Raw genomic sequence first — 65512 nt, forward strand, 5'->3', positions numbered from 1 at the left:
TTCCCATGTCTGTGTTTGAAACACGCATGAGTGGACAGAGTTACAATATTTACAATGCAGTACATGTTGTGGCACATGCGCTGCAATCTCTGTATTTATCCAAATCCAGGGGGGGGAAAGGAAGGAAACAGTTTCACAATGAAATGTGGTGGGAGGTAAGTCTGTAATTAGAATAGTCAGAAACCACCATATCTGTAATTGCAATATCTGTTGGCAAACTGTAGCAAATATTCTCCAGGGATATTGATATTAAGTCTAAAAGGTGTGCAATTCATTTGAAAATGTAAATGAAATCTTTTATGGGGAAAAATAACAATAAACATATACAATAAATTGGTTGCATAAGCCTACCCACTATCCTGTAACTAGGGATATGGCTGCATTGATAATTAGCCAATCACATTCAAACTGATGGACACTAGGTAGTCAGTACACACCTGCATCAATTTAAATATCTCTAATCTAGTTTGTATAAAGTACAGCTGTTCTAGTAGGATTTTTGTGACATTTACTTAGTTGCCTTTTAAGCAAAAGCTATGATCTGCAAAGAGCATAAAAACATCAAAGGGATCTCATTGTAGGAAGGTATCAGTCAAAAGAAGGGTACAAGTGCAAGTACTAATTATGTATTATATATGACAACAATGTCCTATGTTCTTCATATGTCTGGGCTGTGGGTTAGGGTGGGAAGATGGAATATTTTTCTTACAGAGAAAAAAAAAACATCCAAGCCTGGCCCAATTTAGCAAAAACCTACATTAGGTCTGACAAAAGCATGTGGGAAAATGTATTATGGTCTGATAAGAATAAAGTTGAAATTTTGACCATAAAATTCCAAACAGAATTTTGAACACAAGCACAAAAATAACAATGTGCACCACCAAAGCTACAGAAAACCCATAGCAAAGCATGTTGGTGGAAGCATTATGCTTTGGGACTGCTTTTCTCCAGCTGGAACTGGGGCTTTTGTCAAGGTGGAGGGAATTATGAACAATTCCAAATATCAGTCAATTGTGGCACAAAAATTTCAGGCTTCTGCTAAAATGCTGAAGATGAAGAGAATTTTCATCTTTCAATATGAGAACGACCCAAAACATACCTCAAAATCAGCAAAAGAATGGATTTACCAGAAGAAGAATAAAGTTTTGAAATAGGCAAGACAGCCCCCAGATCAGAATCTAATTAAAAATCTGTGGGCTGACCTGTAGAGGGCAACGCACAGGAAATGCCCTGGCAAAATGAGAGATTTGGACTGCTTTGGCATGAAAGAGTGGGCATAGATTGCCAAAATAAGATACGCCATGCTCAACAAAATAATAGTTTGATAGTGTACACATTTATACAACCACATTATTTTTTTATTTCTCCCCCCCCAAAAAGTTTTTAGTTTCAGTTCAAGTGAAAAACAATAAACTAAATTGTACAGTTTATATATTATATTAAAGATGGAAAATATTCTGAAGTGATTTATCTTTCTCTGATATTTTTATATCTTTAGAACCTGGCATTTTAACAGGGTACATAGCAGTGTGGTGGTTCATGAGGTTGGAATGCTGGTTGACAATCAGCACATCCATGTTAGAGACTACAAAACATAATTTATTTGCCTTTTTATATTGCAATTCTATGCTAAATTTATTTCAGTGATCTGATAGTTTACCTTTACTTCTGTTTTGTAATGACTGTCATGTTATTTGTTTGGTATTGGTCTACAACTAAAAAAATGACTTTGTATATTCTTTCTTTAAAGTGGCTTTTATACACACACACACACACACACACACACACACACAAACACACATATTGATCATATAAATTATTTTTGCCTCCCTTTGTCTTGTTCTCTCTTTGTCCCTCTCTCCCTTTTGATGTATTTCAGGTCCATTCCTTTCTGAAAAGTGTCAGATTCAATAACAGTGTTGGTGAAAAGATCTCCTTTGATAAAAATGGACAATTCATTGGTGGATATGATATTATCAACTGGATCACATTCCCAAACCAGTCTTTTCTTAGGGTCAAAGTAGGAATGGTAGATCCCACAGCTCCAGCAGACAAGTTCTTCAAGATTTCTGTAGATTCCATCACGTGGCCAGTAGGCTTTAATCAGGTTAGCTGTTTGAATCTAGATTGATCTGTCTTCATTTATATACTATAAAAATGCTATTATTAATGAAAGTCTCAGAGCATCATCTCTGAATAAAGTTTGTACTAAGTAGAAATGTCCTGGAGAAAGAAAATATTATCTGTAAGAATGTTTACTTTTCTAATAGTTGGTATAGAATATTATACCCTTTATTTTGGCCCCCTCTTAATAACGAACAAAGGTTTTCATGGTTTAGAAGTAAAAGCTGCCAGCTTTCATTGGTTTGTTTACTTCAAATTCAGAAGCGGAGAAAATCATCTTTAACTAACCAGCAGAGAAATTGTCTTCAGAGAATGGGGATGATGGTTATGAAAGGCCAAAGATGCCAATACAGATAAATATTTAATGAATTATTATTTCAGACCCATTCCATCTCAAAATGGTGTCATCATATCACTTCTGCATATTAGTCTATTTTTTTTTCTGATGATTCCACAGTAATTTCTCTCCAAGCACTTCCTTTCCTCTCTGTATCTTAAAATTATTATTATTATTATTATTATTATTATTATTATTATTATTATTATTATTATTATTATTATTATTATTATTAATAATAATAATAATAATAATAATAATAATAATAATAATAATAATAATAATAATAATAATAATAATAATAATAATAATAATAATCTTAAGATGGCAGTACCTTGCTTGGCTGCAGCTGCTTCAACTCTCAAAAGTCAGTGTTTTAACAGTGGTCCCATTGTTTTTTAAGATGGCCAGCATTTTGCCAGGGCCAAAAATGTCCACCATTACAGGCCTCAGCAATTACCATCTGGTTACATTGACATCCATCATTATGAAATGATTTCAGAAGCTGATAAAGGACATTATTGTATCTAGCCATCATTTGACCCACTTCAGTTTGCTTACCGACCAAATCACTCTACAGAGGATGCTATTTCTTCTGTTCTCCATTATTTATTTTATTTTTATTTATTTTAATTCCATTTATATCCCGCCCTTCTCCGAAGACTCAGGGCGGCTTACAAACTTAGCAGTAGCCTTCATTCTATGTATATGCCTGCTTATTAGGGCTTTCACACACACCCCAAGCGGCATTATTACAAAGTCAGCTTAATTGCCCCCAACAATCTGGGTCCTCATTTTACCTACCTCTGAAGGATGGAAGGCTGGGTCAACCTTGAGCCTGGTGGGATGCGAACCTGCACTAATTGCAGGCAGCTGGTGTTACTTAAGGAGGCATTAGCCCACTGCTCCACCAAGGCTCATCTGAGCTTGAAGCACTTAGATGAAAGAAACACTCATGTGCATTTGTTGTTTGTCGACTTAGTTCAGCATTTAACACAATCATTCCCCAGCATCTAGTAAAGGGGCACATAACTAAGTCAGAATATCAGCAAATAGCCCGTGCCTGCAAAGATGAAGTGAGGAAAGCTAAGGCTCAAAATGAACTAAGGCTTGCGACCAAAGTCAAAAATAACAAAAAATGCTTCTTTCAACATATAAAAACCAAGAAAAAAGTTAAGGAAATGATTGGTCCATTAGTAGGGGAAAGTGGCAAGAAGGTGACAAGCAACAGGGAGAAAGCAGAACTATTTAACTCATTTTTGCATCTGTCTTTACACAAAGGGAAAAAACAGTCCAACCTACCAAAACCAGTGCCATAAAAAACAGAATAGAAATGCAAGTTAAGATAGGCAAGAAAATGGTAAGTGAGCACTTATACAGCCTTGAGGAGTTCAAATCACCAGGACCAGATGGATTACATCCCAAAGTTCTCAAGGAACTGGCAGACGTGATCTCAGAACCACTGAACTATATTTTTCGTAGATCCTGGAGCACTGGGGAACTACCAGAGGACTGGAAGAGAGCTGATGTAGCTCCCATATTCAAAAAAGGGAAAAAAAATAGATCCAGGAAACTACAGACCTATCAGCCTGATCTCAATACCTAGGAAGATTCTGGAAAAGATAATCAAACAACAAATCAGCGAACATCTTGATGCAAACAAAGTCATCACTAAAAGCCAACATGGGTTTGTCAAAAACAGATCGTGCCAGACAAATCTTATTACATTCTTTGACCAAATGACAAAATTAGTGGACCAGAGGAATGCTGTAGATATAATTTACTTTGACTTCAGTAAGGCATTTGATAAAGTAGATCACAACCTACTACTTGATAAGATAGAAAAATGTGGGTTAGATAGCATTACCACCAGATGGATTCGTAGCTGACTGACAGGCCGTACTCAGCGTGTAGTCCTCAATGGAACCGCATCTACATGGAAGGAAGTGTGTAGTGGGGTGCCCCAGGGCTCTGTTCTGGGCCCAGTGCTCTTCAACATCTTCATCAACGATTTGGATGAGGGGATAGATGGGGAACTCATCAAATTTGCAGATGACACCAAGCTGGCAGGAATAGCCAATACTCCAGAAGATAGGCTTAAGATACAGGAGGATCTGGACAGACTCGAACACTGGGTGCTATCTAACTAAATGAAATTCAATGGTGAAAAAAGTAAGGTTCTACATTTAGGCAGGATAAAAGCCAACACAGTGCTAGTCTGCATTAACAGAGGGATAGAATCAAGATCACGTGAAGTACTAATACCACTTTACAATGCTTTGGTAAGGCCACACCTGGAATACTGCATCCAGTTTTGGTCACCACGATGTAAAAAAGATGTCGAGACTCTAGAAAGGGTACAGAGAAGGGCAACAAAGATGATTGGGGGACTGGAGGCTAAGACATATAGGGAACGGTTGCTGGAATTGGGTATGTGTAGTTTAACGAAGAGAAGGGTGAGGGGTGACAAGATAGCAGTGTTCCAATATCTCAGGGGCTGCCACAAAGAAGAGGGAGTCAAGCTATTCTCCAAAGCACCTGAAAGCAGGACAAGAAGCAATGGATGGAAACTAATCAAGGAGAGAAGCAACCTAAGGAGAAACTTCCTGACAGTTAGAACAATTAACCAGTGGAACAACCTGCCTCCAGAGGTGGTGAATGCTCCAACACTGGAGGTTTTTAAGAAGAGACTGGACAGCCACTTGCCAGAAATGGTATAAGGTTTCCTGCCTGAGCAGGGGGTTGGACTAGATGACCTCCAAGGTTCCTTCCAACTTATTATTATTATTATTATTATTATTATTATTATTATTATTATTATTATTATTATTATTATTATTATTATTATTATTATTATTATTAGACAAACTGGGGCTTTTAGGCTTAAACACTCCTTTGTTCAACTGGATTCTTGATTTTCGTACTACAATGTGTGCGAACTGGAACAAATATTTCTAACACCATTTTCTTGAGCACAGGTTCTCCTCAGAGCTGCGTCCAAAGTCCACTGCTGTTCACCCTGCTGACCCATGACTGTTGTGCTAGCTTTGCCACCAACCATATTGTGACGTTCGCAGATGATACAACAGTAGTGGGTCTTATTCATGATGACAATGAGGGTGCTTACCACAATGAGGTTGAGGGTTTGATGAACTGGTGTAAGGAAAACAGCCTAGTTTTAAATACTGGGAAAACCAGAGATCATTGTCAATTTCAGGAAAGGCAGGAACAGCCACACTCCTCTGTGCATTAATGACTCACCTGTGGAGATGGTTACTAGCATGAAATTCCTGGGTGTGCAGTGAACAAGTAAGCTGGCTTGGTCACTCAACAGCAAGACACTGGTGAACTGAGCACAGTAGCACCTACATTTTCTGCATCGCATGAGAAAAGCACAACTTCCTTCCCCTGTCCTTCGCACTTTCTATGGAGGAACGATCAAGAGCATCCTGTCATACAGCATCACAGTCTGGTTTAGTAGCATCACTGCTCCAGACAGCAAGGCGATGCAGAAAGTGGTGAGGATGGCTGAAAAGATCATTGGCAGTTTCCTCCCTTCCATCCAGGACATGGCATGACTCAGCGTTGCCTGAGCAGGGTCCGTAACATTGTCTGGGACATTACTCATCCTCTTCATGACCTATTTTTCTTGTAACCTTCTGGGAGGAGGCTTCGTGGTATCCATAGCAGAACATCCAGATTCAGCCATAGTTTCATTCCATACAGCATTATTAACCTTATGAACTCTCAAGCTTCCTCATTCCATTATGCATTCAAGATGGACAGAGATTAATATTTATATGTTACTTATATATTAGGGTGTAGGTCTACACATATGTTATATATAGTATGTTTAAAGGTGTGTTATGTATATGTACATTTTGAGAACAAGCAACTAAACTTCATTTTTAATGTGTGCCATTGTGCCCACAGTAAAAAAATGAAAACAAAGGTTATCTATCTTAGTAACAACAACAATAATAATAACAACAACAACAACAACAATAATTTGAAAGGGATATTGGAGGTCATCTAGTCCAACCCACTGCTCAGGCAGGAAACCCTATACCATTTCAGACAAATGGCTGTCCAGTCTCTTCTTAAAAACTTCCAGTGTTGGAACATTCACAACTTCTGGAGGCAGGTTTTTCCACTGATTAATTTTTCTAACTGTCAGAAAATTTCTTCTTAGTTCTAGGTTGCTTTTCTCCTTGACAGTTTCCATCTGTTGCTTCTTGTCCTGCCTTCGGGTGCTTTGGAGAATAGCTTGATTCCGCCCTCTCCATTGTGGCAACCCCTGAGATATTGGAACATTGTTATCATATCACCCCAGTCCTTCTCTTCATTAAACTAGACATACCCAATTCCAGCAACTGTTACCCATGTTTTTTAGCCTCCAGTCCCCTAATCATTTTTGTTGCTCTTCTCTGTACACTTTCTAGAGTCTCAACATATTTTTTAAATCATGGTGACCAAAACTGGAAACAGTATTCCAAGTGTGGCCTTACAAGGCTTTGTAAAGTGGTATTAACACTTCATGTGATCTTGATTCTATCTCTTTGATAATGCAGCCTAGCACTCTGCTGGCTTTTTTGTCAGCTGCAGCACACTGATGGCTCATGTTTAAGTGATTTTCCATTAGGACTCCGAGATGCCTCTCATAGTTCCTACTACTGAGCAAGGTGCCACCTATGCTGTATCTGTGTATTTGGTTTTTCTTGCCTAAATGTAGAACCTTAATATTTTCACCATTAACTTTCATTTTCTTAGATAGACTGCAATGCTCAAGTCTATCAAGATCCTTCTGTATCTTAAGCCTATCTTCTGGAGAGATGGCTACTCCTGTCAGCTTGGTGTCATCTGCAAATTTGATGAGTTCCTCATCTATCCCCTCATCCAAATCATTGATGGAGATGTTGAAGAGCACTGGGCACCCCACTAAACACTTCCCTCCATGTAGTTGCAGTTCCATTGAGGACCATATGTTGAGTACGGCCTGTCAGCCAGCTATGAATCCATCTGGTGGTGATGCTGTCTAACCCGAACTTCTTCATTCCTTGATAGGCACTGCCTCTGTCTTTGTGTAATGATCCTTGTGAGACAGGATACAGCAAGGCCAAGAAAGAAGGGGAGTCCTTTTGCTGCTATGATTGCCATCTGTGTCCAGAGGGGAAAATTTCAAAAGAGAAGGGTAGGAAATTTCCAAATTTAATGGGACTAAGCCCCATTATACCCAAGGTATATGAGTGTACAACACTATCTATAATCAATTGTACCTATTCCACTGTGTTCTTTTTCAGACAAGGATGATTGTTCTCCATGTCCCAAAGATCAATATCCCAATTCTGAGAAAAATATGTGCCTTCCAAAGTGGATCACCTTTCTGTCTTATGAAGAACCCTTGGGGATCAGTCTGACTGCTCTTTCTCTTTGCTTTACTTTAATGACAATTTTGGTAATAATAATCTTCATGAAACATAAAGACACACCTATTGTCAAAGCCAACAACCGGAATCTGACATACACTCTCTTAGTTTCCCTTCTCCATTCCTTCCTTTGTGTCTTTCTATTCATTGGGAGACCTGAAAAGATTGTGTGTCTGCTTCGACAACCAGCTTTTGGCCTCATCTTTTCTCTGGCAGTTTCTTGTGTATTGGCCAAAACCTTTGTTGTGGTTCTAGCATTCATGGCCACCAAACCTGGTTCCAAATTGAGGAAATGGGTGGGTGGAAGAATGGTCAGTTTCATTCTTCTATCCTGCTTCCTTGTTCAAATTTGTTTTTGTGCTGCATGGCTGATAACCTCTCCACCATACCCAGATACTGATATGCAGACAATGTCTGAAGAAGTCATCATGGAGTGCAATGAGGAATCAGTTATGCTCTACTGTGTTTTGGGTTTTATGGGTTTTCTTGCTCTAGTTAGCTTCTCTGCTGCTTTTCTAGCTAGGAAGTTGCCTGACAGTTTCAATGAAGCTAAATTCATCACCTTCAGCATGTTGGTCTTCTGCAGTGTTTGGCTGTGCTTTATTCCAACCTATCTAAGCACAAGGGGAAAATATATGCTGGCCGTGGAGATCTTCTCCATGATCTCCTCCAGTGCTGGATTATTGGTATGCATTTTTCCCCCCAAGTGCTTTATCATTGTGATGAGACCTGAACTGAACAATAAACATCAGCTCATGAAAAGAAAGTTTTAAGAAATCTGTTTCCCTCATATTTTTTATATCTACATGTTGAAGAACATGGAAATTTAACCCCTAAAGCAATGTGCAGATAGATTGGTATTCCGTGTTGTCTCTCCCCTGAGATTTTAATATCTCACAACAAATTGTATAAATAAACCAACAATAGCAGAACTTTACTTATTGACATATATCAGTATATAGTGGGGCTAAGGATTGCAAGAATTCTTACTTCACTTTACAGAACAATGGGAATTGTTCCTCCTTATTTGATTTGTTACAATTTTGTTACGAATAAAAGTCTACCACTAAATATGTAGATTTCATGTGAATTATTAAATTGTCTTTATTGGTCATCTTACATGCAGAATAGAATGTGTAAAAAGAAATTGAGATTAAATACAAATGAGCCTTTGGTTAAACAGGGAGGTCCTATGAATTGTCTCTGAAGCAATCAAAACTTACAGATCCTCTGGTACACATCATATTTATTTATTTTATTTTATTTTATTTTATTTTATTTTATTAGATTTATATACCGCCCCTCTCCAAGGACTAGGGGTGGTGTACAGGGCAAAAAACACTAACAACACACAAGATATAAAAATTAAAATAAGATTAAATCAATAGCCCTAAGTAATAAATACATTCTAAAATTTACATTTTTTAAAATATAACTCTAAAATCCAATCCCTCAGTCCAGGCTGGCCTGTTCAAACAACCAAGTCTTCAGGTCGTGGCGAAACGAGTGAAGGTCGGGAGCCATCTGAAGCTCAACTGGAAGCTGATTCCACAGGGCAGGTGCGCCCACAGAGAATGCTCTCCCCCTGGGAGCCACCAGTCGACATTCCCTGACAGACGGCACCCTGAGGAGGCCCTCTCTGTGGGAGCGCACAGGGCGATGGGAAGTTAACGCCGGCAAGATGTCCTCCCGTAAATAACCCGGACCCATGCCATTTAGAGCTTTATAGGTCATCACCAGCACCTTGAATCTCAAGGTGGTAATCTATGAAAAGTGGGGTAAATTCAAAAGATCTTCCAGTTGGCAATATGTCTTCTCCTTATTAGCAAAGGCGATTAAAATCTCTAAGAAAAACAACAACACAATTCTGGCAAATCCAAATAAATACCACCAGAAGTCCAATACATACTAGTATCCCATTTACACAATGGTCTTTTTCTAGGAAATTGAGTAATCTCTATATCAAGTATGTTCACTGTATAGAATAGCATGTTCCATGATGATCGATTTGTTGAGTACAGAGAGTGTTGCACCAGTTGACTGAAAGGCACAACATGATTCTAAATACCAGGTTATGAAATCATGCTGGTTTCTCTGATTGCCCACTGGCTCACATTTGCAAAGTGTTTAGAATGTCTCTTTTTTGCGGATGTAGCAGAAGAGGTAGGGTGCAGTGTTTTATAGAAAATATCAAGTGTTTCACTGATAGAAATGAGATTTAAATAGACAGAGACTATAGTGTTTGCCACTAACCTGTATTGCTTTGAAAAGAATTCCTTTTAAAAGTGTGCTGCTAGGGAAGACCGTAATGAGTCTTTTCTAGGGGCATAGAGGCATTGGGTATGTCTAGTCTAATGAAAAGAAAGGAGTAGGGGAGATATGATAGCAGTGTTCCAATATTTGAGGAGCTCCTACAAAGATGAGGGGGTCAAACCATTTTCCAAAGTGCCAAAAGGCAGGACAAGAAACAATGCAATGCAAACTCAGAAAGGAGAGAAGTAACCACGAACTAAGGAGAAATTACCTAATGGTGAGATCAATCAACCAATGGAATAGATTGCCTTCAGAAATTGTGGGTGCTCTATCACTAAAGGTTTCCAAAAAGAGACTGGACAGTCATTTATCTGAAATGATATAGGGTCTCCTGCAAAAGTTAAGGAGTGGACTGGAAGATCTTCAAGGTCCTTTCCAAGTCTGTTATTTTATAATAATAATAATAATAATAATAATAATAATAATAATAATAATAATAATAATAATAATAATAATAATAATAATAATAATAATAATAATAATAATAATAATAATAATAATAATTTGAAAGGGACACTGGAGGTCATCTATTCCAACCCCCTGCTCAGGCAGGAAACCCTATACCATTTCAGACAAATGCCTGGCCAGTCTCTTCTTAAAAACTTCCAGTGTTGGAACATTCACAGCTTCTGGAGCAGGTTTTTCCACTGATTAATTGTTCTAACTGTAAGGAAATTTTTCCTTAGTTCTAGGTTGCTTCTCTCCTTGATTAGTTTCCATCTGTTCCTTTGACTCTCTTTTCTTGGATCACATGTGGTGGTAAAGGTATCTTCCCCTATACAGATGTTAGCTACATGCACCACCAATAGTAGTTAATATAACCCATTACGGAATCTATAATGGTATAGACTCTCCTGGTGGATTTATCAAAAACATTCCAACATCATGCTGTAATTCCGGATTAGCTGATGGTGTATAAATCGAATTAATAAATAGAATTCACACTGTGTCTGCCTTTTCCTTTAGCTTGTCTGAAAATATGGTCGATCAAAGGTATATGAGCTATGGTTCTGCTTATGCTCAGGAAGCTGCCAACTATTTTGGCTGGGAGCACAGTGTACATTGCAGTTGTGTGCAAATTTAATACATTTATGTTTGTAGCTTCAAAGGGATTTGGTTGCTTTAGGTGAGCTAGATTTTGGTCACAACAAATGTTTGCACTCTGCAGCTACAGTGCAATTCTGAGAAAAAATTGATTTAGCTTATAGGGTTGCCAACAGGTATAGTGAAGTCACCAATGCACTTCATGAAGCTTCTATCATTTTCTCCGGATTTGAAGAGATATGGAGCCCTAAATGACAATAGCAGTTGGGACACATATTCGAAAACAAACTATATAGAGAGACATGTGTATTGTTACAGTATATTTGCTTCAAATTTCTTTTAAGCATTTCAGAAGCCACTTCTTTATAACATTTTTTATCCTTTTATCCAGCTTGCCTTCAGAAGTTGTGGGTGCTCCATCACTGGAGGCTTTTAGGAAGAGACTGGACAGCCAGTTGCCTGGAATGGTATAGGGTCTTCTGCTTAAGCAAGGGGTTGGACGAGAAGACCTCCGAGGTCCATTTCAACTCTGTTATTTTGTAATATACTGAAAGTCAGCTGGCACAATAGAGCCAGATGGAAGTATCAAAATGTGGGGTGGGGATAATCAATACTTCCCCTGTGGTTGTTAAGGGTAGAAAGGCTGCCAAGCACCTAACTTTCCATAGTGTGTCCCCTCCCCCCCCCAGTGCTGCAATTGCCATAACATCAAGCATAGGTTGTAAGTCCCTTCAGTCAGCATGTTCATCAATTTTAGCATTAGACTTTACAGCCCTCTCTAAGCAGAGTTTACAGTCCTCTCTAAGCAGAGTCAGCATATTGATCCCAACAATCCGGATCCTCAGTTTACCGACCTTGGAAGGATGGAAGGCTGAGTCAACCTTGAACTGGTGAGACTCAAACTACCAAACTGCTGGCAGCCAGCAGTCAGCAGAAGTAGCCTGAAGTAATAATAATAATAATAATAATAATAATAATAATAATAATAATAATAATAATAATAATAATAATAATAATAATAATAATGATGATGATGATGATGATGATGATGAAGATGATGATGATGATGATGATGATGATGATGATGATGTGATGTTGGAAGGGAACTTGGAGGTCATCTAGTCCAAACCCCTGCTAAGGCAGGAAACCTTATACCATTTCAGACAAATGGCTGTCCAGTCTCTTCTTAAAAACTTCCAGTGCTGGAGCATTCACCACCTCTGGAGGCAGGTTGTTCCACTGGTTAATTGTTCTAACTGTCAGGAACTTTCTCCTTAGTTCTAGGTTGCTTCTCTCCTTGACTAGTTTCCATCCATTGCTTCTTGTCCTGCTTTCAGGTGCTTTGGAGAATAGCTTGGCTCCCTCTTCTTTGTGGCAGCCCCTGAGATATTGGAACACTGCTATCATGTCACCCCTCACCCTTCTCTTCATTAAACTACACATACCCAATTCCAGCAACCGTTCCCTATGTTTTAGCCTCCAGTCCCCCAATCATCTTTGTTGCTCTTCTCTGTACTCTTTCTAGAGTCTCTACATTTTTTTACATCGTGGTGACCAAAACTGGATGCAGTATTCCAGGTGTGGCCTTACCAAGGCATTTTAAAGTGGTATTAGTACTTCACGTGATCTTGATTCTATCCCTCTGTTAATGCAGACTAGCACTGTGTTGGCTTTTTTGGCAGCTGCAGCACACTGCTGGCTCATATTTAAGTGATTGTCCACTAGGACTCTGAGATCCCTCTCACAGTTACTACTATCGAGCAAGGTACCACCTATACTATACCTGTGCATTTGATTTTTCCTGCCTAAATGTAGAACCTTACTTTTTTCACCATTGAATTTCATTTAGTTAGATAGCACCCAGTGTTCGAGTCTGTCCAGATCCTCCTGTATCTTAAGCCTATCTTCTGGAGTATTGGCTATTCCTGCCAGCTTGGTGTCATCTGCTGGTGTCATCTGCAAATTTGATGAGTTCCCCATCTATCCCCTCATCCAAATCGTTGATGAAGATGTTGAAGAGCACTGGGCCCAGAACAGAGCCCTGGGGCACCCCACTACACACTTCCTTCCATGTAGACGCAGTTCCATTGAGGACCAAACACTGAATACAGCCTGTCAGCCAGCTACGAATCCATGTGGTAGTGATGCTATCTAACCTACATTTTTCTATCTTATCAAGTAGTAGGTTGTGATCTACTTTATCATATGCCTTACTCAAGTCCAAGTAAATTATATCTACAGCATTCCTCTGGTCCACTAGTTTTGTCACTTGGTCAAAGAATGCAATAAGGTTTGTCTGGCACGATCTGTTTTTGACAAACCCATGTTGGCTTTTAGTGATAACTTTGTTCGCATCAAGGTGTTCGCTGATTTGTTGTTTGATTATCTTTTCCAGAATCTTCCCAGGTATTGAGGTCAGGCTGATAGGTCTGTAATTTCCTGGATCTATTTCTTTCCCTTTTTTGATGATGGGAACTACATCACCTCTCTTCCAGTCCTTGGGTAGTTCCCCAGTGCTCCAGGATCTTTGAAAAATATAGTTCAGTGGTTCTGAGATCATGTCTGCCAGTTCCTTGAGAACCTTGGGGTGTAATCCATCTGGTCCTGGTGGTTTGAACTCGTCTAGGCTGGACAAGTGCTCACTTACCATTTTCTGGCCTATCTTAACTTGCGTTTCTATTCTGTTTTTTATGGCACTGGTTTTGGTAGGTTGGACTGTTTTTTCCCTTTGTGTAAAGACAGATGCAAAAAATGAGTTAAATAGTTCTGCTTTCTCCCTGTTGCTTGTCACCTTCTTGCCACTTTCCCCCACTAATGGACCAATCATTTTCTTAACTTTTTTCTTGTTTCTTATATGCTGAAAGAAGCTTTTTTTGTTATTTTTGACTTTGGTCGCAATCCTTAGTTCATTTTGAGCCTTAGCTTTCCTCACTTCATCTTTGCAGGCACGGGCTGTTTGCTGATATTCTGCCTTAGTTATGTGCCCCTCTTTCCACTTCCTATACTTGTCCTTTTTATCTTTCAGTTTATCAGAGAGTTCTTTATGCAGCCATGCTGGTTTCTTTTGAAAGCTGTTATTTTTCTTCTTTGTTGGTATTGTGCTAGACTGGGCCTTTATTATCTCACTTTTCAAAATTTCCCAAGCTTCTTGAGTTGTTTTCCCCTTTAGGATTCTCATCCATGGAATTCTTCCCATGGTCTCTCTAATCTTGTATGAGTTCAGGGTTCCAGAGCTCTCTGATGAACCTGAAACTTTCAGTGGGCAGCGGAATACAATCTAGCGTTTGCAAAGTGAAGACGATTCTATTGGTTAGTTAGAGAATGAGAAATATGTCCAATTATTAATCTGTAGTTCAAAAGTGGAAGTAGAATTCACGTTTAATCTTTCAGGCTTTTGAAAATGGGTAAGATTTAGTTAATTTGAATTTAATGGAGCATGTCTTTCTTTTCCTGTGTCCATCTAGGCACATTAGGAGGGCATGAAAGAGGGACAATCAGGGATTTTAGGCAGCAAAATCAGTTAGAAGTAAAGAGGAAATAAAAAAGCAGAATTACAAATAATGTTACTACAGCAACACCAAGGTGCAGAAAAGAGATGGAAGAAAAAAAAAGAAAGTAGGTGGGGCAGGGGTGATCTTTGAGCAAAGTGGATCCTCCCACAGTGCTGAAACAAAATCCTGACTGGTAGGTTACAGTTTTGCTTTCTTATTCACTAATATTTAAAGCTCACTGCAAATCCCCCCAAAATGACAAATATTATTATAATGCCAAAATGGACAACAAGACCAATTCAGCTACAATAGTCCTAGCAGCTGACTATGCATAATTATCAAATGGAGCAATCCTGGTTAAGGCCAGGTTTTTCTATTGTGGATCAGTGAATCACTCTGCACCACTCTCTGCAAAGTATATAAACCTTCTTGAAGGTGATCTCTATGCTGCTTTTATAGATCCAAAAATGACGTATAGAATAGAATAGAATAGAACAGAATAGAACAGAACAGAACAGAACAGAATAGAATAGAATAGAATAGAATAGAATAGAATAGAATAGAATAGAATAGAATAGAATAGAATAGAATAGAATAGAATAGAATAGAATAGAATAGAATAGAATAGAATAGAACTGGAAGGGACCCTGGGGGTCTTGTAATCCAGCCCTCTGCTCAAGCAGGAGAATCTACACCAACTTGGACAGGTGATTGTCTAGTCTTTTCTTAAAAATCTCCAGAGACGGAGCACCCAGATTTCTTAGGGTAAGCTGTTCCACTGGTTGATTGTCCTCACTGTCAGGAAGTTTCTCTTTAATTCTCCTTGATCAGTTTCCAACCAGTGTTTCTTGTCCTTCCCTCTGGTGCTCTTGTGAACAACCTGACCCCCTTCTGCCTTGCGGTAGCCCCTCAATACTGGGATCAAAAGATTGTGGCAAATGGTTTTTCCTTTATTACCACTAGCTCCTGCAATTATAGGTAGTTCCTGAGTTACAATGCGTTGCTAAGTGACTGGTGAAAGATAACAGGGGCATCGCCATGGTCACAACCTGGACTCAGAGTTCTGATGGTCAGGGAGACCCTCCCATTCAGATGGCTGAACAGATCATATTTTGTGTGCTTGGCAATTGACCTGCACTTATAGCTGTTTGCAGCACCTAGCAGTCAGGTGACCTTATTTTATTTTATTATTTTAGTCTAGTCCAGTCTAGTCTAGTCTGACTCCAATATTATTCAGTTTTTAAATTAAAAATATGGTTTGAGTCTATACCAAAGCTGATTTTCCCCCTTTGTTCTGTGGCTAGTAAACCCATTTCCACTCAACTGTGTCATGTAGATGTCTGTTTCACAATGCAGTTTTCATGAATTAGCATCATAGGACAAAATAGGCCAATCAGAAACAGTAAACCACATGACAACCACGAAGTGCAATAAACCTATTCATTTCTGAAAGAATGCATAATCTTACTGGAATGGAATGGAGTAGAGAGTGAGGAATGTGTAGTGTAGTGTATGAATATAGAATTAGAATAGAATAGAATAGAATAGAATAGAATAGAATAGAATAGAATAGAATAGAATAGAATAGAATAGAATAGAATAGAATAGAATAGAATAGAATAGAATAGAATAGAATAGAATAGAATAGATCTATAGTAATGCTTTTAGCCATACATATATTTGCATCTCTGTTTTGATTTATGGATCTAATGATTTTATTTTAGTCTTGCAGCTCATGCATTCCTGCCTCTGCAGGGGAGGAGAGGAGAGGAGAGGAGAGGAACAGGAATCCAGTTGTTTCTTCTCAAAGTCAAAAATGGAGGAGTCTGAGAAAAAATATACCAGGCAGGAGAGGCTTGAGACCCTTCCCACATCTGTGTTTGAAACACACATGTGTGGCCAGAGTTACAATATTTAGAATGCAGTCCATGTTGTGGGGTGTGTACAGTGATGAGATTCAGTCAGTTCGCACCACTTCAGCAGAACCAGTTGCTAATTTTTTGTTGCACAGGCCCAGAATGGATTTCTGGAAGAGGCATCCACACAGACAACCGGCATCCAAATCAGCCAGCCTGTGGTGCCAATCCCCAGTCATTATGCGCTTGAGTGACTCCTTTGAAGGGCGCACCATCTGTTTGGCCTGTACATTACTCGAAGGGTGAAAAGGAACCGATGTAGCATGCCTAATGAGGTTAGTCCTCAAGAAGGCTTGAAACACTGCCAATGTGAACTGGGCCCCGTTATCGGACACTACAACGTCTGGCAGCCCATGTGTTGCAAAAAGCTTCCTAAGCACCTGGATGGTCCTAGCAGTAGTCATACTTGCGATTGGAATAACTTCCAGCCATTTAGAGTGGTTGTCGACCACTATAAAAAATAGCTGTCCCTGAAAGGGCCGAGCAAAGTCGATGTGAATCCTTGACCAAGGAGTGTGTGTCTCCTCCCATCTGTGGACAGGAGCGTGTGGCATTTCTGGCCTGGACTGTGGACACGTGTAGCACCCATGTACTTGAGCCCAATAGTGGCTTATGGTCTGAAGACCGTGAATTCCCTACCATACAAGTATTCATGGAATTTCTTCACCCCGGCCACAATGGCCAAGGCCTCCTTGTCAATTTGTGCATAATTGCACTCAGCAGAGGACAATTTCCTAGAGTGATAGGCAATTGGGACTTTAGTCCCGTCACTTTCCAAGTGACTTAAAACAGCCCCTACACCATAAGGGGATGCGTCACACACAAGGCATACAGGCAATGACTCTTTAAAGTGAGTGAGCATTGAATTGGAAGACAGTAATGACTTTACTGGTGCTGGAGAAGACTCCTGTGAGACCCTTGCAAGGAGTAAGACAGTTGTAAGTTGAGTTGTACTTAGCATATTATATGAAGAGAGCAAGGGTTTGAGCTCTTGCCAAAGCTGATTTTCCCCTCTGTTCTGTGTCTACTAAACCAATTTTCACTCTGCTGTATGCTTACCACACTGTCATTCCTCTGTTTTCCAATGAAATCTTCAAAAATTAGCATCCTACTGCATCATATGCAAACTTGAAGAGTAGAATTCAACAACATAACAACTAACTATTGCAATACACATCCAAATTTCTGTAAGAATACATGAACATAATTATAATGGAATGGAGACTAGAGAATGGAGAATAGTGTAGTTTAGTGTAGTGAAAGAATAGAATGGAATGGAATGGAATGGAATGGAATGGAATGGAATAGAATAGAATAGAATAGAATAGAATAGAATAGAATAGAATAGAATAGAATAGAATAGAATAGAATAGAATAGAATAGAATAGAATAGAATAGAATAGAATAGAATAGAATAGAATAGATCTATAGTAATGCTTTTACCCATACATATATTGACATCTCTGTTTTGATTTATGGATCTAATGATTTTATTTTTATTTTGCAGCTCATGCATTCCTGCCTCTGCAGGACCTCAAATGTTTTGAAGATGTTCACATAAGTGACTGTCTTATTATCATTGAGAAATTAGCCAGTTTGTCTCTTCCTAATCCTATGGGACCTCATGAAAATAGGAAGAACTGACACTGAAAGATGGTATTTATTGTCCCAATTGTATACCAACCCAGGGCTGGGAGCCCCAAGGCTCTGTGACTTGATTTGATAGTATGTTTGCACTCGATATTTGTGTCTGAAGAACATCTCAAGAAGGCAGGTCAGTCTGATCCACTTCAAATAACTTGTGGCAGAGAGAGGCATTTGCACCCAGAAAGAAGACACTCAAGGAAGATGTTAGTATTCATGGAGTTACTGTTGATAGTATTGCCAGAAGTGGCATGCAAGGATCCTGGCCTTCAATGTGACTTTCATCAGCCTCTTCCTATTCGGCACACCTATCATAAGTTTGGAGACATTAATATTGCTGGCATTATTTCTGCCTTCTTTGCATCTTCTAATCCCATTAAATTTATTCAAGATCCTTCTCAGGGATTTCATGATGGACTTATGTAAGTACATCATTAATTTATTGTCAAACTCTGAATCCTGCTGGTATATTACCTGAAGCTTGAAATGTTTCCTCTAATGGCAAAAATTCCAGAAATAAACATCTAAAATAGGTAATGTTGAAATGGCAATCAAATCTCCATTTATAACACATCACATCTAAATATCTATTAATATACAGGAATGTGGCTTAATTTATGAAGCTGTTATGATCATTAAGAAAGGGGAAGCACATATTTCCCATGATCAGTTGTCTCATTTGATATTTATGGTGCTAAAATTTAGCAATTTCCTTCTGCATATAAGTCATTCTTAAAAGCTGTTATTTGATAGTGGTTCATTCTCACATATAAGAACAAAGAAATAAGAATTATTTCATACGTTCCACAAAATGTGTTGCACTGAATGATTACAAGTGCCATAATGTGAAGCAGACCTTAATGATTTTTTATTTTTTTTTACAGAATAGTTTTTCAGAATTACCAGCATATTCTGGCTTTAGCCTTTACTATAAAAGAGATCAATGAAAATTCCCAGATCCTACCCAACATCACGCTGGGCTTCCACATTTTTAACAGCAACTTTAGTCCAGGCTGGACTTACTTTGCCTCAATGTTACTGCCTTTCACTCAGGGAAAATTCATCCCTAACTACAAGTGTGGGGCCCCAAAAACCTTGACTGCTGTCATTGGGGCTTCTGACATCTGTCTTCACATGGCAACTGTGCTCTGCATCTACAAAGTTCCTATGGTAAGATGGGCTGCAAATATACATTATTATTCTGCTGTACCTCCCTAGATGTCTGTGTTTTTCTCTCTGTAAAAAGGAGAGACTTTTCACTTAACTAGATATTATTTTTTGCTTGATAAGAGCAGAATAGCACCATGAGTAATTGTAACCAAATATTTGGCGAGGATATTTGATCCAGCAAAACATTCCCCAATTCCAGACATTGAACTAAGGTTCAATTTTCAAATATTCACTATAAGACTACTTCCAAAAATATGTATTTGCTGATATCCAAAGAGTGACATCTTGGTCGATATTTCCTAATAAACACAACTAGTTGCATAATGTTTCTTATTTGTTCTAAGAATAAGAATACCCAAAGACTCAAATGAATGTACATGTTTTCAGAGGCTCACATAGACTTTTGGAATTGCATATGTTTATCTTTCTCTAGTTGACCTATGGCTCTTCCCCTGTCATAGATAAAGAGACTCAAGCAATTTTCTTCCAACAAATGTTTCCGAATGAATCCCACCAACACAAGGGTCTCCTGCAGTTATTGCTGTATTTTAGATGGATCTGGATTGGAATTCTTGTAGTAAATGATGAGAAAGGAGAGAAATTTCTTCAGGAGGTGCTCTTAACATTTTCCGAGCATGGCATCTGTACTGAATTCATACAAGAGTTCCCAAATGTAGCTATTTACAGTGATTTTACTGATATCATAGACGAAGGAATACATATATACCATGTTCTCATGAACAGCACAACCAATGTGATAATCTTATATGGTGAAATCCAGTCCTTATCAGCTCTGAGAACTTTCCTCCAGTTTTCAGAAGTGGAGGATATACCAAAGAAGAATAAGATCTGGCTTATAACAGCTCAGACAGATTTCACTTCAACTGCCTTTCATAAATCTTGGGATATCCATTTCCTACATGGTGCTTTATCCTTTGCAGTTCACACAAAAGATGTCCAAAGCTTCAAGGAATTTCTTCAAAATCGAAATCCAAGCAACGATCAGAATGATCATTTCCAGAAAGTTTTCTGGGAACAGGCATTCAGTTGTTTCTTCTCAAACTCAAAAATGGAGGAGTCTGAAAAAAAATGTACCGGTCAGGAGAAGCTTGAAACTCTCCCCACATCTGTGTTTGAAACATGCATGAGTGGCCAGAGTTACAATATTTACAATGCAGTCTATGCTGTGGCACATGCTTTGCAATCTCTCTCTCTATCCAAATCTAGAGAAACAACAATGGTGAAAGAAAGAAGGAAACATTTTCACAATCAAGTGTGGTGGAAGGTAAGTTTGTAAGCAGAGTAGTGCAGAAACCACCATATTTGTAGCTGCAACATGTGTCCATAAATTCTAGCAAACAATATTATCCAGGGATATTGACCTCTGAAAACCCAGACATTAGATGTAAGAATGGATTAACTAATTATAAAATATTCATATGCTGATATTAAAATTGTAAATAGCATTCTGCAATATTTCTTAGAATACGCTTCTCTCCATGGAATTAACTGTCTCTCAAGCCCAAAACCAAGAACGGCATATGGTAATTCTTCTAAGCTGATTTCTTCTTGTTTTACATCTATAGATAAAATCTTGCCAATCTGAGCACTCTGCTATCTGTATCTACAATTTACTCTGTGGATTATTAGGAAGGGTTATCTTCCTCCTCTTTCTCTCCGACATAATATCCAACCTGAATTGTCTTTTACTTTTCTGAAATGCAATCCCTCCCTGCTGGGACTTCACTTTCTTATTACATTCCATCACTGTTTCATAAATTGTCTATTAAAAAAATGGAAGGAGGTATTTTACTCCCTTTACATGATATGCTGAAGCTTTTTTTTGTTATATATGCTTTATTTGAAATGTTTGCATTTAGTCAGACAAAGTTCATGGATTATTGAAAGTACAGTCATGTCCTTATCTTCCCATACAATTCATGTGTGGAAGAGGAAGGATATTGCATTCTAAGGATATTGCAACTCTTACTCAAACAAGATTCAGCATGCTGAAATGTTCCCTTTCTATGAGGCATAGTGTTCTGACCTCTTCACAGACTATTTAAGACCCACCAGTATGTCTGAATCCAGTTGTTCACAACAAAACATGCATAGTTTTAAAGCAAATGGATGCAGAAGAATGAAAGCAGCCTTATATGGTTTTCAGAACACAATTCTAAGAGAAACCAGAGAAGGAGTGAAGGTGTTTTTAATATTTCAGGTGGTTAATAAAAGAGGGCCAAGGTGGGATGTTATTTTGAGCCTACTTTTTGTGAGACATATGTTCCCCCATAGGATGAAACAATCATAGATTTTAAATGATGGATAGTTAAGCCAACAAATTCATCATTAATGTAGGATTTTAAATTCCAGCAACTCCTGCAGATGTTGAATCTGCTTCTACTCTAATGCATCCAATAAAAGAAATGCCATTGCCCTTTCGTCCTCAATTGGGGTTTCAATTATTGTTTTTAAGTAATTTATTTATTGTATTTGGGCACTATGGTTTAATCTGTTTTTAATTTTTGTATTTTGGTATTTTTGGTATTTATTGCCCTGTTCACCGCCCTGAGTCCTTCGGGAGAAGGGCGGTATACAAATTAAATTAAATAAAATAAATAAATAAATAAATTGCCACTGCTTAACTTCTGTACTGAGATTTTATTTCTTAGGTAGAATATAGTTTCCTAAAATTATTTCCTAAATTATTTTTAGAGTTTACTTTATAAAAGTAAGCCTATCTTCCATTATATTGTAAATTTTACAGAGAACCCTTAGTTAATGATGGTAGTTAAGATCTGAATTTCCGTTGTTAAGTGATGCAGTTATAAAGTGCATTTGACCATGTGGTTTAGCAACAACAGTTCTGGCAGACCCCAGTTACCATTGTTAAGTGAGGACTGCATAGTTTTTTTTAAGCATGGACTTCATGTGATCACAACTTCCAATTTCCTTCTAGCTTCCCCATTGACTTTGCTTGTGGAAAGCCAGCAAGATACTGTAGATTGCAAATTGCAGTCAAGTAACTGTGGGATGTCAAGACAGTCAGAAATACAGGCCAGTTGCTGACTTCCAGGATTGTGATCATATGAGCACATTCATAAAGAAACGTTCATATGCATGCTTTGAATATATGAATTATTTCTCTCTCCCTCTGGTCAATATCATATTGACCAGCTCAGAGGAAGGGTCCCTGAGTACACCACCCATGGCCAACAGGACAGCCACACCCCAGGGGAGGTCAGTCCAACCGAAAACGACTCGGAACCAGAGCTAGAGGAGGATGGCCTCCTGCAACCAACCCTGCTCAACCCAGAACAAAGGCATCACGACCCCACTGTCCAATTCCAGGGCCAAGCCACACCCAGACGGTCCACCAGGCCCCACAGGGCACCGGCATACTTAGCAGACTATGTGTGCAAATGACCACCCAACAGCTGCATGTATGAGTAGACATTGTACATAGTTATGTATATAGTTGTAATGTTGGTTGTCATGTGGTTCTTCTCTAAGGGGGAGGGGTGTTATGTATCCAGTGCAGGTATCTGCATGGCAACAGCCACTAGGGGGCGTTGGCCTGGACGGTTTTGGCAGGAACCCCAATTTAGGCGGGAAACCTAGGGCCAACCCCATTGGCTGGACGCCTACCTGGCTAGGTATTTAAGGAGGCCAGGTAACCCTTGTTCCTCAGTACACTACCCCCCCCCAATAAAGAGCTGAACACGTACTCCGGCTGGCGTCTCTTCCTTGCGTTGGACCCACTACATTACATGCATGCTTTGAATATATGAATTATTTCTCTCTCCCTCTGTCCTGTTCTCTCTTTTTTCATCTCTGAATGTCTCTTTGTTTCAGGTTCATTTTTTTCTGAGAAGTGTCAGATTCAATAATAGTGTTGGTGAAAAGATCTCCTTTGATAAAAATGGAGAATTCATTGGTGGATATGATATAATCAACTGGATCATATTTCCAAATCAGTCCTTTCTTAGACTCAAAGTGGGAGTGATAGATCCTACAACTTCAGCAGACAAGTTCTTCAATATCTCTGTTGATTCCATCACGTGGCCAGTAGGCTTTAATCAGGTTAGCTTTTAGAATCTAGATTAGACTGCACTTTCTGACTACCCTAGGTAGAAAGATCCTGGGGAAAGAAAACAATATCTGTAAGAGTGTTTACTTTTCTACTAGTTTGTACAGACTATTGTACTTTTTATTTTGGCCCGCTGTTAATTCTGGTTAACAGTTTTCATGGTTTTGAAGTAAAAGTTGCAATCCAGTGAACTAGATTTCATCAGTTTAGTGACTTGAGTGGTTGAGGAAGCTCTTTAACTAGCCAGCACCAAAATTACCTTTGGAGAGTGGTGATGACGGTTACACAAGGCCATAGATGTCAAATAATTGTAGATATTTAATTATTATTTCAGACAAAATGCATCTCAAAATTATGTCATCATACTGCTTCTGCTTATCAATCTATTTTTATTCTGTTGATTCTACATTACCAGTATCTCTCCAAGCACTTCTTTCCCCATCTGTATCTTAAAACATTCATCTTCATTCATTGATAGGCATTACCTTTATCTTTGTGTAATGATCCTTGTGAGACAGGATACAGCAAGGCCAAGAAAGAAGGGGAGTCCTTTTGCTGCTATGATTGCCACCTGTGTCCAGAAGGGAAAATATCAAAGGAGAAGGGTAGGACATTTTCAAATATAATGGGTCTAGGTCATGATGGCACAACATTCTAATTCCCTATATCAATTCCCCTGCATTCTTTTTCAGATATACATGAATGCTCTCCATGTCCAGAAGTTCAATATCCAAATTCTGAAAAAAATATGTGCCTCCCAAAGCGGATCACCTTTTTGTCCTATGAAGAACCCTTGGGGATCAGTCTGACTGCTCTTTCTCTTTGCTTTTCTTTAATGACAACTTCGGTAATAACAATTTTTGTGAAACACAAAGACACTCCCATTGTCAAAGCCAACAATCGGAATCTCACCTACAGTCTCTTAGTTTCCCTCCTCTTCTCCTTCCTTTGTGTCTTTCTATTCATTGGGAAACCTGAAAAGATTGTGTGTCTGCTTCGACAACCAGCTTTTGGGCTCATCTTTTCTGTGGCAGTTTCTTGTATATTGGCCAAAACCTTTGTTGTGGTTCTAGCATTCATGGCCACCAAACCTGGTTCCAAATTGAGGAAATGGGTGGGAGGAAGAATGGTCAGTTTCATTCTTCTATCCTGCACCCTTGTACAAGTGTGTTTTTGTGCTGTGTGGCTGATAATGTCCCCACCATATCCAGATTTTGATGCACATTCCATCTCTGAAGAAGTCATCATGGAATGCAATGAAGACTCAGTCATGTTCTGCTGTGTTTTGGGCTTTATGGGTTTTCTTGCTCTGCTTAGCTTCCCTGCTGCTTTTCTAGCTAGGAAGTTGCCTGACAGTTTCAATGAAGCCAAATTCATCACCTTCAGCATGTTGGTCTTCTGCAGTGTTTGGCTGTGTTTTATTCCAACCTATCTAAGCACAAAGGGGAAATATGTGCTGGCAGTGGAGATCTTCTCCATGATCTCCTCTAGTGCTGGCTTATTGATGTGTATCTTTTTCCCCAAGTGTTTTATCATAGTGATCAGACCCGAACTGAACAATAAACAACAGCTCATGAAAAGATAGTTTTAGGAAAGATAGTCTTTGTATGTCCATGTTGGAGATCTTCCTCACTTGCCCTTTGAAGCCAGAGAGCAATGTACAGTTAGATTGGGCTCATGTGTTGTAAAGCCTACCTTGTCCCTGAGATTTGGGTAATTCAAAAGTTTTGTTTTTACTTCTGGAAGACAATTAAACATGGGAAGCATAAAACCATGTAAACAAAGAAACAAATAAATGATAACACAATATTATTTTTTGTGATATTTCAGTATGTGATAGACATCTCTGACTCAATATATAGATTAAATTTGAATTATAAATTTTTCTTTACTGGTCATCCAAATTTATATACACACTTGAGCATGTAAAAGAAGTGGTGGTTAAGTACAAATGAGACTTTCATTTAAACAAGGAATGCCAATTATTTGTTTCTAAAGCAGTCAGATAGCCAACTCGCTGTGGGACAAAAGTTATATAATATCAAAGAAATGGTGGAACATAAGTATTAAAGAAAGAGGGACAAAATGAAATGTGACAAAAAAATTAAAAATTAATTATTTTAAATAATTAAATTAAATTATTGAATTGTCCTTCAGCGAGTTGGCAATGGCCGAGGTGGGTGCAATGAATTGACCATGGCGAGTTGGAAGCAGGGAGTTGGTAAGTTGGTTGTGGTAAGCTGGCCATGTGTTTTCTCCTCAGTATCAAAACCAATGAAATCTCTGGCACAAAAATAATTCTAGTAAATTCAAATAAATTCCATCAGAAATCCAGTACATGCTTGTATCCAATTTGCATAATGATCTCTTTCTATGAAATTCAACTGAGTATGGTAACTGAGTAAACAGTACATTCTATTGTTATGAGTCTGTTTTAGTACATAGAGTGTTGCAGCACTTGTATGACAGGCATATGGTAATTCTAAATGCCGACTGATGAGTTAATTGAATGAGCCACCCACCATTTTGGTCTTCTGAAATGGGTTGGATATAAGGCTGCCCCAATGGGAGGGTGGTATCTTGGAGATGGTTACTGTAATGTATTGGCCTTAAATTAAATTAAATTAAATTCACTTGCTTAATGTCTAACTGCTTGCTTAATGTCTGACCTACTTTCTGTGTGTTTTGTAATGGTTGCTGAAAGCCAGACTTGCTGTCTCCAGGCTGATAATTAGATTTGGGGACAGGAAACTGCTACTTTAACCCTAATAGTGGCCGCCTAGAGGCCAACTGTATAAATAGCTGTGCAAGCTATTAGCTTGCTTCTGTTCCATTCTGAGTTAAAATAAACTTGTTGCTGTTTGAACACTTCATCCCACTTAATGCCTCCAAGAACTGAATTTTTAACACTGGTGACAAAGGTGGGATGTTTTGCTTCATTGTAAGAGCCTGAAGTCACTAGTGGGTGAGGCCAACACAGAGCCTGGCATGAACTACATTCCCCCCTCGGTCTGCCTAGCAAGCCATGCTGGAGACCACCATTTATTTATTTATTTATTTATTTATTTATTTATTTATTTATTTATTTATTTATTTATTTATTTATTTATTTAATTACATTTATATACCGCCCTTTCCCGGAGGACTCAGGGCGGTTTACAGGGTAATTAAAAACCAAAAATACAAAAGTTAAAAACCAAGTTTAAAAAAGATTAAATTTATCCCTGTATAAATAAAACCCCAATTAAAATAAATTAATTCTCAGCCTGGGCCAGAGAGCTCGAAGAGCCAGGTCTTCAGGCCCCGGCGGAATGAACGGAGGTCAGGGGCAGTCCTCAGCTCCACTGGCAGCTGATTCCAAAGGGCAAGCGCCCCCACTGAGAAGGCCCTCCCTGTGGGAGTGCACTGGACGAAGGGAACTTGATGCCGGCAGCAGGTGTTCCCTCAGATATCTCGAACCCAAGCCATGTAGGGCTTTATAGGTCATCACCAGCACCTTGAATTTCACCCGGAGGGCAACCGGAAGCCAATGCAGCTCGCGGAGTAGAGGTGTTATGTGGGAGTATCGGGAGACCCCCATCACAACATGCGTGGCCGCATTCTGCACCAGTTGAAGCCTCCGAGTGGTCCTCAAGGGCAGCCCCATGTAGAGAGCATTGCAGTAGTCCAAACGGGAGGTCACGAGCGCATGAGTGACTGTGCGTAGGGCATCTCGGTCCAGATAGGGTCGCAACTGGCGCACCAGGCGAACCTGGGCAAAAGCCCCCCTGGTCACGGCTCTTATATGGTCTTCAAAATTGAGTCGTGAATCCAGGAGGACGCCCAAGTTGCGAGCCCTATCAATGGGGGGTAACACCTCACCCCCCATCGTTAGAGATGGAATAGTCTGGTTGACCCGAGATGCCAATATGCACAGCCACTCAGTCTTGGCGGGATTGAGACGAAGCCTGTTTCTCCCCATCCAGACCTGGACCGCCTCCAGGCACCGGGACATCACGGCGAGGGCATCGCTGGGTTGGTTCAGGGTGGAAAGAAAAAGTTGGGTATCATTAGCGTACTGATGATACCCCACCCTGAAACCACGAATGATCTCACCCAGCGGCTTCATATAGATGTTGAACAGGAGGGGCGAGAGAACCGACCCCTGAGGAACTCCACAAATGAGAGGCCTCGGGGCGGATCTCTGCCCTCCCGTCAACACCGACTGCGAGCGGCCCAGGAGATAGGAGGAGAACCACCGTAAAACGGTGCCTCCCACCATGCTCTAAGGATCCATCCTAGGGCCTACACAGAAGCCAGCAGCACAAGGCAATGTGAGTAACAAGCAATGAAAAGAACTCACCATGGCAAAAGTCAGAAAGCTCGAAGAATTCGACATGACACACCTGGAGAGATGGATATCCTACATGTCCCACATAGAAAACTACCTCCACGCAAATCAGGTCAGCTAAGATGGACTGAAGGCAGCAACCCTTCTCTGCGTGTGCAGCCCAGGCATGCATTTGAGCAGTGGGAGCAACAGCCTGGCAAGTCGGCTATGGAATTCATTGCTGCCCTTCGTCAGGCATCCTGACTATGCAATTTCACTGATTTGGAAGAGATTGATTGATTGATTGATTGATTGATTGATTGATTGATTAAATTTATATGCCGCCCTTCTCCCCAAGGACTCAGGGTGGCTCAGAACAATAAAAAAATTAAAAAACATAAAGTACAAAATTTAAAAAAGAATTAAACAATGGATATAATAAATAAATGACAATTTAACCCAATAAAAGCCAAATTTAAAACCATAGTCAGTCCAGGCTCACTTGTTAGAACATCCATGTCTTCAGGTCATGGCGGAAGGAACAAAGGTCAGGGGCCGTCTGCAGCTCCGGAGTCAGTTCATTCCAGAGGGTCGGTGCGCCCACAGAGAAGGCTCTTCCCCTGGGGGTCACCAACCAGCATTGCCTAGCCGAGAGAGGCTGAGACTGCTTAGTCTGTGGACTGAGGAATCGAGAGCTCAAACAAAAACATTTTGCTAAGGAGACTCTCTCGCTACAGGAGGCCTTGAAGGAAGTCATGGCAGACAAAGCTGCCAGAGGGGCTGTTAAGGTGCTGTGGCCCTCCAAAAACGTGCCAAGCACCATGAGGATGCCGAGCGGATGGAAGACACCGACTCAGACTACGAAGTCGACAAGCTACAGAGGTACTAGGAGAAGGGACCGAGGCCAGATGACAAGGCAGTTCCGTTCCTTAGGTGCATGGGTTTGTCTTCTGAAATGGGTTGGATATCAGGCTGATCCTTTGGGAGGGTGGTATCTTGGAGATGGTTAACATGTTTCCCCAAAAGTAAGACCTACCTCAAAAATAAGCCCTAGTTTGATTTGGGAGAGGGGAGTAATATGAGCTCCACTCCAAAAACAAGCCCTAGTTTGGGGGTGAGGCACACACCTAAAAATCAAGCCCCACACCCACTTACCTTGCAGCCAGGCCTCTCCTTACCAGCCCACTTCTTCTGTGGCATCCCTAGGCCTGCATTTTGCAGTCAGAGGTCTTTCCAGAAGGCCATTGTAGGCAAGAACCGTGAAATGGATTAAATCCATAGCTCAGTTCTCAGCTGCAGTGGCCTTCTGGAAATGCCTCTGACTGCAAAATGCAGGTCAGAGCTCCATTCTCAGCTGCAGAATGAAGCTGATCCTTTGGCTGCAGAAGAAACGGGCTGGGGGGGTGGTGCCGTCGGTGCTGGAGGTGAGTGGAAAACACACACACACACTCCGAAAATAAGACCTGGTGCCTCTTTTGGAGGCAAAAAACATAAAAATGAAATAAGACCAGGTCTTATTTTCAGGGAACCATGGTAATAGATTAGGCAGAACCTATCTATCGTCTCCATTTTGATTACTGAATTTTAATTCAGTTAAAATTGAATTTTAATTTCATTTTAAATTTATGGTCTACATTTAATGTTTTCATGTTTTGTATGATATTTGATTGAATGTGTAAGCTACCTAGATTTCTATGTCGTGAGATGAACAGCATAAAAGTTAAATAATTAATTCTTTTTTGGGGCTACAGTAGCAGAGATAAGATATAGTCTATGGAATATATCATGTGTTTCATTGATAGAAATGAGAGGCAAATATATAGAGGCTACAATGTCTATAATTTTTTTTTCCAAGTGCTTCCTTTTGTAAGTGTGATGCTAGGGAAAGCTGTGAAGAGTCCAGAGTTCCATAGCCATTTGATGAACCAGAAACTTTCAGTGTAGTCAGGCTTTTGCTTATTCACTAATATTATATTCTCCAAGCAATGGACAAATTATGTTATAATGCCCAAAAAGGAGAACAAAACCAACCCAGCTCCAAACCAGCTAACAAATGTCCTAGCTAGCTCCTAGTCTCAGTATTCTAGGTCATGGTTGTTCCAAAGGTGCTTTTTCAAGAGGCAACAGGACTTTCTTTGTTTTTCCTTGAAGATGTTTTGTTTCTCTTCCAAGACGTTTCTTCAGTTTGAGTGGAGCAAAATGGGAGGATTTTTATTCCTCGCCGTCATCTGGTTGTTAGCACTCTTTCTGAGAGTTGTTGTGGCCACTTGAGGCCACTTTATCTGTGCCCTCAGGGTCAACTGAATAGTGCAAATGGTGTGGAACCTTTTTGGAACTGCTGAAAGGACTATGTTGTAAACAGGAGGTAGCTGATGTTGAATGACAAAGGCCACTCTTTTGAAGACAGCAAAGTCCATATTATGGACAGAGAGAATTGCTGGTTTGCAAAAGGGGTCAAAGAGCCCATCTACATTAAAACTGAACAGCTCTCTCTCAGCAGAGGAAGAGGGATATGACACTACCTATCTCCTGTTTGTAACAGTCCTTTCAGCAATTCCAAAAAAAAGGTTCCTCATGTATTTGCACTATTCAGATGACCAGAGGGCACAGATAAACCTCCAAGTGGCGTGAACGATTCTCAGAAATCCTACAGCATCATATGTCAATCTTAAATAGTAGAATTCAACCAAAGAACAACCAAGTATTGCAATAAACATCCCAATTTCTGGAAGAATATATGAAAATATATATTTTTATTTATTTATTTTATTTATTTTTATTTTTTTATTTTAATTCCATTTATAAATATATCTGTGGGAGATCCTTCTCTGTGGGTGCCCCGGATTTATGGAATCGGTTGCCGGTCGAGCTTCGGATGGCGCCCGACCTTCTCTTCTTCCGACGCGATCTGAAGACGCATTTATTCGAACAAGCCGGCTTGGCCTGATGGGGGATGGGTTGGGTTTTTACTGTTGTTTTTACTGTTTTAGCTTGGACATTGTATTTAATTCTTTTTTAACTTTTGTATTTTTGTATTTTTATATGTTTGCCCTGTTCACCGCCCTGAGTCCTTCGGGAGAAGGGCGGTATATAAATAAAATTTAAAAAAAATGTAATGTAATGTAATGTAATGTAATGGATCGTAGAGTATAGAATGTTATTTAGTGCAATAGAAGAATGGAATGGAATTGAATAGAATGGAACATAGAATGGAATAAAACAAGAATAGAATAGAATAGAATAGAATAGAATAGAATAGAATAGAATAGAATAGAATAGAATAGAATAGAATAGAATAGAATAGAATAGAATAGAATAGAATAGAATAGAATAGAATAGAATAGAATAGAATAGAATAATGCCTTTACACATACATATATTTACATCTCTATTTTGATTTATGGATCTAATGATTTTATTTTTCTCTATTCTTCATGCATCCCTGCCTCTGGAGGTCCTCACATGTTTTGAAGATGTTCACATATGTGGCTGTCTTATTATCATTAAGAAATTAATCAGTTTGTCTCTTCCAAATCCTATGGGACTCCATGAAAACAGGAGGAAGGGGCACTGAATTATGGTATTTATTATCCGCATGATATTCCAATCTATGGCTGGGAGCCCCAAAGGTCTTTGAGTTGATTTGATATTATGTTGCACTCACTATTTGTGTCTGAAGAACATCTCAAGAAGGCAGGTCAGTCTGATCCACTTCAAATAACTTGTGGCAGAGCGATGCATTTGCACCCAGAAAGAAGACACTCAAGGAAGATGTTAGTATTCATGGAGTTACTGTTAATAGTACTGCCTGAAGTGATGTGCAAGGATCCTGGCCTTCAATGTGACTTTCATCAGCCTCTTCCTATTCGGCACACCTATCATCAGTTTGGAGACATTAATATTGCTGGCATTATTTCTGCCTTCTTTGCATCTTCTAATCCCATTAAATTTATTCAAGATCCTTCTCAGGGATTTCATGAGGGACTTATGTAAGTACACCATTAATTTATTGTCAGGCTCTGAGCCTTGCTGGTATATTACCTGATGCTTGGAATGTTTCCTCTAATGGCAAAAAATCCAGAAAGAAACATCTGAAATAGGATGCCTAGGTTTATTTTATGTGAAATTATATTTTACTTTACTCTCCAGGTAATGTTGAAATGGCGATCAAATCTCCATTTATAACACATCACATCTAAATATCTATTAACATACAAGAATGTGGCTTAATTTATGAAGCTGTTACTATCCTTAAGAAATGGGAAGCACATATTACCCATGATCAGTTTTCTCATTTGATATTTATGGTGCTAAAATGTAGCAATTTCCTTCTGCAACAAAAGCTGTTGTTTGATAGTGGGCCATTCTCACATATAAGAACAAAGAAATAAGAATTATTTCATACGTTCCACAAAATGTGTTGCACTGAATGATTACAAGTGCCATAATGTGAAGCAGACCTTAATGATTTTTTATTTTTTTTTTACAGAATAGTTTTTCAGAATTACCAGCATATTCTGGCTTTAGCCTTTACTATAAAAGAGATCAATGAAAATTCTCAGATCCTACCCAACATCACGCTGGGCTTCCACATTTTTAACAGCAACTTTAGTCCAGGCTGGACTTACTTTGCCTCAATGTTACTGCCTTTCACTCAGGGAAAATTCATCCCTAACTACAAATGTGGGGCCCAAAAAACCTTGACTGCTGTCATTGGGGCACCTGACATCTCTCTTCACATGGCAACTGTGCTCTGCATCTACAAAATTCCTCAGGTAAGATGTGCTGAAGACACACTATCATTCTGCAGGCACCCACAGGTATCTATATGCTTCTCTCTGTGAAAAGGAGAAACTTTTCTGATTCCTACATATTATTTTTTGTTTGATAGGATCAGTAGAGCTGCCTGAGTAATGAGTCGGTTTGAATAGACAGTGGGGATATGTGACATAGGAAAACATTTCTCAATTTTAGAAATTGATCCAAGGTTCATATTTGATATATCCACAATGAGACTACTTCTAGGAAAAGATATTTACTGATATCTGAAGAGTGACATCTTGGTGATATTCCTAAGAATCCTTTCAGATTCCTAGCTATTATTTTTGCTTGATAGGATTAGCATAACAGCATGGGTAATCATAACTCTGAACAGATGGTGGGGCTATTTGACACAGCAAAATATATCCAAATCAAATATTCACAATAAAACTACTTCGACAAAAATGTATTTAATGATACCCCAAGAGTGACATCTTGGTTGATATTTCCCAATAAATGCAACCAGTTGCATAATGTTTCACAATATAACATCAAAGATACCAAAAAATACAAATAAATTTTTAGGCTCACATAGACCTTTTCAACTGCATATGTTTATCTTTCTGTAGTTGATATACGGCTCTGCTCCAGTCATGGATAAAGAGACTCAAGCTGTTTTCTTCCAACAAATGTTTCCGAATGAATCCCACCAACGTAGGGGCCTCCTGCAGCTATTGCTATATTTTAGATGGATCTGGATTGGAATTCTTGTAGTAAAGGATGAGAAAGGAGAGAAATTCCTTCAGGAGGTGCTCCCTACATTTTCTGAGCATGGCATCTGTACTGAATTCATAGCAGAATTCCCAAATGTTGCTTTTTACAGTGATTTTACTGATACCATAGATGAAGGACTACATATATATCATGTTCTCATGAACAAAACAGCCAATGTGATAATTTTATATGGTGAAACCCAGTCCTTAGCAGTTCTGAGAAGCTTCCTCCAGTTTTCAGAAGTGGAGGATATACCAAAGAAGAATAAGATTTGGCTTATAACAGCACAGACAGATTACACTTCAGTTGCCTTTCATAAATTTTGGGATATCCATTTTCTACATGGTGCTTTATCCTTTGCAGTTCATACTAAGGAGGTTCAAAACTTCCGGGAATTTCTTCAAAACTTGAATTCAAACATCAACAACCAGCATGATCATTTTCGGAAAGATTTTTGGGAACAGGCATTTGATTGTTTCTTTGGAAACTTAAAAACGAAGACCTCTGGGAAGAAATGTACTGGACAGGAGAGGCTTGAGACCCTTCCCACATCTGTGTTTGAAACAGTAATGAGTGGCCAGAGTTACAATATTTACAATGCAGTCTATGCTGTGGCACATGCTTTGCAATCTCTGTATCCATCCAAATCCAGGGAAAGAACATTTGTTAAAGAAGGGAGGAAACAGTTTCATAATCAAGTGTTGTGGCAGGTAAGTGTGTAAGCAGAATACTATGGAAACCACCATATCTGCAATTGCAAGATCTGTCCATAGACTAAAGGTAAAGGTAAAGGTAAAGGTTCCCCCGCACATGCGTGCTAGTCGTTTCTGACTCTAGGGGCCGGTGCTCATCTCTGTTTCAAAGTCGAAGAGCCAGCGCTTCTCCGAGGACATCTCCGTGGTCTTGTGGCCGGCATGACTAGACGCCAAAGGCACACGGAACGCTGTTACCTTCCCACCGTAGTGGTCCCTATTTTTGTACTTGCATTTTTAGGTGCTTTCAAACTGCTAGGTTGGCAGAAGCTGGGACGAGTAACAGGGGCTCACTCTGCTACGTGGCACTCGGGATTCGACCCGCCAAACTGCCGACCTTCCGATCGACAAGCTCAGCGTCCTAACCCACTGAGCCACCGCGTCCCTTGTCCATAGACTAGTGAACAATAATTTCTTGAGGGATTGACATTAAGTTTAAATGTGAGATACAGTAATGGATTAACCACTGAAATATTTATATGCTGATGTTAAAATTGTAAATTGCATCCTACAAAATTGTAACCACATCCATGAAATCAAATGCCTGCAAAATTTAGAATGGGATATGGTGATTCTTCCAAGCTGGTTTCTTTTTTGTTTCATACCTATAGACAAAATCTTGCCAGATTGAGCACGTTAATATATGTATCCACAGTATAATCTGTGAACTATTCAGGAAGGAGTGTTTTCATCCTTTTTCTCTCACACATAATATTCAAACTGAGTTGTCTTTTACTTGTCTGAAATATATCCCCTCCCTCCTGAGAATTCACCTCCTTACTACATTTCCATCTCTCTCTCATAAATTCAGTCTATTAATAAATAGAATCAGGTGATCTATTCCATTCACGTGATGTGCAGTAGTTGCTTTTTCTTCTAGATCAGGGGTGTCAAACTTGCCACATCACATGACATGTCGTGATGTATCACAACTTTTTTCCAATTGCTTGAGCTGAGGTGGATGCGGCTTCCCCGTGACAAAACCAGTCCACAGGCCAGCAGTTTTACACCCCTGTTCTAGATGCTTTCTTTGGAATAGTTTGTTAATTGTTAAGTGAGGACTGCACAGATTTTGAAGCATCTCATGTGATTACAACTTCCAACTTCCTTCCAGCTTCCCCATTGACTTTGCTTGTGGAAAGCCAGCAAGGAAGGTTATAAGTCCCAATCATGTAATTTTGGGATGCTGCAACAGTCGGAAATCCAGTTACCAAGTTCCAATATTGTGAACACATGACCACAGGGGTGTTGTGACAGCTGGAATTTCAAGGAAGTCATCAGTACCATATATTTTGCACCAAGCAATTTCAAATGATTGCTGAACAAGCAGACATTGAATGAGGACCACCTGTACTTAGATATTTCTGTGTTGTCTCATATTTACAGACCCCCAAGACATTTTCAGCCCCAAAAGGTTGAAACCATCACCATGTATGTAGGTCAGGACTAATTTTATTGCAAGAGCTGTAGTAACTGAATCATGCAAGTCTGAATGTTTTTAGCTCTCTACCATATTCTTTTTGTTCGATACACTAAGGTTTCTCTGAAATGTTTTCTCAAATCATATTTCTTAATCAAGGTTCAAGTACTTCTTATCTGAATGTTACCTTGATAGTGGCTCTCCCTTCTGTCCTTCAAGACCATTCATATGATGATCAGAAATGTAGATATTTCCCCATTCACAACATATTAGCTGTGGGAGAAGGACCCTGACTACCTCTGCCTCTTGCTAGCTGTCCAGGAATAGGGATATCAGACACCCTAGCCCAGTCCTGTACGTGAGTTAAGACTGAATGCATATCACTCCTCTAAGTGAAGTGGTCCTGAATCCCATCTAGGTTACCATACTTAGTATGCCTTTTTTTCAAATTTTATTGATTTTCTAATATTACTTTCACATATTTGAAAAGCAACGTGGTGGCTGAGTAGTAGAAATTCAATTACATACAGATATCATTAGTACAGATTTCAAACTTTTACCATAAACATTTCCTCTCTTTTTCTCTTCATATATACTATTCTATTTGTAAATTTAAAAACAAGTTTTATCCTATCAATCACATGGAAAATAACTTTCTTACATATATCAGTAATTTTAGTTTACATATACTCTAGTTGTTTTAACATATAATCTTTTAGACAATCAATGACCTAGTAGATTTTTCAGTTTTAATTTCCACTAACATTTAGATTTAACGTTTGATATTTATCATTCCCAAGATTTTTAATATACTCCCAATTCATCTATCACCATTTCTCACAAAATCTAATATTCAAAATACACATCTTGATTATTTAACTTCTCACCCTCTATGTCAACAAATTAAGAATACAATGATATTCCTTTTTGCTAGTTTTCAATTTTTTGTTAAGTAGTAATCAAAATTTCTTTTTATTTCAGTATTTAATATTTCCTCTCTCTTCCTCTTTGTATCTGCTATCTCTTGCTTAAACTAATAATTTCCATTTTTGACGTTCCAGATAGACCTCTTTATTACTTTCATCAATACGTTCTTAGCTTATCTATATCCTATTCACCTTTACATGACCTTTATGCACAAATCAAATTTATCTATTAGTATTTATACTGCTAAGTTTTAATGACCAAAAACTTTTCTTTATCTCAGTTCATAACAATGTCTTGTGTTCAACATGTACATCTTATCTATTTAAGTACATTCTGTTTTAGATTTCAATAAGATGATCAAAACTCCATTCTTCTTCAGTCTTATCTAGCTTTTTTCCTTTGCCAAATTGTCTTCCATGGCCTTGTTTTTGGGTCATCAAACCAATCTTCTTGTAATGTCATATATATTAATTGATGTTGGCAAAACCATCCGGTCACCATTTTTTTGAGAGGACTTGTAGATCTAGTGGGTCATCTCTTTATTCTTCCATATTGATGTGGTTGTTCTGAATTGTTTATCTTCTCATCCAACTGTTCTTTTTCTAGATCCTTCAATTCCTTCTGATTTGTATAGGAAACCTTTTCCTTTTTCCAAGTTGTCGGTATCTTTTCTGGATTTTCAAATGTCAATATTTGTTGAATAATTGATTCTTCTGTTGTGATATTTAAATGTTTCATTTTTTTCTATTGTATTTTGTATAGACGATTCTTTAGTTGTGGTCAAAGTTTGTGTTTTCATATCTGGGCTGTCTTCTTGTTCCTTCCCATAGCCTCTTAGTTTTTCATTGGCTGTGATAAGAGTTTGTATTATTGTTTTCAACATAGAGAGAATGTGGTTGATCTTCATCCATAAGGAAATTTTGTTCCTGGTCTTCTTCCATCTTAGACTAAAAGCTTTACACTTAGAAAATCCAAAAGAAAGAAAAAGTTTTTTTTTTCCTGGGTAAGGAACACAGAGGCTTTCACAGCTGTTGTTTCAAAATATTCAAGGTTATGTATCTTATCTATTTCCCTGGGCAGTCAGCCAGGCCCCTAGAAAATAACAGATTAAAATATCAAATTTGACCACATGGTGTTGCCTCTACCTTTTAAAGTTTCCCTTTGAGCACCAGAGTTATTTTAATCTTTTCCATTTTTCTTCTTTTTTATGAAAAACCCAGATTTTCAACAGAAATAGATAATGAAAAAAAGTCTTTCAGTCCACAAGCTTTGAGAAATAAAATTTCAATTGGGATTCAGTTTCTTTTTCAATATTTTAAATTCTCCTGGGTGGTTGTTCACCGCTCTTTCAGGAGGGAGGGCTAAAATCCACTTTCTCTCACCACAAGGGGAAAAATGTTTAGCAGCTTAAGGAGGTACAGAAAATAATTAGGGTGTAAAAGAGGTATATCTCACCCAGTCTCTTCCGCACTGCTTTAAAAGTTGCCTGGTAGAAAATGTGACTTCGGCTGTTCGCAGTCTAGGGACTGGCCACTGGTTTGGAGGGATCGCCAGGTCTAACAGGAGAGTTGTGGCGCTCCTGTGATCCAGCGAATGTCCCTCCTTACTGTTTGCCTCTTCGGGGTGACTTTCGGCCCTTTTCAGGGCCCCCCAGCAATGCAAAACTGAAGGGGGAGACAGAGCAAGTCTCCCAGCCGTCTATGACAGCTGCACAACAAACCAGAAATCAACTTAGTATGCGTTATGGCCATTTGTCTCTCTGTTTTAAACATAAGGTAATATAGCAAATGCATAACACAATATCTAGATAAAACATATTGTAACTGGAAAGGGTTTTATATCTGTCTGTATGTACATACAGACATATAGACCTTTTCAGTTAGATTTTGTTTTAACTTGTTAGTTTCTTGCCTCTAGTCTGTTTGATTTTAACTATACTGTAATTGAAATCAAATTTTAGCACAGCTACAAATATAAGGCTCGTAAGAAGAGTATTCAATTATTGTTGTTGTTGTTAGCTGAGAAGTCATGTCCAACCCATTGCAACCCTATGGACAATGTTCCTCCAGGCCTTCCTGTCCTCTACCATCTTCTGGAGTCCATTTAAGCTCACGCCTACTGCTTCAGTGACTCCATCCAGCCACCTCATTCTCTGTCGTCCCCTTATTCTATTGCCCTCAATCTTTCCCAGCATTAGGCTCTTCTCCAGTGAGTCCTTCCTTCTCATTAGGTGGTCAAAGTATTTGAGTATTATTCTTTGGCGCTCAGCCTTTTTTGTGGTCCAACTTTCACTGCCATACATTGCAACTGGGAAGATCATAGCCTTGAGTATACGCACTTTTGTTGACAGGGTGATGTCTGCTTTTTAGTATGCTGTCTAGATTTGCCATGGCTTTCCTCTCGAGGAAAATAAAATCTGTCACTACCTCCATTTCTTCCCCAACTATTTGCCAGGAATTGAGAGAGCCGGATGCCATGATCTTGGTTTTCTTAATGTTAAGTTTCAACCCAGGTTTTGCACTCTCCTTCTTCACCCACAACAAGAGGATCTTATATTATATATTATATTACATTATTATCAATTATTATAGCCCTATATATTCTACGTATTGTTGTTGTTTAATCATTAAGTCATGTCTGAGTCTTTGCGGCCTCCTGGACCACAACACCCAAGGCCCCCCTATCCTCCACTGTCTCACAGAATTTGCCCAAATTGATGTTCATTGTTCTGAAGACACTATCTAACCATCTCATCCTCTGCTGTCATTTTGACTTCTCCTTTTGCTTTCCTTCTTTTCCAACATCAGGATCTTTTCCAATGAGTCCTGTCTTCTCATTAGGTGGCCAAAGTATTTGAGCTTCAGCTTCAATATCTGTCCTCCAAAGCAGTCAGAGATTATTTCATTTAGGATTGACCGATTCACTCTCCTTGTACTCCAAGGGGCTCTCAAAAGTCTTCGCCAGCACCACAAATCGAAAGCATCAATTCTTTGGTGCTCAGCCTTCCTTATGGTCCAACTCTCACAGTTGTACATTTACTGGGAAAACCATAGCTTTGACTATACAGACTTTTGACAGCAAGATGATGTCTTTGCTTTTTAATATGCTGTGTAGGTTTGCTATAGCTTTCCTCCCATGGAGTAAGCCTCTCTTAATTTCATGGCTGAAGCCACTATCTGCAGTGATTTTGTAGCCCAAGAAAATAAATCTGTCATTACTTCCATTTCTTCTCCTTCTGTTTGCCAGGAGTGATGGGACCAGATGCCATGATCTTAGTTTTTTCATGTTGAGTTTCAAGCTAACTTTTGCACTCTCCCAGTTTACCTTCATCAAGAGGTTCTTTATTTCCTCTTCACTTTCTGCCATTAAAATAATATTGTCTGTTTATCTGAGGTTGTTAATATTTTTCCTGGATATCTTAATTCCAGCTTGTGATTTTTCCAGCCTGGAGTTTTTCATGATTTACTTTATTGTGTGAAATGAGCACAATTATATGGTAGTTTAAACTTCTTAATATTTATTATATATTTATTACAAATCCTCTGGCTTGAGTAGTTTTAACAATTAAACTACAAAGGTTTTGATTTGTTTTGTTTTGCAATTCTATGCTAATTTTGTTTCAGTAAGCTGATATGTTATTTCTGACTTTGTGTTAGAATGATTGTTATGTCATTTGTTTTATACTGGCCTACAACTAAATTTTAAAAAATGTTTATTTTTTCTTTGTTTAAAGAAACATTCATATGAATGTTTTGAATATATGAATTATGTCTCTCTCCCTCAGTCCTGTTCTCTCTCTTTTCCTTTCTGAGTATCAATATATTTCAGGTTCATTCTTTTTTGAGAAGTGTCAGATTCAACAACAGTGTTGGTGAAAAGATCTCCTTTGACAAAAATGGAGAGTTCATTGGTGGATTTGATATTATCAACTGGATCACATTCCCAAACCAATCCTTTGTGAGGGTCAAAGTAGGAATAATAGATCCCACAGCTCCAGCAGACAAGTTGTTGAATATTTCTGTGCATTCCATCATATGGCCAGTAGGCTTTAATCAGGTTAGCTTTTTGAATCTAGATTCATCTGTCTTCATTTAAATATCCTTATTGATGAAAGTCTCAAAGCATCATTTCTGACTAAACTACAGTAGGTACAAATGTCATGCAGAAAGAAAAATATCAGTAAGAATTTTTTTTACTTTTCTAGCAATTGCTATTGAACATTGTACCCTTTATTTTGCCTCCATGTTAATTATGGACAATGGTTTTCATGGTTTTGGCGTAAAAACTGCAAGCTAGTATACTAGATTTCATCAGTTAGCTGGCTTCAAAATTCAGAAGTTGAGAAAACAAACTTTAACTATTCAGCACATAAATTGTCATTGGACAGTGGGGATAGAAGGCCACAAAAACCAATAATTGTAGATATTTAATTCATTATTCTTTCAGACCAATTACATCAAAAATTATGTTATCACACTATTGATTGCACACTAACAGTATCACTCCAAGCACTTCCTTTCCTCTCTGTATCTTAAAATATTCTTCTTCATTCATTGATAGACATTACCTCTATCTTTGTGTAATGATCCCTGTGAGACAGGATACAGCAAGGCCAAGAAAGAAGAGGAGTGGTTTTGCTGTTATGATTGCCACCTATGTCCAGAAGGGAAAATATCAAAGAAGAAGGGTAGGAAATTTTCAAATATAATGGGACTAAGCCAAGATGGCAAAACACTATAATTCCCTATATCAATTCACATGCATTCTTTTCCAGATGTAGATGACTGCTCTCCATGTCCAGAGGACCAATATCCAAATCCTGACAAAAATATGTGCCTTCCAAAGCGGATCACCTTTTTGTCCTATGAAGAACCCTTGGGGATCAGTCTGACTGCTCTTTCTCTTTGCTTTTCATTGATGACAACTTTGGTAATCTCAATCTTTGTGAAACACAAAGTTACTCCCATTGTCAAAGCCAACAATCGGAATCTCACTTATACACTCCTAGTTTCTCTTCTCCTTTCTTTACTTTGTGTCTTTCTATTTATTGGGAGACCTGAAAAGATTGTTTGTCTCCTTCGACAACCAGCTTTTGCTCTGATCTTTTCTGTGGCAGTTTCTTGTGTATTGGCCAAAACCTTTGTTGTGGTTCTAGCATTCATGGCCACCAAACCTGGTTCCAAATGGAGGAAATGGGTGGGGGGAAGAATGGTTAGTTTCATTCTACTCTCCTGCTCCCTTTTTCAAATATGTGTTTGTGCTGTGTGGATGATAGCCTCACCACCATATCCAGATTTTGATGTGCATTCAGTACCTGAAGAACTGATCCTGGAGTGTAATGAAGACTCGGTCATGTTCTACTGTGTTTTGGGTTTTATGGGTTTTCTTGCTCTGGTTAGTTTCTCTGCTGCTTTTCTAGCTAGGAAGTTGCCTGACAGTTTCAATGAAGCCAAATTCATCACCTTCAGCATGTTGGTCTTCTGCAGTGTTTGGCTGTGCTTTATTCCAACCTATCTAAGCACAAGGGGAAAATATACATTGGCTATGGAGATCTTCTCCATGATCTCCTCCAGTGCTGGATTATTGGTATGCATTTTTTCCCCCAAGTGCTTTATCATTGTGATGAGACCTGAACTGAACAATAAACATCAGCTCATGAATAGAAAGTTTTAACAAATCTCTCTGTTTCCCTGACATCATATATGATGTATGTTGGGGAAGTTATTCACTTGTACACTGGAGCCACAAAGCAATGTGCAGTTAGATTGGCCTTCTACGATGCCCTGTCCCCTAGGACATGGGATAGTTTGAAACTCTTTTTTCTTCTGGAAGTCAATTATAATTGGGGGCCATAAAAAGTATAAATAAATAAATAATAGGACAAATCGGTTTGTTGAGATATTTCAGTTATGCGATAGACCGTTCTGACTAAATATATAGATTAAATGTGAATTATATATTTAATTTTATTGGTCATCTTAATTCATATCCAGACTAGAATATGTAACAAGAAGTGGGCATTAAACTAAATGAGCCTTTCATTTAAACAGGGAAGATCTATGAATTGGGTTTTTTAAAAAAATATTTTATTGTTTTTTTTACAATAACAATCTCCAGTGCCTGGTGTACAGTGTGTTGTCTTGGTTTATCTATTTGGAAAAAAAAGAAAATAATTAAAAAGCAGTCAATAATAATTGATTTTTATAATTCCATAATTAGTATATTAATTAATGATATATTTCTTTGATCTTCCCTTCACCCATTTGTATTCTCCTTCTTCAACCTTAAACAGATATAATAATAATAGTAATAATAATAATAATAATAATAATAATAATAATAATAATAATAATAATAATAATAATAATAATAATAATAATAATAATAATAATAATTTTATTTATATACCGCCCTTCTCTCAAAGGACTCATGGCGGTGAACAGGGCAAATATATAAAAATACAAAAATACAAAAGTTAAAAAAGAATTAAATACAATGCCCAAACTAAAATAGTAAATACATATATTAAAAAACAACAATAAAATCCCAAACCCATCCCCCATCAGGCCAGGCTGGCTTGTTCGAATAAGTGCATCTTCAGATCGCGTCAGAAGGAGCGAAGGTCGGGCGCCATCTGGAGCTCGACCGGCAACCGATTCCATAAATCCGGGGCGCCCACAGAGAAGGACCTCCCCCTGGGGGCCACCAGACGACATTCTCTGACCGGTGGCACCCTGAGGAGGCCCTCTCTGTGGGAACGCACAGGGCGGAGGGAAGTTGATGCCGGCAGCAGGTGATCCCTGAGGTACTCCGGACCCATGCCATGTAGGGCCTTGAACACCATCACCAGTACCTTGAATCTCACTCAGAAGACAACTGGGAGCCAATGCAGCTCACGGAGCAGAGATGTAACATGGGAGTATCGGGAGACTCCCAACACAACTCTCGCAGCTGCATTCTGTACAAGTTGGAGCCTCCGAGTGGTCTTCAAGGGCAGCCCCATGTAGAGAGCGTTGCAGTAGTCTAAACGAGAGGTCACGAGCGCATGAGTGACTGTACGCAGGGCATCCCAGTCTAGATAGGGCCGCAACTGGCGCACCAGGCGAACCTGGGCGAAGGCCCCCCTAGTCACGGCCACTATGTGATCTTCCAAAGTAAGCCGTGAATCTAGGAGGACTCCCAAGTTGTGAGCCCTATCTATGGGGGGTAATAGCTCACCCCCCATAGAAAGAGATGGGATATTCTGAATATCCCGGTATGCCGGTATGCACAGCCACTCAGTCTTGTCGGGGTTGAGTTGAAGTCTGTTCCTCCCCATCCAGACCCGAACCACTTCCAGGCAACGGGACATCACATCGAGGGCATCACTGGGGTGGTTTGGGGTTGAAATAAAAAGTTGGGTATCATCAGCGTCCTGATGATACCCAACTCCAAAACCACGAATGATCTCACCCAGAGGTTTCATGTAGATGTTGAACAGGAGAGGCGAGAGGACCGACCCCTGAGGAACTCCACAAGCGAGAGGCCTCGAGGTCGACCTCTGCCCCCCTGCCAACACCGACTGCGAACGTCCCAGGAGATAGGAGGAGAACCACTGAAAAACTGTGCCTCCCACTCCCAATCCCCTGAGACGCCGGATTTTTCAGATAATTACTTATCATCAGCTTATATTATTCTTATAGAAATCATCTCATTAGTTCACCAGACATCCTTTTTTCACAGTTCATGTTTAAGCTTAATTTCCCCTTTATATTCAATCCATTCTTATCATGATTTTCTCAATGTTAGTCATCTAAATATGCATTTTTTCCATTTAAGTACACAATCCCAATATTTTCGTATTTCATTCATTATAAAAGTACTATGTTCCTTATCTATCTTATAGCATCTGCATATAACATCCTTTCCGATGAGCTTATATTTCACTTATATTTATAAAAATTATATCTTCCCAATATTTTTACATTTCATATATTGTAAAACATACTCTACTTCTTAAATCTCTTATCCCTCTTGTTGTAGAGCCCCTTTATGTTCAAAGTTTTCTATTCTTTTAACCATATTCAAACAAGTGTTTACTCATGTAATACTCTATCTGGTAGGATGAGTCGAATCTCTTGAATCTTTCTCTAGTCTTCTTCTTTTGCCAAGTAGCTTTCCAAGTTGATATACTGTATTTTGCTTACCCTGCAGTTTCTGTATTTTTGTAAGTTTTGTTGGGAATAAAGAAGATAGAATAAGTAAAATATATACTTTCTGTCTCCCAAACTCTGATGATTTGTAGAGATGGAGGTCAAGGTTATGAAGGGGCTGTGTGCAGCAAGCTGCTATGCCTCAATGTCTTCTTTACCTCATGTCTATGAGCTCACCCCAATTAGCACCACCAAGGACTGCCAGGAACCATCAAGATATGTGAGACTCTACCCTGGCTGGGATGTTCTTAAAGATGGACAAGGGAATACACCAATAACAATGCTGTTGCTCTGTGCTCTTTGCTGCTTGCTAAAACTGTATAAAAGTAATAAACTCTGCGTAGGCAGACAGATGTTTTGGACACCCTTCGATGACTGGTTTCTGAATCCCACACCTGGCACCTGAACAGGGAGCTCCCTCTGGGGTAGCAACTTCCAACATACTTACCTTGGTCTGGAATAGATCCCAAGGTGCACCTTCATCCTACGGGACCCCTCAAAGGTAAGTATGGGTTGCAATCTATCTCACCATCAGCAACAGCATGTGCAGGAACTTCGATTCCTGCTACAAAAGTCAGGGATTACAGTGCCTGAGGCAGAAATAAGGAGGTGGTTGGAGAGATAGGGAAACATTGTTCCTGGTATCCAGAGTGTGGGACACTCCGTTTATAGGACTGGGTAAAGATAGGACATACTTTACATCTTGAACCCCAGTTCAGAAATTACATCTATGATTTCAATTCCGTCACACAGTGGAAAAAATTGTCTCTGATGCTTTGGCAGGACAACAATTGGCCACAAAACCTCCACCTGATTACGATCAAATAAAATTCCCCCCCAAAATCATCTTCAATTGAACCTTCAGCTCCTCATGAAGAGGTTAATTCTTCTGCTTCTTCATGGCCATTGTATACTCCCATGAGGCAAATTTTAAAGGAACAATTAGCAAAAGGGGATGGAATGTAGAAGAAATTGATGATGGGTCTGGTCCCTTTGCTCCAGTTGATGCTCAGATTGTTTTACCAGCTGCCACTTTACAGGTTTCTTCTGAATGCGCTTACCGAGCATTTGGAAAAGTGCCTGTTTCTGGGCAAGCCTCATCAACCCTTCTCTAACATCAGGAAGAGAAGAAGGCTACTGAGCCGTATCCTGATTTTGTTAACAGATTACAGGATATAGGAACAGCCTCTTATCAAACCAATTTATTGGCAGCCGCTTTATTGCAAGGCAGCAAGCCTCAAGGAAAGTGTTATAACTGTGGTAAACCCGGTCATTATAAAAGGGAATGTCAAAATCCAGGATGGGGGGTATGTCTGCAGCATCCCACAGCCCTTTCTATCACAGGTTGAAACCAAAAGCAAGTTTTTTTTCTGTCGTTTTCTTTTAATCTGGCTCTTTGGACTATTCGATTCCTTTTGTCAGAGGTGAGGACACCTCCCACTTCACACCTGCAAAAGACCCCAGGTTCAATATTCCTTTTAGTCTTGTTCCACTGTCTTTTAAACTTGGTGGGATAAATTGTAAGTAACCATAAATGGTCCCCTCCTTTTAATTAAAAGGGGAGGCCTGTTTTGGCCTCAAACTCCAAATTGATGTGTGTTTTGTTTTGTTATATATATATTTGGATATTTGGAACATTAAGCTTGGACTTGAAATGGTGAGAAAAATGGGAGATGGTTAAAGGGCCCTATAAAACCATGTTTGGTTGGAATCACCTCCTGATTTTTCTTGCATCTTGCAGGACAAGCCATATGTCTAAATCAGGGGTCAGCAACCTGAAACAGTGAAAGAGCCACTTGGAACCGGTTCTCTCACAAAAGGAAAAACTGGAAGCCGCAAAAAATGTGTGCGCATGCGCGCACGTGGGCAGAACAGGGTTTGACTGAAGAGTGGAGCCAAGGCGAGATATGCACCTACCCTGCATATTTGAATTGATTGGTTCAACTTTTTTAGTCCTTTTTTTTTTTTGGACTGCACATGGCAGAGGACTGGGAGCCACAGGAGATGGCTGAAAGAGCTGCGTGTGGCTCCGGAGCCGCGGGTTGCAGACCTGTGGTCTAAATGAATGTTGTTTTACTAGTATTTGCGTATATATGTCTGTCTATGTACTTCTGTGTTATTCCAAGACTTGGAAGAGGGTTAAAACCCCCTCTATTAACAATAAACAAAAAGGCCTTATTTAAAAACAAACAAACAAAAAGAGATTTGGAACAAGGAACTCATTGGCTTGTGAACAGCTCCTGAAATTATAATAATAGTGATTGGTTTGCCTGGAGAAAGTATGAAATGAAATTTTTGTATGTGAAATTGTTTATGCCGGCAGTTGGAATGGATGTGAATGAGTTAATTTGCTGATGTGTAAATGTGTGTGTGTGTTAGCCCTCAAAACTCTGCATTGTTTTGTTTAGATTTGTAAGTTTTAACATACTTGATGGAAGTTAAAACATCATCACCTCACATTCCTGGAATATAAAAGCAACAGAAATGCAGTACTAAAAGCCCAGCAATAGAGCAGCATATAATATTGGGAAAATAAGGAGCGTTAAAAAATACAGCTAATAAGTTCAATAGAATTAGCAGAACACTGGCATTGTACCGCACCAAAATACTTGGAGAAATGAGGAAGTCGCTCACTAAAAGAATTTATAAATTAATTAAGATTTTTTACTTAATATAGATGCCCAGGATGAATTTGGAGGCTACAGCCAAACTGGACCTTTTTTCAAGGGATCCCATGCTTTGTATGTCTGAATGCTTGGAGTTGGTCTCCAGGTGAAGTTTGTTGAGACTTAATACATACATTAATGGTAAAGTAGCCCTGAATACCAGGGATTTGAGCTGTTCCTAGAAATGGATTGGCAGCCAGTTCTAATGGCAGACCACTGATTTAACATGCTTGCCTTGACCAACTATGAGTTAGATGGCTACCTTTCTAATTTGACCCAATTTGAAGTTTCAGGGCCATTTTCATTGTAATGCAAGGCTATCTTTATCCATGTTGTAGATATCAGCATACACTGGTAAAAGGGTGCATATTTGGGTCATCAGGAACAATTGGACATAATAATAATAATAATAATAATAATAATAATAATAATAATAATAATAATAATAATAATAATAATAATAATAATAATAATAATAATAATAATAATAATAATAATAATAGCTTCTACTTCATTATTTCAGGAAAATATTAAACAGAGATCTGTTGAGGAAAGGTTTTGATATACTGTGGGTACATAGCACTGTCTATACCATCACAAACAAGTGACAGTCCAGACTCTTTTTAAAATCCTCGAGTGATGGAGTGCCCACAATTTCTGCAGGCAAGTTGTTCCACTGGTTAACTGTCCTTACTGTCAGGAAGTTTCTCCTTAAATCCAGGTGGCTTCTCTCTTTGATCAGTTTCCAACCATTGTTGGAAACTGATCAAAGCTCCTGCCCTCTGGAGCTTTGTAAAATAATGTGACCCCTTCTTCTTTGTGGCAGCCATTCAAATACTGGAATACTAATATCATGTCTCCCCTATTCCTTCTTTTCTTTAGTCTAGCCAGACCGTAGTCCTGCCGCCATTTTTTGTATGTTTTAGTCTCCAGGCCTTTGATCATCTTGGTTGCTCTTCTCTGATTTTTTTCCAAACTCTCAACATCGTTTTTGTAATATGGTGACCAAAATTGGCTGCAGTATTCCATGTGTGGTCTTACTAGGGTTTTATAAAGCGGTATTAATACTTTGCGTGATCTTAGAATAGAATAGATCCACAGTAGCTATAATCAATGACTAAATCTGTGCCTATATTTACATCTCTGTTTTGGTTTACAGATCCCAAGATTTTATTTTTTGTATTGTGGCTCATTCCTTTTAGCCTCAGGATGCTGTCAGATGTTTTGAAGTTGTTTACATACATGACAGTGTCACTACTATAGGGAAATTAGCTTTTTTTTTCCTTCCAAATCCCATGGGTCTCCATGGAAAAAGGAGGAAATGACCCTGAAGGATGTTATTTATTGTTCCCATGATATTCCTTCCCATGGATGGAAGACCCAAAGCTTTCTGAGCTGATTTGATAGTATGTTACACTCTCTATTTCTCTTTGAAAAACATCTCAAGAATACAGGTCAAACTGATCTACTTCAAAGATCTTGTTGCAGACAGAGGCATTGGCTCACAAAAAGAAGAAACTCATGGTAGATGTTAGTATTCATGGAGTTACTGTCAATAGTAATGCCTCAAGTGGTGTGCAAGGATCCTAGCCTTCAGTGTGGCTTTCATGAGCCTCTTCCTATTCACCACAGATATCATCAGCATGGAGATGTTAACACTGCGGGCATAATTTCTGTATTTTTTACATTTTCTAAACCCATTGATTTCAGTCAAAATCCTTCTCAAGGATTTCATGATGGACTTATGTAAGCGCAAAATCATTTCATTGTCAGGTTCTGGACATTGGTGTTAAATGGCATGAGGCTTGAAGTGTTTTTCTTTAATGACAAAAGATTTGGAAAGAAGCACCTTAAACAGGATGCTAGATTTATTTTATGTGAAAATATATTCTGCTTCGGTTTCCATGCAAAGTTGAAAAAGGGTAAAACCTCCATTTATATAAAAAAATCCATCTAAATATATATAAATACAGAGGAACGTATGTCTTAATTTATGGAAGAATGCAATAGCACTTAAACTTATATACTGCTCTACAGTGCTTTACAGCACTCTCTGAGCAGTTTATAACATCAGCATATTTCCCCCCCCCAAAAAAAATAGGTTCTCATTTTATTGACCTTGGAAGGATGGAAGGATGAGTTAACCTTGAGCTGGTCAGGATAAATTTCTTGGCAGTTGGCAGAGTTAGCTTACAAAACTGCATTTCAATCACTGTGCCACCAAGGTTCAGATAAAACTAACACTAAGAATTGTTTGAGGGGAGGGGGCATATATTTCCTTTGATATCTTTTCTCATTTGATACTTAGCAATTTCATCCATATTTAAAAACTGAGGTTGGATACTAGGCCTTTCTCTAAAGAAATCATGCTTCCAATTTCAAGCCAGTATTTGATTTGTATTAAAAAATAAACTCCAATTCCTGTGAGGGTTTATATGATCTATATCAGGGGTCTTCAAACTTGGCCTTTTTATGACTTGTGGACTTCAACTCCCAGAATTCCTCAGCCAGCATGCCTGGCTAAGGAATTCTGGAAATTGAAGTCCACATGTCATAAAAGGGCCAAGTTTGAAGACCCCTGATCTATATAGTATTTTGCTTTGCACTTTTAAGGAACTTAGATGAATAATAAAAATAATGTACTGAAACATTCCACAAATCTGTTGTACTGAAAAATAACAAGGAGGAAACAACTCTTAATGCATATTTAATGGTGATTTTTTTTTTGGTTTTACAGGATATTTTTTCAGAATTACCAGCATATCCTGCCATTAGTATTTACTGTACAACAGATTAATGAAAACTCCCAACTTCTACCCATACTATATTAAAGCACATTCCACAAAATGTGTTGCACTGAAAGATTACAAATGCTGTAATAAGAAGCAGACCTTTATTATTGCTTTTTTAACTTTGTTTTTTCTGCAGAATATTTTTTCAGAATTATCAGCATATCCTAGCCTTAGTGTTTACTGTAAAAAAGATTAATGAAAACTCCCAACTTCTACCCAATTTCACACTGGGCTTCCACATTTTTAACAGCCATTTTAGTCCAGGCTGGACTTACTTTGCCTCAATGTTACTGCCTTTCACTCAGGGAAAATTCATCCCTAACTACAAGTGTGGGGTCCCAAATACCTTGGCTGCAGTCATTGGGACACCTGACATCTCTCTTCACATGGCAACTGTATTGGACATCTACAAAGTTCCTCAGGTAAGATGTGCTGAAGATATACATTATCATTTTGCCATACTTCCACAGACATTTGTATGCTTTTTTCTGTAAAAAGGGGAGGCCTTTCAGATTCCTAGGTATTATTTTCTGCTTGACTCATCATAGCAGCATGAATAATTGTCACACTGAACAGACGGTGGAGATATTTGACACAGCAAAACATTCTCCAATTCTAGACACTGAACTATAGTTTAAATCTGAAATATTCACAATGAGACTACTTCCAGGAAAAGGTATTTACTGATGACTTAATAGTGATATCTTGGTTGATATTTCCAAATAAATACAACTCATATTTCATTATATAACTCAGGGACAAATGAATATTCATGTTTTCAGAGGCTCACATAGACCTTTGGAATTGCATGTTTATCTTTCTGCAGTTGACCTATGGCTCTGCTCCAGTCTTGGATGGAAAGACTCAGTCAATTTTCTTCCAACAAATGTTTCCAGATGAATCCCAGCAACATAAGGGCCTTCTGTATTTACTGCTGTATTTTAGATGGATCTGGATTGGAATTCTTGTAGTAAAAGATGAGAAAGGAGAGAAATTTCTCCAGGAGGTTCTCCCCATATTTTCTGAGCATGGCATCTGCACTGAGTTCATAGAAGAGCTCCCAAATGTAGCTTTTTACAGTGATTTTACTGATACCATAGATGAAGGGCTACATATCTACCAGGTTCTCATGAACAGCACTGCTAATGTGGTAATTTTATATGGTGAAACTCAGTCCATATCAGTTCTCAGGACTTTCCTCCAGTTTTCAGAAGTGGAGGATATACCAAAGAAGAAAAAGATATGGCTTATAAATGCTCAGACTGATTATACTTCCATGTCTGTTCATAAATCTTGGGATATCCATTTCCTACATGGTGCTTTATCCTTTGCAGTTCACTCAAAGGAGGTCCAAGACTTCCAGGAATTTCTTCAGAACTTAAGTCCAAACAACAACCAACAGGATCATTTTTTGAAAGATTTTTGGGAACAGGCATTTGATTGTTTCTTTGCAAACTCAAAAATGGAGAACTCTGGGAAGAAATGTACTGGACAGGAGAGGCTTGAGACTCTTCCCATGTCTGTGTTTGAAACAAGCATGAGTGGACAGAGTTACAATATTTACAATGCAGTCCATGTTGTGGCACATGCGCTGCAATCTCTGTATTTATCCAAATCCAGGGGGGGGAAAGGAAGGAAACAGTTTCACAATGAAATGTGGTGGGAGGTAAGTCTGTAATTAGAATAGTCAGAAACCACCATATCTGTAATTGCAATATCTGTTGGCAAACTGTAGCAAATATTTTCTAGGGATATTGATATTAAGTCTAAAAGGTGTGCAATTCATTTGAAAATGTAACTGAAATCTTTTATGGGGAAAAATAACAATAAACATATACAATAAATTGGTTGCATAAGTCTGCCCACTATCCTGTAACTAGGGATATGGCTGCATTGATAATTAGCCAATCACATTCAAACTGATGGAAACTAGGTAGGCAGTACACACCTGCATCAATTTAAATATCTCTAATCTAGTTTGTATAAAGTACAGCTGTTCTAGTAGGATTTTTGTGACATTTACTTAGTTGCCTTTTAAGCAAAAGCTATGATCTGCAAAGAGCATAAAAACATCAAAGGGATCTCATTGTAGGAAGGTATCAGTCAAAAGAAGGGTACAAGTGCAAGTACTAATTATGTATTATATATGACAACAATGTCCTATGTTCTTCATATGTCTGGGCTGTGGGTTAGGGTGGGAAGATGGAATATTTTTCTTACAGAGAAAAAAAAACATCCAAGCCTGGCCCAATTTAGCAAAAACCTACATTAGGTCTGACAAAAGCCTGTGGGAAAATGTATTATGGTCTGATAAGAATAAAGTTGAAATTTTGACCATAAAATTCCAAACAGAATTTTGAACACAAGCACAAAAATAACAATGTGCACCACCAAAGCTACAGAAAACCCATAGCAAAGCATGTTGGTGGAAGCATTATGCTTTGGGACTGCTTTTCTCCAGCTGGAACTGGGGCTTTTGTCAAGGTGGAGGGAATTATGAACAATTCCAAATATCAGTCAATTGTGGCACAAAAATTTCAGGCTTCTGCTAAAATGCTGAAGATGAAGAGAATTTTCATCTTTCAATATGAGAATGACCCAAAACATACCTCAAAATCAGCAAAAGAATGGATTTACCAGAAGAAGAATAAAGTTTTGAAATACGCAAGACAGCCCCCAGATCAGAATCTAATTAAAAATCTGTGGGCTGACCTGTAGAGGGCAATGCACAAGAAATACCCTTGCAAAATGAGAGATTTGGACTGCTTTGGCATGAAAGAGTGGGCATAGATTGCCAAAATAAGATACGCCATGCTCAACAAAATAATAGTTTGATAGTGTACACATTTATACAACCACATTATTTTTTTATTTCTCCCACCAAAAAGTTTTTAGTTTCAGTTCAAGTGAAAAACAATAAACTAAATTGTACAGTTTATATATTATATTAAAGATGGAAAATATTCTGAAGTGATTTATCTTTCTCTGATATTTTTATATCTTTAGAACCTGGCATTTTAACAGGGTACATAGCAGTGTGGTGGTTCATGAGGTTGGGATGCTGGTTGACAATCAGCACATCCATGTTAGAGACTACAAAACATAATTTATTTGCCTTTTTATATTGCAATTCTATGCTAAATTTATTTCAGTGATCTGATAGTTTACCTTTACTTCTGTTTTGTAATGACTGTCATGTTATTTGTTTGGTATTGGTCTACAACTAAAAAATGACTTTGTATATTCTTTCTTTAAAGAGGCTTTTATACACACACACATACACACACACACACACATATATATTGATCATATAAATTATTTTTGCCTCCCTCTGTCTTGTTCTCTCTTTGTCCCTCTCTCCCTTTTGATGTATTTCAGGTCCATTCCTTTCTGAAAAGTGTCAGATTCAATAACAGTGTTGGTGAAAAGATCTCCTTTGATAAAAATGGACAATTCATTGGTGGATATGATATTATCAACTGGATCACATTCCCAAACCAGTCTTTTCTTAGGGTCAAAGTAGGAATGGTAGATCCCACAGCTCCAGCAGACAAGTTCTTCAAGATTTCTGTAGATTCCATCACGTGGCCAGTAGGCTTTAATCAGGTTAGCTGTTTGAATCTAGATTGATCTGTCTTCATTTATATACTATAAAAATGCTATTATTAATGAAAGTCTCAGAGCATCATCTCTGAATAAAGTTTGTACTAAGTAGAAATGTCCTGGAGAAAGAAAATATTATCTGTAAGAATGTTTACTTTCCTAATAGTTGGTATAGAATATTATACCCTTTATTTTGGCCCCCTCTTAATAACGAACAAAGGTTTTCATGGTTTAGAAGTAAAAGCTGCCAGCTTTCATTGGTTTGTTTACTTCAAATTCAGAAGCGGAGAAAATCATCTTTAACTAACCAGCAGAGAAATTGTCTTCAGAGAATGGGGATGATGGTTATGAAAGGCCAGAGATGCCAATACAGATAAATATTTAATGAATTATTATTTCGGACCCATTCCATCTCAAAATGGTGTCATCATATCACTTCTGCATATTAGTCTATTTTTTTTTCTGATGATTCCACAGTAATTTCTCTCCAAGCACTTCCTTTCCTCTCTGTATCTTAAAATTATTATTATTATTATTATTATTATTATTATTATTATTATTATTATTATTATTATTATTATTATTATTAATAATAATCATCATCATCATCATCATCATCATCTTAAGATGGCAGTACCTTGCTTGGCTGCAACTGCTTCAACTCTCAAAAATCAGTGTTTTAACAGTGGTCCCATTGTGTTTTAAGATGGCCATCATTTTGCCAGGGCCAAAAATGTCCACCATTACAGGCCTCAGCAATTACCATCTGGTTACATTGACATCCATCATTATGAAATGCTTTGAGAAGCTGATAAAGGACATTATTGTATCTAGCCATCATTTGACCCACTTCAGTTTGCTTACCGACCAAATCACTCTACAGAGGATGCTATTTCTTCTGTTCTCCATCTGAGCTGGAAGCACTTAGATGAAAGAAACACTCATGTGCATTTGTTGTTTGTCGACTTAGTTCAGCATTTAACACAATCATTCCCCAGCATCTAGTAAAGGGGCACATAACTAAGTCAGAATATCAGCAAATAGCCCGTGCCTGCAAAGATGAAGTGAGGAAAGCTAAGGCTCAAAATGAACTAAGGCTTGCGACCAAAGTCAAAAATAACAAAAAATGCTTCTTTCAACATATAAGAAACAAGAAAAAAGTTAAGGAAATGATTGGTCCATTAGTGGGGGAAAGTGGCAAGAAGGTGACAAGCAATAGGGAGAAAGCAGAACTATTTAACTTGTTTTTTGCATCTGTCTTTACACAAAGGGAAAAAACAGTCCAACCTACCAAAACCAGTGCCATAAAAAACAGAATAGAAACGCAAGTTAAGATAGGCAAAAAATGGTAAGTGAACATCTGTCCAGCCTAGACGAGTTCAAATCACCAGGACCAGATGGATTACATCTCAAAGTTCTCAAGGAACTGGCAGACGTGATCTCAGAACCACTGAACTATATTTTTCGTAGATACTGGAGCACTGGGGAACTACCAGAGGACTGGAAGAGAGCTGATGTAGTTCCCATATTCAAAAAAGGGAAAAAATAGATCCAGGAAACTACAGACCTATCAGCCTGACCTCAATACCTGGGAAGATTCTGGAAAAGATAATCAAACAACAAATCAGCGAACATCTTGATGCAAACAAAGTCATCACTAAAAGTCAACATGGGTTTGTCAAAAACAGATCATGCCAGACAAATCTTATTACATTCTTTGACCAAATGACAAAATTAGTGGACCAGAGGAATGCTGTAGATATAATTTACTTGGACTTCAGTAAGGCATTTGATAAAGTAGATCACAACCTACTACTTGATAAGATAGAAAAATGTGGGTTAGATAGCATTACCACCAGATGGATTCGTAGCTGGCTGACAGGCCGTACTCAGCGTGTGGTCCTCAATGGAACCGCATCTACATGGAAGGAAGTGTGTAGTGGGGTGCCCCAGGGCTCTGTCCTGGGCCCAGTGTTCTTCAATATCTTCATTAACGATTTGGATGAGGGGATAGATGGAGAACTCATCAAATTTGCAGACGACACCAAGCTGGCAGGAATAGCCAATACTCCAGAAGATAGGCTTAAGATGCAGAAGGATCTGGACAGACTCAAACACTGGGCACTATCTAACAAAATGAAATTCAATGGTGAAAAAAGTAAGGTTCTACATTTAGGCAGGAAAAATCAAATGCACAGGTATAGTATAGGTGGTACCTTGCTCAATAGTAGTAACTGCGAGAGGGATCTCAGAGTCCTAGTAGACAATCAATTCAATATGAGCCAGCAGTGTGCTGCAGCTGCGAAAAAAGCCAACACAGTGCTAGGCTGCATTAACAGAGGGATAGAATCAAGATCACATGAAGTACTAATACCACTTTACAATGCTTTGGTAAGGCCACACCTGGAATACAGCATCCATTACAATGCTTTGGTAAGGCCACACCTGGAATACTGGTCACCACGATGTACAAAAGATGTCGAGACTCTAGAATGGGTACAGAGAAGGGCAACAAAGATGATTGGGGGACTGGAGGCTAAGACATATAGGGAACGGTTGCTGGAATTGGGTATGTGTAGTTTAATGAAGAGAAGGGTGAGGGGTGACATGATAGCAGTGTTGCAATATCTCAGGGGCTGTCACAAAGAAGAGGGAGTCAAGCTATTCTCCAAAGCACCTGAAAGCAGGACAAGAAGCAATGGATGGAAACTAATCAAGGAGAGAAGCAACCTAAGGAGAAATGTCCTGACAGTTAGAACAATTAACCAGTGGAACAACCTGCCTCCAGAGGTGGTGAATGCTCCAACACTGGAGGTTTTTAAGAAGAGACTGGACAGCCACTTGCCTGAAATGGTATAGGGTTTCCTGCCTGAGCAGGGGGTTGGACTAGATGACCTCCAAAGTTCCTTCCAACTTCTTCTTCTTCTTCTTCTTCTTCTTCTTCTTCTTCTTCTTCTTCTTCTTCTTCTTCTTCTTCTTCTTCTTCTTCTTCTTCTTCTTCTTCTTCTTCTTCTTCTTATTATTATTATTATTATTATTATTATTATTATTATTATTATTATTATTATTATTATTATTATTATTGTTATACAAACTGGGGCTTTTAGGCTTAAACACTCCTTTGTTCAACTGGATTCTTGATTTTCGTACTACAATGTGTGCGAACTGGAACAAATATTTCTAACACCATTTTCTTGAGCACAGGTTCTCCTCAGAGCTGCGTCCAAAGTCCATTGCTGCTCACCCTGCTGACCCATGACTGTTGTGCTAGCTTTGCCACCAACCATATCGTGACGTTCGCAGATGATACAACAGTAGTGGGTCTTATTCATGATGACAATGAGGGTGCTTACCACAATGAGGTTGAGGGTTTGATGAACTGGTGTAAAGAAAACAGCCTAGTTTTAAATACTGGGAAAACCAGAGATCATTGTCAATTTCAGGAAAGGCAGGAACAGCCACACTCCTCTGTGCATTAATGACTCACCTGTGGAGATGGTTACCAGCATGACATTCCTGGGTGTGCAGTGAACAAGTAGGCTGTCTTGGTCACTCAACAGCAAGACACTGGTGAAGTGAGCACCGTAGCACCTACATTTTCTGCATTGCATGAGAAAAGCACAACTTCCTTCCCCTGTCCTTCGCACTTTCTACGGAGGGACGATCAAGAGCATCCTGTCATACAGCATCACAGTCTTGTTTAGTAGCATCACTGCTCCAGACAGCAAGGCGATGCAGAAAGTGGTGAGGATGGCTGAAAAGATCATTGGCAGTTCCCTCCCTTCCATCCAGGACATGGCATATAAGCGTTGCCTGAGCAGGGTCCGTAACATTGTCTGGGACATTACTCATCCTCTTCATGACCTGTTTTTCTTGTAACCTTCTGGGAGGAGGCTTCGTGGTATCCATAGCAGAACATCCAGATTCAGCCATAGTTTCATTCCATACAGCATTATTAACCTTATGAACTCTCAAGCTTCCTCATTCCATTATGCATTCAAGATGGACAGAGATTAATATTTATATGTTACTTATATATTAGGGTGTAGGTCTACACATATGTTATATATAGTATGTTTAAAGGTGTGTTATGTATATGTACATTTTGAGAACAAGCAACTCAATTTCATTTTTAATGTGTGCCATTGTGCCCACAGTAAAAAAAATGAAAATAAAGGTTATCTATCTTAATAACAACAACAACAATAATAATAATAACAACAATAATAATAATTTGAAAGGGATCTTGGAGGTCATCTAGTCCAACCCACTGCTCAGGCAGGAAACCCTATACCATTTCAGACAAATGGCTGTCCAGTCTCTTCTTAAAAACTTCCAGTGTTGGAACATTCACAACTTCTGGAGGCAAGTTTTTCCACGGATTAATTTTTCTGTCAGGAAATTTCTTCTTAGTTCTAGGTTGCTTTTCTCCTTGACTAGTTTCCATTCATTGCTTCTTGTCCTGCCTTTGGGTGCTTTGGAGAAGAGCTTGACTCCTCCCCGTCCTTTGTGGCAACCCCTGAGATATTGGAACATTGTTATCATATCACCCCAGTCCTTCTCTTCATTAAACTAGACATACCCAATTCCAGCAACTGTTACCCATGTTTTTTAGCCTCCAGTCCCCTAATCATTTTTGTTGCTCTTCTCTGTACACTTTCTAGAGTCTCAACATATTTTTTTAAATCATGGTGACCAAAACTGGAAACAGTATTCCAAGTGTGGCCTTACAAGGCTTTGTAAAGTGGTATTAACACTTCACGTGATCTTGATTCTATCTCTTTGATAATGCAGCCTAGCACTCTGCTGGCTTTTTTTGTCAGCTGCAGCACACTGATGGCTCATGTTTAAGTGATTTTCCATTAGGACTCCGAGATGCCTCTCATAGTTCCTACTACTGAGCAAGGTGCCACCTATGCTGTATCTGTGTATTTGGTTTTTCTTGCCTAAATGTAGAACCTTAATATTTTCACCATTGACTTTCATTTTCTTAGATAGACTGCAATGCTGAAGTCTATCAAGATCCTTCTGTATCTTAAGCCTGTCTTCTGGAGAGATGGCTACTCCTGTCAGCTTGGTGTCATCTGCAAATTTGATGAGTTCCTCATCTATCCCCTCATCCAAATCATCGATGGAGATGTTGAAGAGTACTGGGCACCCCACTACACACTTCCCTCCATGTAGTTGCAGTTCCATTGAGGACCATATGTTGAGTACGGGCAGTCAGCCAGTTATGAATCCATCTGGTGGTGATGCTGTCTAACCCGAACTTCTTCATTCATTGATAGGCACTGCCTCTGTCTTTGTGTAATGATCCTTGTGAGACAGGATACAGCAAGGCCAAGAAAGAAGGGGAGTCCTTTTGCTGCTACGATTGCCATCTGTGTCCAGAGGGGAAAATTTCAAAAGAGAAGGGTAGGAAATTTCCAAATTTAATGGGACTAAGCCCCATTATACCCAAGGTATATGAGTGTACAACACTATCTATAATCAACTGTACCTATTCCACTGTGTTCTTTTTCAGACAAGGATGATTGTTCTCCATGTCCCAAAGATCAATATCCCAATTCTGAGAAAAATATGTGCCTTCCAAAGCGGATCACCTTTTTGTCTTATGAAGAACCCTTGGGAATCAGTCTGACTGCTCTTTCTCTTTGCTTTGCTTTAATGACAATTTTGGTAATAATAATCTTCATGAAACATAAAGACACTCCTATCGTCAAAGCCAACAACCAGAATCTGACATACACTCTCTTAGTTTCCCTTCTCCATTCCTTCCTTTGTGTCTTTCTATTTATTGGGAGACCTGAAAAGATTGTGTGTTTGCTTCGACAACCAGCTTTTGGCCTCATCTTTTCTCTGGCAGTTTCTTGTGTATTGGCCAAAACCTTTGTTGTGGTTCTAGCATTCATGGCCACTAAACCTGGTTCCAAATTGAGGAAATGGGTGGGGGGAAGAATGGTCAGTTTCATTCTTCTATCCTGCTTCCTTGTTCAAATTTGTTTTTGTGCTGCATGGCTGATAACCTCTCCACCATACCCAGATACTGATATGCAGACAATGTCTGAAGAAGTCATCATGGAGTGCAATGAGGAATCGGTTATGCTCTACTGTGTTTTGGGTTTTATGGGTTTTCTTGCTCTGGTTAGCTTCTCTGCTGCTTTTCTAGCTAGGAAGTTGCCTGACAGTTTCAATGAAGCTAAATTTATCACCTTCAGCATGTTGGTCTTCTGCAGTGTTTGGCTGTGCTTTATTCCAACCTATCTAAGCACAAGGGGAAAATATATGCTGGCCGTGGAGATCTTCTCCATGATCTCCTCCAGTGCTGGATTATTGGTATGCATTTTTTTCCCCAAGTGCTTTATCATTGTGATGAGACCTGAACTGAACAATAAACATCAGCTCATGAAAAGAAAGTTTTAAGAAATCTGTTTCCCTCATATTTTTTATATCTACATGTTGAAGAACATGGAAATTTAACCCCTAAAGCAACGTGCAGATAGATTGGTATTCCGTGTTGTCTCTCCCCTGAGATTTTGATATCTCACAACAAATTGTATAAATAAACCAACAATAGCAGAACTTTACTTATTTACGTATATCAGTATATAGTGGGGCTAAGGATTGCAAGAATTCTTACTTCACTTTACAGAACAATGGGAATTGTTCCTCCTTATTTGATTTGTTACAATTTTGTTACGAATAAAGGTCTACCACTAAATATGTAGATTTCATGTGAATTATTAAATTGTCTTTATTGGTCATCTTACATGCAGAATAGAATGTGTAAAAAGAAATTGAGATTAAATACAAATGAGCCTTTGGTTAAACAGGGAGGTTTTTGAAAATGGGTAAGATTTAGTTAATTTGAATTTAATGGAGCATGTCTTTCTTTTCCTGTGTCCATCTAGGCACATTAGGAGGGCATGAAAGAGGGACAATCAGGGATTTTAGGCAGCAAAATCAGTTAGAAGTAAAGAGGAAATAAAAAAGCAGAATTACAAATAATGTTACTACAGCAACACCAAGGTGCAGAAAAGAGACAGAAGGGGAAAAAAAGAAAGTAGGTGGGGCAGGGGTGATCTTTGAGCAAAGTGGATCCTCCCACAGTGCTGAACCAAAATCCTGACTGGTAGGTTACATTTTTGCTTTCTTATTCACTAATATTTAAAGCTCACTGCAAATCCCCCCCAAATGACAAATATTATTATAATGCCAAAATGGACAACAAGACCAATTCAGCTACAATAGTCCTAGCAGCTGACTATGCATAGTTATCAAATGGAGCAATCCTGGTTAAGGCCAGGTTTTTCTATTGTGGATCAGTGAATCACTCTGCACCACTCTCTGCAAAGTATATAAACCTTCTTGAAGGTGCTCTCTATGCTGTTTTCATAGATCCAAAAATAACGAATAGAATAGAATAGAATAGAATAGAATAGAATAGAATAGAATAGAATAGAATAGAATAGAATAGAATAGAATAGAATAGAATAGAATAGAATAGAATAGAATAGAATAGAATAGAATAGAATAGAATAGAATAGGAAGGGACCCTGGGGGTCTTGTAGTCCAGCCCTCTGCTCAAGCAGGAGAATCTACGCCATCTCAAACAGGTGATTGTCTAGTCTTTTCTTAAAAATCTCCAGAGACGGAGCACCCAGATTTCTTAGGGTAAGCTGTTCCACTGGTTGATTGTCCTCACTGTCAGGAAGTTTCTCTTTAATTCTCCTTGATCAGTTTCCAACCAGTGTTTCTTGTCCTTCCCTCTGGTGCTCTTGTAAACAACCTGACCCCCTTCTGCCTTGCGGTAGCCCCTCAATACTGGGATCAAAAGATTGTGGCAAATGGTTTTTCCTTTATTACCACTAGCTCCTGCAATTATAGGTAGTTCCTGAGTTACAATGTGTTGCTAAGTGACAGGTGAAAGATAACAGGGGCATCGCCATGGTCACAACCTGGACTCAGAGTTCTGATGGTCAGGGAGACCCTCCCATTCAGATGGCTGAACAGATCATATTTTGTGTGCTTGGCAATCAACCTGCACTTATAGCTGTTTGCAGCACCTAGCAGTCAGGTGACCTTATTATTTTATTTTATTATTTTAGTCTTGTCCAGTCTAGTCTAGTCTGACTCCAATATTATTCAGTTTTTAAATTAAAAATATGGTTTGAGTCTATACCAAAGCTGATTTTCCCCCTTTGCTCTGTGGCTAGTAAACCCATTTCCACTCAACTGTGTCATGTAGTTGTCTCTTTCACAATGCAGTTTTCATGAATTAGCATCATACGACAAAATAGGCCAATCTAAAACAGTCAACCACATGACAACCAAGAAGTGCAATAAACCTATTCATTTCTGAAAGAATGCATAATCTTACTGGAATGGAATGGAGTAGAGAGTGAGGAATGTGTAGTGTAGTGTATGAATATAGAATAGAATAGAATAGAATAGAATAGAATAGAATAGAATAGAATAGAATAGAATAGAATAGAATAGAATAGAATAGAATAGAATAGAATAGAATAGAATAGAATAGAATAGATCTATAGTAATGCTTTTAGCCATACATATATTTGCATCTCTGTTTTGATTTATGGATCTAATGATTTTATTTTAGTCTTGCAGCTCATGCATTCCTGCCTCTGCAGGGGAGGAGAGGAGAGGAGAGGAACAGGCATCCAGTTGTTTCTTCTCAAAGTCAAAAATGGAGGAGTCTGAGAAAAAATATACCAGGCAGGAGAGGCTTGAGACCCTTCCTACATCTGTGTTTGAAACACACATGTGTGGCCAGAGTTACAATATTTAGAATGCAGTCCATGTTGTGGGGTGTGTACAGTGATGGGATTCAGTCAGTTCGCACCACTTCAGCAGAACCAGTTGCTAATTTTTTGTTGCACAGGCCCAGAATGGATTTCTGGAAGAGGCATCCACACAGACAACCGGCATCCAAATCAGCCAGCCTGTGGTGCCAATCCCCAGTCATTATGCGCTTGAGTGACTCCTTTGTAGGGCGCACCATCTGTTTGGCCTGTACATTACTCGAAGGGTGAAAAGGAACCGATGTAGCATGCCTAATGAGGTTAGTCCTCAAGAAGGCTTGAAACACTGCCAATGTGAACTGGGCCCCGTTATCGGACACTACAACGTCTGGCAGCCCATGTGTTGCAAAAAGCTTCCTAAGCACCTGGATGGTCCTAGCAGTAGTTATACTTGCGATTGGAATAACTTCCAGCCATTTAGAGTGGTTGTCGACCACTATAAAAAATAGCTGTCCCTGAAAGGGCCGAGCAAAGTCGATGTGAATCCTTGACCAAGGAGTGTGTGTCTCCTCCCATCTGTGGACAGGAGCGTGTGGCATTTCTGGCCTGGACTGTGGACACGTGTAGCACCCATGTACTTGAGCCCAATAGTGGCTTATGGTCTGAAGACCGTGAATTCCCTACCATACAAGTATTCATGGAATTTCTTCACCCCGGCCACAATGGCCAAGGCCTCCTTGTCAATTTGCGCATAATTGCACTCAGCAGAGGACAATTTCCTAGAGTGATAGGCAATTGGGACTTTAGTCCCGTCACTTTCCAAGTGACTTAAAACAGCCCCTACACCATAAGGGGATGCGTCACACACAAGGCATACAGGCAATGACTCTTTAAAGTGAGTGAGCATTTGACTTGGAAGACAGTAGTGACTTTACTGGTGCTGGAGAAGACTCCTGTGAGACCCTTGCAAGGAGTAAGACAGTTGTAAGTTGAGTTGTACTTAGCATATTATATGAAGAGAGCAAGGGTTTGAGCTCTTGCCAAAGCTGATTTTTCCCCTCTGTTCTGTGTTTACTAAACCAATCTTCACTCAGCTGTATGCTTACCACACTGTCATTCCTCTGTTTTCCAATGAAGTCTTCAAAAATTAGCATCCTACTGCATCATATGCAAACTTGAAGAGTAGAATTCAACAACATAACAACTAACTATTGCAATACACATCCAAATTTCTGTAAGAATACATGAACATAATTATAATGGAACGGAGACTAGAGAATGGAGAATAGTGTAGTTTAGTGTAGTGAAAGAATGGAATGGAATGGAATGGAATGGAATGGAATAGAATAGAATAGAATAGAATAGAATAGAATAGAATAGAATAGAATAGAATAGAATAGAATAGAATAGAATAGAATAGAATAGAATAGAATAGAATAGAATAGAATAGAATAGAATAGAATAGAATAGAATAGATCTATAGTAATGCTTTTACCCATACATATATTTGCATCTCTGTTTTGATTTATGGATCTAATGATTTTATTTTTATTTTGCAGCTCATGCATTCCTGCCTCTGCAGGACCTCAAATGTTTTGAAGATGTTCACATAAGTGACTGTCTTATTATCATTAAGAAATTAGCCAGTTTGTCTCTTCCTAATCCTATGGGACTTCATGAAAATAGGAAGAACTGACACTGAAAGATGGTATTTATTGTCCCAATTATATACCAACCCAGGGCTGGGAGCCCCAAGGCTCTGTGACTTGATTTGATAGTATGTTGCACTCGATATTTGTGTCTGAAGAACATCTCAAGAAGGCAGGTCAGTCTGATCCACTTCAAATAACTTGTGGCAGAGAGAGGCATTTGCACCCAGAAAGAAGACACTCAAGGAAGATGTTAGTATTCATGGAGTTACTGTTGATAGTATTGCCAGAAGTGGCATGCAAGGATCCTGGCCTTCAATGTGACTTTCATCAGCCTCTTCCTATTCGGCACACCTATCATCAGTTTGGTGACATTAATATTGCTGGCATTATTTCTTCCTTCTTTGCATCTTCTAATCCCATTAAATTTATTCAAGATCCTTCTCAGGGATTTCATGATGGACTTATGTAAGTACATCATTAATTTATTGTCAAACTCTGAATCTTGCTGGTATATTACCTGAAGCTTGAAATGTTTCCTCTAATGGCAAAAATTCCAGAAATAAACATCTAAAATAGGTAATGTTGAAATGGCAATCAAATCTCCATTTATAACACATCACATCTAAATATCTATTAATATACAGGAATGTGGCTTAATTTATGAAGCTGTTTTGATCATTAAGAAAGGGGAAGCACATATTTCCCATGATCAGTTGTCTCATTTGATATTTATGGTGCTAAAATTTAGCAATTTCCTTCTGCATATAAGTCATTCTTAAAAGCTGTTATTTGATAGTGGGTCATTCTACGTATGAATTATTTCATACGTTCCACAAAATGTGTTGTACTGAATGTTTACAAGTGCCGTAATGTGAAGCAGACCTTTCTTAATCATTTTTTATTTTTTTTTACAGAATAGTTTTTCAGAATTACCAGCATATTCTGGCTTTAGCCTTTACTATAAAAGAGATCAATGAAAATTCCCAGATCCTACCCAACATCACGCTGGGCTTCCACATTTTTAACAGCAACTTTAGTCCAGGCTGGACTTACTTTGCCTCAATGTTACTGCCTTTCACTCAGGGAAAATTCATCCCTAACTACAAGTGTGGGGCCCAAAAAACCTTGACTGCAGTCATTGGGGCACCTGACATCTGTCTTCACATGGCAACTGTGCTCTGCATCTACAAAGTTCCTATGGTAAGATGGGCTGCAAATATACATTATTATTCTGCTGTACCTCCCTAGATGTCTGTGTTTTTCTCTCTGTAAAAAGGAGAGACTTTTCACATAACTAGATATTATTTTTTGCTTGATAAGAGCAGAATAGCACCATGAGTAATTGTA

The 65512-nt window shown here is 38.8% G+C and overlaps 1 protein-coding gene across 1 annotated transcript; it reads left to right on the top strand.

Moving 5' to 3' along the window:
- Positions 1-31599: 31599 nt before the first annotated feature.
- On the top strand, positions 31600-42171 carry LOC308678643 (vomeronasal type-2 receptor 116-like; the record flags this gene model as incomplete). Its single annotated transcript, XM_081345871.1, has 5 exons — positions 31600-31853; positions 33509-33965; positions 40327-40554; positions 41059-41185; positions 41273-42171. 5 exons carry the CDS (start codon positions 31600-31602, stop codon positions 42169-42171), a joined length of 1965 nt encoding a protein of 654 aa, XP_081201997.1.
- Positions 42172-65512: the final 23341 nt, after the last annotated feature.

This window comes from Vipera berus (assembly GCF_964194415.1).
Source record: "Vipera berus genome assembly, chromosome: Z".
Classification (NCBI taxonomy): domain Eukaryota; kingdom Metazoa; phylum Chordata; class Lepidosauria; order Squamata; family Viperidae; genus Vipera; species Vipera berus.